Source organism: Saccostrea echinata, unplaced genomic scaffold, assembly GCF_033153115.1.
Source record: "Saccostrea echinata isolate AGI-Se365-2 ecotype Australia unplaced genomic scaffold, CSIRO_AGI_Sech_v1 ptg000047l, whole genome shotgun sequence".
Classification (NCBI taxonomy): Eukaryota; Metazoa; Mollusca; class Bivalvia; order Ostreida; family Ostreidae; genus Saccostrea; species Saccostrea echinata.
Window position 1 is genome coordinate 16847646 of NW_026889796.1, and position 72089 is coordinate 16919734.

Below are 72089 nucleotides of genomic sequence, written 5' to 3' on the forward strand. Positions count from 1 at the left end.
CCATGTTCAAAGATTTGTATTGTTTGTAGATATTTTGGGGATCGATCACTATTCATTGTCTACGTGACACACAGCTGGTGTAATTGTCTACTAAGTACGACACAAATTTTTTGTGTCTTAGCCCACCTGGGTCGAAGGCTCAAGTGAACTTTTCTGATCAAATTTTGTCCGGCCCGTTTGTCTGTCTAGCTTTCCGTCTGTCTGTCTGTAAACATTTCACATTTTAGACTTCTTCACAAGAACCACTGGGCCAATTTCAACCAAACTTGCCACAAAACATCGTTCGGTAAAGGAGATTCAAGTTCTTTCAAATGAAGCGCAACGCCTTTTTCCAAGGGCAAACTATTAGAAATTAGTGAAAATTAATGAAATTAATGGCATTTTCAAAAATCTTCTCAAGAACATCTGGGCCAGAAAAGATGAAAGTTATGTGAAAACGTACATGATCCCTAGGGGTATGGTGAAGCCACAATGGGCGAACGAAGTTTTACATAGGAATACATATGAACAATCTTTAAAAATCTTCTGAAGAACACCAAAATCATATCTATATGGAAACATTCTCAGGTAGTGTAGATTGAAGTTTGTTCAAATCATGGCCCCCAGGGGTACAATGGGCTTTCAAAGTTTTACGTAAGAATACTTAGGAAAATCTTACAAATCATAAACCCCGGGGGTAGGATATAGCCGCAACAGAGGATCAAAATAATACATGCGATATTCATATAGAAGCATCCTCAGGTAGTGAAGATTGAATTTTGTTCAGATTATGTCAACCCCACCGGGTGTAGGGTGGGGCAACAACTGATGATCAAACTTATAAATTGGAATATATAGGGAAACTCTTTTAAAATCTTCTCAAGAACAGCAAGGACATGAACAGTCAAATTCTAAATGTAGAAGCATCCTCAGGTAATGTAGATTAAAATTTATTCAGATCATGAACCCCGAGGGTAGAGAGGGACCACAAGTACAACAGGGGATCAAAGTTATACATAGGAATATAAAGGAAATACATTAAAAATCTTCTCAAGAACATGAAAATTATGATTAGTCATATTAATACAGAAGCATCATCGGCTGCTTAGATTCAAGTTTGTTCAAATCAAAGGGCGGGGTCATAATAAAAGATCAAAGTTTTAGGGAAAAATCTTTAAAAAGTCTTCCAAAGAAATATGGAAGCATCCTCAGTTAGTGTAGAATCAGGTTTGCTAAAATCCCCCCGCCCTGGAGGGAGTAGGTTGAGACCACTTATATATTTAAGTTTTTCAATAATAAACTCATTGCTGCTTTTCCTACATGTAGCCATAGTGTTGTTAAATTTTTTCTTGGTTATCAGTGCTTATTAGAATGAAATGTAACTAGAGGTGATCTTAATTTTTGCAATGATATCACATACTTGTTTTTTTTTAAATATATTATACTTAATGGAGCATAAGTCGCATTATTTCGGTTTGTTGTGCAGGAGAGGAAGTATATATGTGGACATGGTGTTTACATATGATAGCTTTCTGTTGCCTATAAGTAATGCTATGAATGCAGTCAAAATGGTCGTACAGAACGGAACCGTTCATCAACTTCAAGTTGACAACTATTTCATATACAGAGGAGGTAGGATCTATTTGGATATTCTCTGTATGATGCTCTTTAAGAATTGTCATACTGGAAATGAGTTTGAATACATACGATATATTACAGAAATAAAAGATGGTGAGTGTCCATTCATACAAAATGGTACAACTCGAACTTGTCTTGAGGAATGTCAGATGGATATCAACTGCACAGGGTCTGACAAATGTTGTTATAATGGATGTGGACACACCTGTCAAAAACCAGGTAAACATGATGTTCTAGTCGCATGAACACTTAAGTTACCAACAGGACAGTTTTATTTGTTTTGTAGAGTGGGACAGAACTTTCTCATACATGTAATTTTACGATGCGAAGCACGAGTGAAAATATAAAAGAATCCTGTCTCATTAGTGAAATAAATTCCATATTTAACTACAAAATATAGAATTTTCTGTTTATTTTTCTTGAGTTTCCTTTTGCCTTTTTCTAATCGTAGCACGGTGTCATAGGCTGTGACGTCATAGTTGAGCGGTTGAGACGTCATAGCTTAAAGCGATCGTGAGATTGAAAACATTGTACACATGCTCAAGTGAGCTTTTCTGATCACATTTTGCCTGGCGTCCGTCAGTATACTTTTCACATTTTCGACTTCTTCTCAAGAACCACAGGGTCAATTTTGACCAAACTTGCCACAAAGCATCCTTGAATGGGATTCAAGTTCGTTCAAATAAATGACCACACTCTCTTTCAAGGAGAGATCATCTTTCAAAAATCTTTTTCTAAAGAACCATTAGGCCAGAAAATTTGAAACTTACTAGTATATGAAACTTTCATTACATAGTGTAGATTCAAGTTTGTTCAAATCATGACCTCGGGGAGTAGGGTGGGGCCACACTAGGGGATCAAAATTTTGTATAGGAATACATACAATTTTTTATAAAAAGCCTCTTCTCAAGAATAACAAAGCTGTGCTCAGTCATATTGATACGGAAGCATCATCAGATAGTGTATATTCAAGTTTGTTCACATCGTGACCCTTGAGGGTAAGGGTGGAGCCACAGTTAGGGATCAAAGCTTTACATAGGAAAATATAGGAAAAAAAATTTAAAGATCTTCTTGTCCAGAACATTAAAGCCATTATATATAATTATTAGTCATTTTTATATGGAAGCATACTCGGGTAGTGTAGATTCAAATTTATTCAAATGATGACCCACTTGGGGTAGATTTGGGCCGCAATGGGGGTGTCAAAGTTTTATATAGGAATATAAAAGAAAAAAATCTTCTTCTCAAGATCAGAAAAGCCAAGTTTAGTCACATTGATATGGAAGCATACTAAGGTAGTTTAGATTCAAGTTTGTTCCAATCATGACCCTTGGGGTTAGGTTGGGGTCACAATGGGGGGGGGGCAAAGTTTTACGTAGGAATATATAGGAAAAAACTTTTAAAATCTTCTTTTCAAGAACAGCAGTCATTATTAGTTAATTTGATATTGAAGCATACTCAGGTAGTGTAGATTCAAGTTTGTTCAAATGATGACCCCCGTGGATAGGGTGGGGCCACAATGGGGGATAAAATTTTTACATAGGAATATAAAGGAAAAAAACAGAAAAGCCATGTTTAGTCTAATTAATATAGAAGCATCCTCAAGTAGTGTAGATTCAAGTTTGTTCAAATGATGACCTCCGGGGATAGGGATGGGCCACAATTGGGGATCCAATATGCTCAGGTGAGCGATGTGGCCCATTGGCATCCTGTTATGATATTGTTCGTGAAGGAAAGGAAAATCTCAAGTATTACCAGACCTCTGATATTCTTTCACAATGTGTTACAAATTATCATTTTGATATTATTTCACACTGTGACGAAATATCACTTTTATTCAATAAATAAATAGGAGAATTACACACTTAAAAATGCAATAAAATGACATCTTTTAAAATTCTTCATCTCAGTAATCACTGGGTCAGTAGGGATGAAATTTTTTTGAAAGCTTCATTACATTAGGTAGATTTAAGTTTGTTCAAATCACGAACCCCGGAACTAGGGCGGGCAACAATAGGCGATTATAGTTTTCCATATGAATATATTATAACATCTTTAAAAATCTTCCTCTCTAGAAAAGCAAAGTCATGATTAGTAATATTTTTATGAAAGCATCCGCCGGTAGTCTAGATTTAAGTTTGTTCATATTATGACCCACGGGTCCGTCGGCTAGAGTAGGGCCACAATGGGCTACTAACAAAGTTTTAAAAGGAATATATATATATATATATATATATATATATATATATATATATATATATATATATATATATATATATATATATATATATACAATCAATAAAAATTAATTTCATTACAACGTGTATTGGTAACGATTCTCTAATAAAAACTAATGTCCAAATAACTGTATCTCACTTCCATTCTCAATGACTGTGTAGTGTAGGGCAGCGCCGCGAGAATTCCATCGGCATCAAAAGCAAGTTTTTTGACTTGCCTAGATAGCCGAGCGGTCTAGCACGCTGTTCCTGTACTGCTAGGATACAGATTCCGAAGGTCGAGAGTTCAACCCCGTGGGTATCCTTATAAAAGTGAATTTCTTTGTGCTTTCTGTATTAATATTTCTTCAGTTAGGGCAGTTATGTTAGTTTAAGAGTTGTTGTAAAATGTGCTTTATATATATATACAGTACCGACCAGACACAACCTAACAGAAAGCGAACCCAAAGCGCACCCCGGGTTCGCTGCCTGGGTTCGCTTCGGGTTCGCTTGGGGTTCGCTATAGCGGACCCCGAGCGAACCCGGAGCGCACCTCGAGCGAACCCGCAGTGGACTCAGAGCGAACGCCGAAAGCGAATCCCAAATTCAGCAAGTGAACGCGCGTTCGGTGTTGCGTGACTGATCTGTCAATCAGGATTAGCGATAAGACGTGTTAACCAATCAGCGCGTCGACCGATCAGCATGCCAGTTTGTCATTCGATGTAAATAAAACATTCTACAAGCAAAGCGTGTTTATGTTCAGTGTGAAATTATTATTAACACGATTAAATAAATATTTATATTTATAAATTAATATCTAGGTAGCATGTTATATTTATACATTTATTTTCTTTATTTTTTTTTATTTTTAAAATCCATTTATTTATATTGCGTAAATTTATCAGACAAAGAGTACTTTAATTTATAAAAGAAAATAATGGTTATCACAATTGTTACTAAAAAAAGAAAGAAAAAAAAGTATTTTGACAAATTATAACATTTCATTATCTCAAGATACTGTACAAGATTAAGTATATGTACGTGCTTTCATTCAATTATTTTATTTTTATTATTCTAATTTACATTTTTGTTTAAATCCAGATCAACATCAAAATTATTAATCTTCTTAATTGAAAAAAAGTAAAAAAAAAAATAAATTAATAAATAAATAATTAAAAAAAAAAAAAAAGAACAGCATGAATGTGCATGTACTGTATGTCCAATCGTAAACTACTATGGTATTATTTTGATTTATCTTTTACAAAAAAATAATGTAAAGCTTGATTTACCTTGTTGTTTTTTTTATTATTATTAACTGAAATAAAAAGAAAAAAAAACGCACGATTTACATGTACGTTATTGAACGAACTAATTATCGGTAGTAAATAAGCAATATAATAAGTCGTACAGTATTGAATTCTTTTAAATAGCGTAACTTTAAATAATAAAGCGTATTTAAGATGTTTAACGATTTTTTTTTCTCTCTGATGATTGGTCCAGTTAACTGCTTATTGTAGTCATGATATTTTTATAATAAAACATCAGAAATGTACATTTTCACAAAAAAAATATTAATTCCCAATACTTATATAAATAATTAGTCGACAAATGTACCCGACATGATTGTCGGGGTTACTTTTTATCCTTGATACTTATTATTTTAATTTCTGGAGATGAATGAATTTTAAAAAAATGCTGATTTTTGAATTCATAAATGGAAAGATGAATATAAGTATTCATTCAATATTTAGACCACTTTTAAAAATTTTTTACCCCCATACTGCATATTATAAAATCCAATAGAATCAAAACTCACAGTCAACTTATCATATCATATGATAGAACATGCTGCATTCGATCATAAATTACATTTTTACGTATCAAAAAGATAAAAAAAAATTCTAAGTCGGAGAATTACATTAATAATTATTTGTAATCTGAAATACCTATTAAATCTTATTTACATGTAGTTTCAAAAATATTTTTTTCCATAATTTTTTATTCAGTTTTCCAAAGTCGATTAATTGTAGCAGTAAATATTTTTAATCTAAAATATCTATTAATAAGTTGTTTTTTTTTTTAAAAATATCCACTCCTAAATATTTTTAACTATTTTGTGTAAAAAGTGATCGTTCGTGTATGTTGTCAACAATAACATTGCAGCCACTGCACATGCACATGTATCGATCGCCACAAAAACAACAATGATCGATTTCACTGCTGTATTTGGAATAAACAAGGGGCGGAGCTTACTGGCGTCAAGATTAAAGCGGGGTCCGCTTCGCGCATGAGTGCGTAAAGCGAACCCAGAAAGCGAACGCCGGGTTCGCTCTAGCGGACCCAGAGCTGACCCCGAGCGAACGCAGAGCGAACCCGAAGCGAACCCAGAGCGCACCCAAAATTTCTGAAAGCGGACCCATAGCGGACCCCGAGCAAACCCAGAAAGCGAACCCGGGGTGCGCTTTGGGTTCGCTCTGGTGTTAGGTTGTGTCTGGTCGGTACTATATATATATATATATATATATATATATATATATATATATATATATATATATATATATATATATAACATTCTTCTTAAGAACAGCAAAGTATTGATTAGTCCTATTATATGGAAGCATTCTCAATTTATTGAAATGACCCTAGGGTAAGGGTGGAGCGATCATAGTTTTACATAGGAATATACAGAAAAAATCTTTTTTAATTTTTTTAATTTCTTTGCAAGAACGGCAAAGCCATTATTAATTATTTTTATATGGGGGCATCCTCCATTGTGTAGTTTCAAGTTTCCTATTCCAATTTTGGTTCATATTCCTGGTGTATACTTAAAAGCATTGAAATCTTCATCAATTATTTGAAATCTTGCATACAATCAATTTTATCTATTAAACGAAAAAACAAATGTATATATAGGATCTTCCATGATTTGTGGTTGGATAAGATGTTTTCCTCGAGCCTTGGCGAAGGGATAAAAACACACAAAACGTTGGATCAAAAATCATATCTAACCGCAAACCATGGGAGATCCTTTTTATCACATGATCTATACATAGCTATCTCAAGTTTTAAACTGTTTAAAATCTGTAAATCTATAATATTTGACGTAATAAAATTATCACAAAAACCATTGTAACGTCATAACGTAAAGAGGATATGAAAACGATATTCAATGAGAAATATCCACTGTATAAAGGGGTAAACATGTGACAGATTGAATTGCTGCATAAAATTTCACGTATAAATAAAAAAAAAACAATGTCATATATTTTCTTTAGAATTCAAATGAACTTGGCAATTTCCGTATTTGCGATTGCTCTGGAAAATAAATGCTCTCACTCATACTTGAAACTAATTTCTTCTTGGGATACATTTCATTGCTCAACAATGACTTTGGTATTTAGTGGAGGATCACAAAACATCCCCCTGTGATGACATGGAGTACCTACTGGAGGTAGGGGGGAAATGTGCCCCTTTGTATAAAACTAATCTGACCACAGCTAGAGATAATCAAACATTTTGTAGGTATGTATTGACACGTTTTAATACTACATTTTTTGTTGATTGTATATCGTATTACATACAAATGAATCCACTTTGAATATTGTAATACTATAATGTCAGCATTGTAAGAAGGCATAAATGATTAATATTTCATGTAGCTTATCTAAATCGAATAAATATTATGAGTTGAATACTATTTCTTTTATCAATGATTGAGATCCAAATTTTATGCATATTAAAAAAAAATTATTTTAGTGTGCTTGGTGAATTCATCAAATGTTCGATGGAAATAGTAACGAAAGAGAAAGGAGTTCAGTGTACTCTTAATCAGATATCTGCAGCCATGAGAAATCTTGGATCAAGAATGAAAGCAGACTTGAATCTGACATATAATCCTGCTGACTGTAAGGATTTTTTAGTTAATACGTGGACTTTAAACCGGATTAATTATTTTTATTGCATCCCATTTCGTTTTCAATTTCAGGCTATAAGGACATTGAAAAGATTATGGGTGAGTGTAATTTGGTCTTTAAATTTGTTTTTTAAATTAATATCTTTATTTATTTAATAATAGGAAAAAGATTGCCAGATGTGCCTATGACTCTAAGTTTATGTATAATTCATTATTCGGGGGTTGTAGGGAATGTTGGCAAGAAAGAAATTTTGATTTCATATTTTTAGGTCATACATTGCAAGGTACCTTACCCACTGACATTTTTTCAAGACATTTTAGGTATATGATTGTACCATCAGATTTTCTGAGATCAAAAGTCAGCATACATTACCAAGGGTTTTGAATAGATATCAAATGATGTAAATCCTTGTGTTATTGAAAGAAAAATATACAAAAGTTACCAAACATATAGATTTCGCTAGTATTTCCTCAAAACGTGTTTTAGAAGAGATGTACAGCATCATTAGGCATTATATGAGTTCCACAAATGTCTTTGAATTATTCGAAGTCTTCATCTATACGGGGAATGAAAAATTCAGTTCAAAACTACTCTGTGTATGTCCTTAAGACTTATATGGAGCAGAATATTTGTATACAGGGAAAGTTTGGCCTCCGTTTTATTTTCGTCCCTTTCACCCTAGACACAAGTGGGCGAATTTAAGATGGGACGAATTCAAAGAAAACAGTATAATTTCTTAAACAGAACTGTAACTGGACAAATTTAAAACGGGGCAAAATTGTTTGCAAGTGTGATAGGGCGATAATAACACGGGGCGAAAAAAAACCCTGTATACAGTGCATGTACATGTATCTTCATCAAGTATTTATGTTAAGGTCAAGATCTAGTAAATGAGTTTAGACTTTCTTCTTGGTGCTAGATTCATTATGACGTCATAATTGATTTAAACTTAATTTTTCCCGTACTTTACGGCTTCAATAGAATCATGTAGAAAATAGAGCACTTTCATGGAATTTAATTTGAAATCATGTCAAATATAACTCCGGAACCCTTATTCCGTTTAATATCATTTTAAAGTAGAGATCAAGAAGATATGAAAAACCGTTTTCTGAGAGACTGTAGGCAATATTGATACATTTCCTTTGTCTGAGATGGAAAAAACTCCCATATTTATACCAGACTTTCTTCATTTTTCATTGAAAATGGGCAGTTTATAATATGTTTTTCCGATGAGTTTACCCCAAATTATGTCCGGATACACATTATTTTACCAAGCTATATTCGTAAAGGATCATTAAAAGAATGTGTATCTCAAATTTGAGAAATCTGTGGGCACCTTTCATTCACTAGATCTTGACCTTAAGTCACATTTTAATGTATTTTTTACCAGTGAAGAGAGTAGCCTTCAGCGTGCGATTGAGGTCCTTGAATTGGAGTGAATCTTTGTCTGATTCAGAGTCTCCATATTTTCAAGAATGGAATCGAAGTATCATTTCAAATGTAAGAATATTTCAATATAAGTTTCTACCAATTTTCATAATTTTGTGTCTTGTAGGTTGGTTTACCCAAACCCTGTGAATAAAGGGTTGTATAAATGAGCTAAATTTCAACATAGGAAAAAAAAATTGATAGTTTTTTTTTTCATAAAAAAGACGTCTTTGAAAAACTATTCAAGAAAAGAAAATCGGCATTATTTTATATTCAGATTTCAGCAGCATCTGAGAACCACCCAGCAATTCTAGGAATTACTGTGGTCAGATTTAGGTAAGTGAGGATATATGAAACTCTAGTAATGTAACGAGACTTCTATTTGATTATTTTTGTTTTCCGGTTGTCATATATAATGAGAAGAGGTCATTAAGCAACTATCTTAGTAACAGTCATCAAATTTTCTCTATCAAGCATTTAAGACTTTCATCAAGCAGTCATTCATTCCAACATAACCTAGAAATAAAAAAGAAATACTTGTACATGTTTGCTAATGAAAATTTAAGAGGAAAAAAATCATACTCCTCACAGGAAGGGAAGTGTATATGTTGATATTGAAATCAAACTGGACACCAGCAAACTGTCGCTAGCAGATCTTAAAACTTCAGTTTTCGAAGAAACAAAGAAGGGCAGAATTCACATTCTAGAAGTGGACAACTATTTCTTATTTAGAGGAGGTATGCATAATCCATAACATAAACCATAAATCACTATGGAAATATCTAGTTCGTTCCTCTTGGTAATGAAATTTTTACGACATAGAACTGAAGGACGGTGAATGTCCAGCTGTAGCAAGAAACGCCACCGGAATATGTGCAGAAGAGTGTCAGATGGACAGCAATTGTACAGGGACACAAAAATGCTGCTTTAATGGATGTGGTCATACTTGTCAAGATACAGGTTTCTTACCTTCATTTGAATTTCTTTCTCCAATTTTGGTATTAGTTTCCTGGTGTCTACTTGAAAGCATGGAATTCTTCATCAGTTATTGAATATTTTTGCATACAACCAATTTTATTTACTAAAAGAAGAATAACGTTTTATATGCTGCATAAAATTTCAATTGTAAATGAAGAAGAAGGTCACATTTTTTTTTCAAATATTTACAATCCTTTTACTACACGATTGTAAACTCTTTGTATGATGAAATTTGATTGTTATACCCCTTTTGTTAACATACATAAAAGAATGCAAATGAATTTGGTAATTACCGTATTTGCGATTGCTCTGGAAAATAAATGCTCTCACTCATACTTGAAACTAATTTCTTCTTGGGATACATTTCATTGCTCAACAATGACTTTGGTATTTAGTGGAGAATTACAAAACATCCCCCTGTGATGACATGGAGTACCTACTGGAGGTAGGGGGGAAATGTGCCCCTTTGTATAAAACTAATCTGACCACAGCTAGAGATAATCAAACATTTTGTAGGTATGTATTGACACGTTTTAATACTACATTTTTTGTTGATTGTATATCGTATTACATACAAATGAATCCACTTTGAATATTGTAATACTATAATGTCAGCATTGTAAGAAGGCATAAATGATTAATATTTCATGTAGCTTATCTAAATCGAATAAATATTATGAGTTGAATACTATTTCTTTTATCAATGATTGAGATCCAAATTTTATGCATATTTAAACAACAATTATTTTAGTGTGCTTGGTGAATTCATCAAATGTTCGATGGAAATAGTAACGAAAGAGAAAGGAGTTCAGTGTACTCTTAATCAGATATCTGCAGCCATGAGAAATCTTGGATCAAGAATGAAAGCAGACTTGAATCTGACATATAATCCTGCTGACTGTAAGGATTTTTTAGTTAATACGTGGACTTTAAACCGGATTAATTATTTTTATTGCATCCCATTTCGTTTTCAATTTCAGGCTATAAGGACATTGAAAAGATTATGGGTGAGTGTAATTTGGTCTTTAAATTTGTTTTTTAAATTAATATCTTTATTTATTTAATAATAGGAAAAAGATTGCCAGATGTGCCTATGACTCTAAGTTTATGTATAATTCATTATTCGGGGGTTGTAGGGAATGTTGGCAAGAAAGAAATTTTGATTTCATATTTTTAGGTCATACATTGCAAGGTACCTTACCCACTGACATTTTTTCAAGACATTTTAGGTATATGATTGTACCATCAGATTTTCTGAGATCAAAAGTCAGCATACATTACCAAGGGTTTTGAATAGATATCAAATGATGTAAATCCTTGTGTTATTGAAAGAAAAATATACAAAAGTTACCAAACATATAGATTTCGCTAGTATTTCCTCAAAACGTGTTTTAGAAGAGATGTACAGCATCATTAGGCATTATATGAGTTCCACAAATGTCCTTGAATTATTCGAAGTCTTCATCTATACAGGGAATGAAAAATCCAGTTCAAAACTACTCCGCGTATGTCCTTAAGACTTATATGGAGTAGAATACTTGTATACAGGGAAATTTTGGCCTCCGTTTTATTTTCGCACCTTTCACCCTAGACACAAGTGGGCGAATTTAAGATGGGACGAATTCAAAGAAAACAGTATAATTTCTTAAACAGAACTGTAACTGGACAAATTTAAAACGGGGCAAAATTGTTTGCAAGTGTGATAGGGCGATAATAACACGGGGCGAAAAAAAAACCCTGTATACAGTGCATGTACATGTATCTTCATCAAGTATTTATGTTAAGGTCAAGATCTAGTAAATGAGTTTAGACTTTCTTCTTGGTGCTAGATTCATTATGACGTCATAATTGATTTAAACTTAATTTTTCCCGTACTTTACGGCTTCAATAGAATCATGTAGAAAATAAAGCACTTTCATGGAATTTAATTTGAAATCATGTCAAATATAACTCCGGAACCCTTATTCCGTTTAATATCATTTTAAAGTAGAGATCAAGAAGATATGAAAAACCGTTTTCTGAGAGACTGTAGGCAATATTGATACATTTCCTTTGTCTGAGATGGAAAAAACTCCCATATTTATACCAGACTTTCTTCATTTTTCATTGAAAATGGGCAGTTTATAATATGTTTTTCCGATGAGTTTACCCCAAATTATGTCCGGATACACATTATTTTACCAAGCTATATTCGTAAAGGATCATTAAAAGAATGTGTATCTCAAATTTGAGAAATCTGTGGGCACCTTTCATTCACTAGATCTTGACCTTAAGTCACATTTTAATGTATTTTTTACCAGTGAAGAGAGTAGCCTTCAGCGTGCGATTGAGGTCCTTGAATTGGAGTGAATCTTTGTCTGATTCAGAGTCTCCATATTTTCAAGAATGGAATCGAAGTATCATTTCAAATGTAAGAATATTTCAATATAAGTTTCTACCAATTTTCATAATTTTGTGTCTTGTAGGTTGGTTTACCCAAACCCTGTGAATAAAGGGTTGTATAAATGAGCTAAATTTCAACATAGGAAAAAAAAATTGATAGTTTTTTTTTTCATAAAAAAGACGTCTTTGAAAAACTATTCAAGAAAAGAAAATCGGCATTATTTTATATTCAGATTTCAGCAGCATCTGAGAACCACCCAGCAATTCTAGGAATTACTGTGGTCAGATTTAGGTAAGTGAGGATATATGAAACTCTAGTAATGTAACGAGACTTCTATTTGATTATTTTTGTTTTCCGGTTGTCATATATAATGAGAAGAGGTCATTAAGCAACTATCTTAGTAACAGTCATCAAATTTTCTCTATCAAGCATTTAAGACTTTCATCAAGCAGTCATTCATTCCAACATAACCTAGAAATAAAAAAGAAATACTTGTACATGTTTGCTAATGAAAATTTAAGAGGAAAAAAATCATACTCCTCACAGGAAGGGAAGTGTATATGTTGATATTGAAATCAAACTGGACACCAGCAAACTGTCGCTAGCAGATCTTAAAACTTCAGTTTTCGAAGAAACAAAGAAGGGCAGAATTCACATTCTAGAAGTGGACAACTATTTCTTATTTAGAGGAGGTATGCATAATCCATAACATAAACCATAAATCACTATGGAAATATCTAGTTCGTTCCTCTTGGTAATGAAATTTTTACGACATAGAACTGAAGGACGGTGAATGTCCAGCTGTAGCAAGAAACGCCACCGGAATATGTGCAGAAGAGTGTCAGATGGACAGCAATTGTACAGGGACACAAAAATGCTGCTTTAATGGATGTGGTCATACTTGTCAAGATACAGGTTTCTTACCTTCATTTGAATTTCTTTCTCCAATTTTGGTATTAGTTTCCTGGTGTCTACTTGAAAGCATGGAATTCTTCATCAGTTATTGAATATTTTTGCATACAACCAATTTTATTTACTAAAAGAAGAATAACGTTTTATATGCTGCATAAAATTTCAATTGTAAATGAAGAAGAAGGTCACATTTTTTTTTCAAATATTTACAATCCTTTTACTACACGATTGTAAACTCTTTGTATGATGAAATTTGATTGTTATACCCCTTTTGTCAACATACATAAAAGAATGCAAATGAATTTGGTAATTACCGTATTTGCGATTGCTCTGGAAAATAAATGCTCTCACTCATACTTGAAACTAATTTCTTCTTGGGATACATTTCATTGCTCAACAATGACTTTGGTATTTAGTGGAGAATTACAAAACATCCCCCTGTGATGACATGGAGTACCTACTGGAGGTAGGGGGGAAATGTGCCCCTTTGTATAAAACTAATCTGACCACAGCTAGAGATAATCAAACATTTTGTAGGTATGTATTGACACGTTTTAATACTACATTTTTGTTGATTGTATATCGTATTACATACAAATGAATCCACTTTGAATATTGTAATACTATAATGTCAGCATTGTAAGAAGGCATAAATGATTAATATTTCATGTAGCTTATCTAAATCGAATAAATATTATGAGTTGAATACTATTTCTTTTATCAATGATTGAGATCCAAATTTTATGCATATTAAAAAAAAATTATTTTAGTGTGCTTGGTGAATTCATCAAATGTTCGATGGAAATAGTAACGAAAGAGAAAGGAGTTCAGTGTACTCTTAATCAGATATCTGCAGCCATGAGAAATCTTGGATCAAGAATGAAAGCAGACTTGAATCTGACATATAATCCTGCTGACTGTAAGGATTTTTTAGTTAATACGTGGACTTTAAACCGGATTAATTATTTTTATTGCATCCCATTTCGTTTTCAATTTCAGGCTATAAGGACATTGGAAAGATTATGGGTGAGTGTAATTTGGTCTTTAAATTTGTTTTTTAAATTAATATCTTTATTTATTTAATAATAGGAAAAAGATTGCCAGATGTGCCTATGACTCTAAGTTTATGTATAATTCATTATTCGGGGGTTGTAGGGAATGTTGGCAAGAAAGAAATTTTGATTTCATATTTTTAGGTCATACATTGCAAGGTACCTTACCCACTGACATTTTTTCAAGACATTTTAGGTATATGATTGTACCATCAGATTTTCTGAGATCAAAAGTCAGCATACATTACCAAGGGTTTTGAATAGATATCAAATGATGTAAATCCTTGTGTTATTGAAAGAAAAATATACAAAAGTTACCAAACATATAGATTTCGCTAGTATTTCCTCAAAACGTGTTTTAGAAGAGATGTACAGCATCATTAGGCATTATATGAGTTCCACAAATGTCCTTGAATTATTCGAAGTCTTCATCTATACAGGGAATGAAAAATCCAGTTCAAAACTACTCCGCGTATGTCCTTAAGACTTATATGGAGTAGAATACTTGTATACAGGGAAATTTTGGCCTCCGTTTTATTTTCGCACCTTTCACCCTAGACACAAGTGGGCGAATTTAAGATGGGACGAATTCAAAGAAAACAGTATAATTTCTTAAACAGAACTGTAACTGGACAAATTTAAAACGGGGCAAAATTGTTTGCAAGTGTGATAGGGCGATAATAACACGGGGCGAAAAAAAAACCCTGTATACAGTGCATGTACATGTATCTTCATCAAGTATTTATGTTAAGGTCAAGATCTAGTAAATGAGTTTAGACTTTCTTCTTGGTGCTAGATTCATTATGACGTCATAATTGATTTAAACTTAATTTTTCCCGTACTTTACGGCTTCAATAGAATCATGTAGAAAATAAAGCACTTTCATGGAATTTAATTTGAAATCATGTCAAATATAACTCCGGAACCCTTATTCCGTTTAATATCATTTTAAAGTAGAGATCAAGAAGATATGAAAAACCGTTTTCTGAGAGACTGTAGGCAATATTGATACATTTCCTTTGTCTGAGATGGAAAAAACTCCCATATTTATACCAGACTTTCTTCATTTTTCATTGAAAATGGGCAGTTTATAATATGTTTTTCCGATGAGTTTACCCCAAATTATGTCCGGATACACATTATTTTACCAAGCTATATTCGTAAAGGATCATTAAAAGAATGTGTATCTCAAATTTGAGAAATCTGTGGGCACCTTTCATTCACTAGATCTTGACCTTAAGTCACATTTTAATGTATTTTTTACCAGTGAAGAGAGTAGCCTTCAGCGTGCGATTGAGGTCCTTGAATTGGAGTGAATCTTTGTCTGATTCAGAGTCTCCATATTTTCAAGAATGGAATCGAAGTATCATTTCAAATGTAAGAATATTTCAATATAAGTTTCTACCAATTTTCATAATTTTGTGTCTTGTAGGTTGGTTTACCCAAACCCTGTGAATAAAGGGTTGTATAAATGAGCTAAATTTCAACATAGGAAAAAAAAATTGATAGTTTTTTTTTTCATAAAAAAGACGTCTTTGAAAAACTATTCAAGAAAAGAAAATCGGCATTATTTTATATTCAGATTTCAGCAGCATCTGAGAACCACCCAGCAATTCTAGGAATTACTGTGGTCAGATTTAGGTAAGTGAGGATATATGAAACTCTAGTAATGTAACGAGACTTCTATTTGATTATTTTTGTTTTCCGGTTGTCATATATAATGAGAAGAGGTCATTAAGCAACTATCTTAGTAACAGTCATCAAATTTTCTCTATCAAGCATTTAAGACTTTCATCAAGCAGTCATTCATTCCAACATAACCTAGAAATAAAAAAGAAATACTTGTACATGTTTGCTAATGAAAATTTAAGAGGAAAAAAATCATACTCCTCACAGGAAGGGAAGTGTATATGTTGATATTGAAATCAAACTGGACACCAGCAAACTGTCGCTAGCAGATCTTAAAACTTCAGTTTTCGAAGAAACAAAGAAGGGCAGAATTCACATTCTAGAAGTGGACAACTATTTCTTATTTAGAGGAGGTATGCATAATCCATAACATAAACCATAAATCACTATGGAAATATCTAGTTCGTTCCTCTTGGTAATGAAATTTTTACGACATAGAACTGAAGGACGGTGAATGTCCAGCTGTAGCAAGAAACGCCACCGGAATATGTGCAGAAGAGTGTCAGATGGACAGCAATTGTACAGGGACACAAAAATGCTGCTTTAATGGATGTGGTCATACTTGTCAAGATACAGGTTTCTTACCTTCATTTGAATTTCTTTCTCCAATTTTGGTATTAGTTTCCTGGTGTCTACTTGAAAGCATGGAATTCTTCATCAGTTATTGAATATTTTTGCATACAACCAATTTTATTTACTAAAAGAAGAATAACGTTTTATATGCTGCATAAAATTTCAATTGTAAATGAAGAAGAAGGTCACATTTTTTTTTCAAATATTTACAATCCTTTTACTACACGATTGTAAACTCTTTGTATGATGAAATTTGATTGTTATACCCCTTTTGTCAACATACATAAAAGAATGCAAATGAATTTGGTAATTACCGTATTTGCGATTGCTCTGGAAAATAAATGCTCTCACTCATACTTGAAACTAATTTCTTCTTGGGATACATTTCATTGCTCAACAATGACTTTGGTATTTAGTGGAGAATTACAAAACATCCCCCTGTGATGACATGGAGTACCTACTGGAGGTAGGGGGGAAATGTGCCCCTTTGTATAAAACTAATCTGACCACAGCTAGAGATAATCAAACATTTTGTAGGTATGTATTGACACGTTTTAATACTACATTTTTGTTGATTGTATATCGTATTACATACAAATGAATCCACTTTGAATATTGTAATACTATAATGTCAGCATTGTAAGAAGGCATAAATGATTAATATTTCATGTAGCTTATCTAAATCGAATAAATATTATGAGTTGAATACTATTTCTTTTATCAATGATTGAGATCCAAATTTTATGCATATTAAAAAAAAATTATTTTAGTGTGCTTGGTGAATTCATCAAATGTTCGATGGAAATAGTAACGAAAGAGAAAGGAGTTCAGTGTACTCTTAATCAGATATCTGCAGCCATGAGAAATCTTGGATCAAGAATGAAAGCAGACTTGAATCTGACATATAATCCTGCTGACTGTAAGGATTTTTTAGTTAATACGTGGACTTTAAACCGGATTAATTATTTTTATTGCATCCCATTTCGTTTTCAATTTCAGGCTATAAGGACATTGGAAAGATTATGGGTGAGTGTAATTTGGTCTTTAAATTTGTTTTTTAAATTAATATCTTTATTTATTTAATAATAGGAAAAAGATTGCCAGATGTGCCTATGACTCTAAGTTTATGTATAATTCATTATTCGGGGGTTGTAGGGAATGTTGGCAAGAAAGAAATTTTGATTTCATATTTTTAGGTCATACATTGCAAGGTACCTTACCCACTGACATTTTTTCAAGACATTTTAGGTATATGATTGTACCATCAGATTTTCTGAGATCAAAAGTCAGCATACATTACCAAGGGTTTTGAATAGATATCAAATGATGTAAATCCTTGTGTTATTGAAAGAAAAATATACAAAAGTTACCAAACATATAGATTTCGCTAGTATTTCCTCAAAACGTGTTTTAGAAGAGATGTACAGCATCATTAGGCATTATATGAGTTCCACAAATGTCCTTGAATTATTCGAAGTCTTCATCTATACAGGGAATGAAAAATCCAGTTCAAAACTACTCCGCGTATGTCCTTAAGACTTATATGGAGCAGAATACTTGTATACAGGGAAATTTTGGCCTCCGTTTTATTTTCGCACCTTTCACCCTAGACACAAGTGGGCGAATTTAAGATGGGACGAATTCAAAGAAAACAGTATAATTTCTTAAACAGAACTGTAACTGGACAAATTTAAAACGGGGCAAAATTGTTTGCAAGTGTGATAGGGCGATAATAACACGGGGCGAAAAAAAACCCTGTATACAGTGCATGTACATGTATCTTCATCAAGTATTTATGTTAAGGTCAAGATCTAGTAAATGAGTTTAGACTTTCTTCTTGGTGCTAGATTCATTATGACGTCATAATTGATTTAAACTTAATTTTTCCCGTACTTTACGGCTTCAATAGAATCATGTAGAAAATAAAGCACTTTCATGGAATTTAATTTGAAATCATGTCAAATATAACTCCGGAACCCTTATTCCGTTTAATATCATTTTAAAGTAGAGATCAAGAAGATATGAAAAACCGTTTTCTGAGAGACTGTAGGCAATATTGATACATTTCCTTTGTCTGAGATGGAAAAAACTCCCATATTTATACCAGACTTTCTTCATTTTTCATTGAAAATGGGCAGTTTATAATATGTTTTTCCGATGAGTTTACCCCAAATTATGTCCGGATACACATTATTTTACCAAGCTATATTCGTAAAGGATCATTAAAAGAATGTGTATCTCAAATTTGAGAAATCTGTGGGCACCTTTCATTCACTAGATCTTGACCTTAAGTCACATTTTAATGTATTTTTTACCAGTGAAGAGAGTAGCCTTCAGCGTGCGATTGAGGTCCTTGAATTGGAGTGAATCTTTGTCTGATTCAGAGTCTCCATATTTTCAAGAATGGAATCGAAGTATCATTTCAAATGTAAGAATATTTCAATATAAGTTTCTACCAATTTTCATAATTTTGTGTCTTGTAGGTTGGTTTACCCAAACCCTGTGAATAAAGGGTTGTATAAATGAGCTAAATTTCAACATAGGAAAAAAAATTGATAGTTTTTTTTTTCATAAAAAAGACGTCTTTGAAAAACTATTCAAGAAAAGAAAATCGGCATTATTTTATATTCAGATTTCAGCAGCATCTGAGAACCACCCAGCAATTCTAGGAATTACTGTGGTCAGATTTAGGTAAGTGAGGATATATGAAACTCTAGTAATGTAACGAGACTTCTATTTGATTATTTTTGTTTTCCGGTTGTCATATATAATGAGAAGAGGTCATTAAGCAACTATCTTAGTAACAGTCATCAAATTTTCTCTATCAAGCATTTAAGACTTTCATCAAGCAGTCATTCATTCCAACATAACCTAGAAATAAAAAAGAAATACTTGTACATGTTTGCTAATGAAAATTTAAGAGGAAAAAAATCATACTCCTCACAGGAAGGGAAGTGTATATGTTGATATTGAAATCAAACTGGACACCAGCAAACTGTCGCTAGCAGATCTTAAAACTTCAGTTTTCGAAGAAACAAAGAAGGGCAGAATTCACATTCTAGAAGTGGACAACTATTTCTTATTTAGAGGAGGTATGCATAATCCATAACATAAACCATAAATCACTATGGAAATATCTAGTTCGTTCCTCTTGGTAATGAAATTTTTACGACATAGAACTGAAGGACGGTGAATGTCCAGCTGTAGCAAGAAACGCCACCGGAATATGTGCAGAAGAGTGTCAGATGGACAGCAATTGTACAGGGACACAAAAATGCTGCTTTAATGGATGTGGTCATACTTGTCAAGATACAGGTTTCTTACCTTCATTTGAATTTCTTTCTCCAATTTTGGTATTAGTTTCCTGGTGTCTACTTGAAAGCATGGAATTCTTCATCAGTTATTGAATATTTTTGCATACAACCAATTTTATTTACTAAAAGAAGAATAACGTTTTATATGCTGCATAAAATTTCAATTGTAAATGAAGAAGAAGGTCACATTTTTTTTTCAAATATTTACAATCCTTTTACTACACGATTGTAAACTCTTTGTATGATGAAATTTGATTGTTATACCCCTTTTGTTAACATACATAAAAGAATGCAAATGAATTTGGTAATTACCGTATTTGCGATTGCTCTGGAAAATAAATGCTCTCACTCATACTTGAAACTAATTTCTTCTTGGGATACATTTCATTGCTCAACAATGACTTTGGTATTTAGTGGAGAATTACAAAACATCCCCCTGTGATGACATGGAGTACCTACTGGAGGTAGGGGGGAAATGTGCCCCTTTGTATAAAACTAATCTGACCACAGCTAGAGATAATCAAACATTTTGTAGGTATGTATTGACACGTTTTAATACTACATTTTTTGTTGATTGTATATCGTATTACATACAAATGAATCCACTTTGAATATTGTAATACTATAATGTCAGCATTGTAAGAAGGCATAAATGATTAATATTTCATGTAGCTTATCTAAATCGAATAAATATTATGAGTTGAATACTATTTCTTTTATCAATGATTGAGATCCAAATTTTATGCATATTTAAACAACAATTATTTTAGTGTGCTTGGTGAATTCATCAAATGTTCGATGGAAATAGTAACGAAAGAGAAAGGAGTTCAGTGTACTCTTAATCAGATATCTGCAGCCATGAGAAATCTTGGATCAAGAATGAAAGCAGACTTGAATCTGACATATAATCCTGCTGACTGTAAGGATTTTTTAGTTAATACGTGGACTTTAAACCGGATTAATTATTTTTATTGCATCCCATTTTGTTTTCAATTTCAGGCTATAAGGACATTGGAAAGATTATGGGTGAGTGTAATTTGGTCTTTAAATTTGTTTTTTAAATTAATATCTTTATTTATTTAATAATAGGAAAAAGATTGCCAGATGTGCCTATGACTCTAAGTTTATGTATAATTCATTATTCAGGGGTTGTAGAGAATGTTGGCAAGAAAGAAATTTTGATTTCATATTTTTAGGTCATACATTGCAAGGTACCTTACCCACTGACAATTTTTCAAGACATTTTAGGTATATGATTGTACCATCAGATTTTCTGAGATCAAAAGTCAGCATACATTACCAAGGGTTTTGAATAGATATCAAATGATGTAAATCCTTGTGTTATTGAAAGAAAAATATACAAAAGTTACCAAACATATAGATTTCGCTAGTATTTCCTCAAAACGTGTTTTAGAAGAGATGTACAGCATCATTAGGCATTATATGAGTTCCACAAATGTCTTTGAATTATTCGAAGTCTTCATCTATACGGGGAATGAAAAATTCAGTTCAAAACTACTCTGTGTATGTCCTTAAGACTTATATGGAGCAGAATATTTGTATACAGGGAAAGTTTGGCCTCCGTTTTATTTTCGTCCCTTTCACCCTAGACACAAGTGGGCGAATTTAAGATGGGACGAATTCAAAGAAAACAGTATAATTTCTTAAACAGAACTGTAACTGGACAAATTTAAAACGGGGCAAAATTGTTTGCAAGTGTGATAGGGCGATAATAACACGGGGCGAAAAAAAACCCTGTATACAGTGCATGTACATGTATCTTCATCAAGTATTTATGTTAAGTCACATTTTAATGTATTTTTTACCAGTGAAGAGAGTAGCTTTCAGCGTGCGATTGAGGTCCTTGAATTGGAGTGAATCTTTGTCTGATTCAGAGTCTCCATATTTTCAAGAATGGAATCGAAGTATCATTTCAAATGTAAGAATATTTCAATATAAGTTTCTACCAATTTTCATAATTTTGTGTCTTGTAGGTTGGTTTACCCAAACCCTGTGAATAAAGGGTTGTATAAATGTGCTAATTTTCAACATAGGAAAAAAAATTGATAGTTTTTTTTTCATAAAAAAGACGTCTTTGAAAAACTATTCAAGAAAAGAAAATCGGCATTATTTTATATTCAGATTTCAGCAGCATCTGAGAACCACCCAGCAATTCTAGGAATTACTGTGGTCAGATTTAGGTAAGTGAGGATATATGAAACTCTAGTAATGTAACGAGACTTCTATTTGATTATTTTTGTTTTCCGGTTGTCATATATAATAAGAAGAGGTCATTAAGCAACTATCTTAGTAACAGTCATCAAATTTTCTCTATCAAGCATTTAAGACTTTCATCAAGCAGTCATTCATTCCAACATAACCTAGAAATAAAAAAGAAATACTTGTACATGTTTGCTAATGAAAATTTAAGAGGAAAAAAATCATACTCCTCACAGGAAGGGAAGTGTATATGTTGATATTGAAATCAAACTGGACACCAGCAAACTGTCGCTAGCAGATCTTAAAACTTCAGTTTTCGAAGAAACAAAGAAGGGCAGAATTCACATTCTAGAAGTGGACAACTATTTCTTATTTAGAGGAGGTATGCATAATCCATATCATAAACCATAAATCACTATAGAAATATCTAGTTCGTTCCTCTTGGTAATGAAATTTTTTACGACATAGAACTGAAGGACGGTGAATGTCCAGCTGTAGCAAGAAACGCCACCGGAATATGTGCAGAAGAGTGTCAGATGGACAGCAATTGTACAGGGACACAAAAATGCTGCTTTAATGGATGTGGTCATACTTGTCAAGATACAGGTTTCTTACCTTCATTTGAATTTCTTTCTCCAATTTTGGTATTAGTTTCCTGGTGTCTACTTGAAAGCATGGAATTCTTCATCAGTTATTGAATATTTTTGCATACAACCAATTTTATTTACTAAAAGAAGAATAACGTTTTATATGCTGCATAAAATTTCAATTGTAAATGAAGAAGAAGGTCACATTTTTTTTCAAATATTTACAATCCTTTTACTACACGATTGTAAACTCTTTGTATGATGAAATTTGATTGTTATACCCCTTTTGTTAACATACATAAAAGAATGCAATGAATTTGGTAATTACCGTATTTGCGATTGCTCTGGAAAATAAATGCTCTCACTCATACTTGAAACTAATTTCTTCTTGGGATACATTTCATTGCTCAACAATGACTTTGGTATTTAGTGGAGAATTACAAAACATCCCCCTGTGATGACATGGAGTACCTACTGGAGGTAGGGGGGAAATGTGCCCCTTTGTATAAAACTAATCTGACCACAGCTAGAGATAATCAAACATTTTGTAGGTATGTATTGACACGTTTTAATACTACATTTTTTGATTATATATCGTATTACATACAAATGAATCCACTTTGAATATTGTAATACTATAATGTCAGCATTGTAAGAAGGCATAAATGATTAATATTTCATGTAGCTTATCTAAATCGAATAAATATTATGAGTTGAATACTATTTCTTTTATCAATGATTGAGATCCAAATTTTATGCATATTTAAAAAACAATTATTTTAGCGTGCTTGGTGAATTCATCAAATGTTCGATGGAAATAGTAACGAAAGAGAAAGGAGTTCAGTGTACTCTTAATCAGATATCTGCAGCCATGAGAAATCTTGGATCAAGAATGAAAGCAGACTTGAATCTGACATATAATCCTGCTGACTGTAAGGATTTTTTAGTTAATACGTGGACTTTAAACCGGATTAATTATTTTTATTGCATCCCATTTTGTTTTCAATTTCAGGCTATAAGGACATTGGAAAGATTATGGGTGAGTGTAATTTGGTCTTTAAATTTGTTTTTTAAATTAATATCTTTATTTATTTAATAATAGGAAAAAGATTGCCAGATGTGCCTATGACTCTAAGTTTATGTATAATTCATTATTCGGGGGTTGTAGGGAATGTTGGCAAGAAAGAAATTTTGATTTCATATTTTTAGGTCATACATTGCAAGGTACCTTACCCACTGACATTTTTTCAAGACATTTTAGGTATATGATTGTACCATCAGATTTTCTGAGATCAAAAGTCAGCATACATTACCAAGGGTTTTGAATAGATATCAAATGATGTAAATCCTTGTGTTGTTGAAAGAAAAATATACAAAAGTTACCAAACATATAGATTTCGCTAGTATTTCCTCAAAACGTGTTTTAGAAGAGATGTACAGCATCATTAGGCATTATATGAATTCCACAAATGTCCTTGAATTATTCGAAGTCTTCATGTATACAAGGAATGAAAAATTCAGTTCAAAACTACTCTGCGTATGTTCTTAAGACTTTTATGGAGCAGAATACTTGTATACAGGGAAATTTTCGCCTCCGTTTTATTTTCGCCTTTCATCCTAGACACAAGTGGGCGAATTTAAGATGGGACGAATTCAAAGAAAACAGTATAATTTCTTTAACAGAACTGTAAATGGACAAAGAAGAAAGTACATTATGCACCAAAATCGGCCCTGTCCCCAAATCTGACGAAGATTTTTTTGAAGCATGTCTACGATGTCCTCTTTTTAATTCAGCTTAATTTTTGTAATTATCTCAAATCAATTTTCCTACAAAGCTATCTTATTATATGTAGTTTCTTTGGAAAATAACACTATGACGTTATGACGTCAACTTAGCGACGCTATGCAAATACGAGGGTTGTTGAAAAGTTCGTTATATTACTCTCATGAAATATTAAAAAAGAACACATTTTCTTATATAAAAAATATTTATTTTATTGATGTGTGAAGTTTCATTCCATTCGATTTAACAGAAATCAATTTACTTAATTTTGAAATCAACATGTTTGGTAACCCCGGAGCTGCATTACAACGTCCAAAAACATTGCGTCATGGTGTTTTCATATCACACAGTTTAGTCCAATAGGCAATTATTAAAAGCGTTTCTCTATCAAATTCTTTTTTTTTTTGCTAACAATCGTACCAGTAGCATAATTTAATTTTGTTTGTCCGTTTTCTTTATTTTTTTAATTTTACCGCGTAAATGTGCATTTACAAGATCAGCAACTTTGAAGCGCCTTTCTCTTTCCACGATTTTACCAACTCAAAGTTTCTGTTCACATTTTTTTTTTGTTTTTACTGATAATCCATTTTCTCACAGACCGCCCTTGTCTGATACAGAGTTTTAATCATTCGAAAACAGCCTCTATCATTTATACACATATGCACGAATCGCTTTTGACATTTGCTCTCTACAATATTTTCAGAGTTTATTCTGAAGATTTCCAGAGTACAACACAAAATTTGTTATACCTTTAAAAACTGGTTTCTATATAAATCTATACACATTCCCAATGTTGTACTGAGCGGTCATAAAAAAATCGATGTTTGGCCGCGGAGTAAGATATTTGACCTGTCGATGAGAAATTGAACCGCTTACGTCAAAATTGTGGGCGGGATCAGCTAAATCTCATTTGCATTCGTTGGTGTTCGACAGTGACGAAATTGCCCAATTTTAACCGCAGTGGTTTGCGTAAATTTACCTATGGAATCTAGCACAAGATACAAAGGTATAACAAAACATTTATTGACTATGTTCTGTGCTCGGGCAAAATGCGTTTTGTCGACCCATCGATCGGTTAAATATTGGCCTCAGACAAACAGTTTGGTTTTTGGGTCCTAAAATATACGTACAAATGAAACTAAGATTACTTTATATGATTTTTAAAACGATAGAGAGAGAGAGAGAGAGAGAGAGAGAGAGAGATGCTTAACGCATATTTAATAGTACTTTTATCATAAGTATCCGATTATTCTAATTCAAGCAAGAGTTTGATTTTCAAAAGCTAGACTATTTTTTATGCGAATTCCTTGGTTTGTTTTTAAGATTGCATTAAAACTTTTAACACTATTTTATAGAATGTCAGATTCCCTATAAAATTTTATGAAAAAGCATTAAAGATATTTTCGAAAAAGTATTTGAAATTTTAATTAATTGATAACATCAAAAGGGCAAATTCCCCGGGCCATCCTTTCCAACGAGTCGCGGCGTCATACACGAATTTATCTAAATAAAATGAGTTTAAAACGTTTCTGTCGTCATCTGAAAAAGCCCCCCCCCCCCCCCCCAAAAAAAAAAAAATTAAAAAGTGCTGTCATTTGATCAATAATTTTATATGTCACCGGATGGTCCTTCTCAAATGCACGAATCAAGTATCCCCCCCCCCCTTATAAGCTGGTAGAGATGCAGCACTTCTCTTGGATAGTTGGCATAGGCAACTTTCTATCGCATTTTCTTTAGCAAGTTATTGAGGCTTTTTTTCACCAATTCAGTATAGCTTTTCCAAAAATAAATAAATAAATAAAATATAAATAAAATATAAATAAACATGTACTTTCTTTTAAGAACGTACATATAATTATAGATAAATACCGTTGCTTGAAGTTTTGCTCAATATGAGAACCTATCTTTAAGTAAGTATTGTAAGCCTTCGATACCAAACCTATGGAGAGAAAGATCACAGGCATTTATGCCTGCTTTTCAGTCCATTTCAGGTAGAGCGCTCGCTCCGTGATTGGAAGGTCGTGTGTTCGAATCACGGCCGCGACCGACCTCAGTCGATGAAAAATAGGTAGCAACTGTTCCTTCGTCAAGCGCTCGGCACTTTGAAGTGAAAGTTGCGGTTCTTTCGGATGAGACCTTAAAAACCGAGGCCCCGTGTCTCGGTAGGTTCAAACTTTTTTTCACAATCAATTTTTCCCCCAATACACTAAATTACTAAACTTTACCTATGCTACAGCAAACAGAAGGGGGAGGGGCAGTCTGTCAATGAACATTTTCAAAGTTTGGAAAAAAGTGGGAAGTGGCCCTGCCCCCTGATTCTTCGTGCATGATAAATAACTTTTTTTCAGACTTGTCCACACTGACAGATAATTTTGTTCCACAGTATATACTTACATTTAATTGTGTGATACACATACACCGCCGTAATGGGGTGAAAGAAATTGGTGACAGGTAAAAGTGCTGAAAAGTGAACCCCTCATCCGATACAGCTTTTTATTTTTTTTTATTTGTCCGAAATTCTTTTTTGGACCTTTCTGTCCCATTCGAGAATTTTTCACTCATATACCGGTGAAGGGCTTCAAATTTTGACCTTTACTCGGCACTCAGGGCTATTGAGCAGTGAGGGATCTTTATCGTGCCAAAGCCTGCCGTGACACGGGGCCTCGGTTTTTAAGGTCTCATCCGAAAGACCCGCAACTTTCACTCCAAAGTGCCGAGCGCATGGCGAAGGAACAGTTGCTACCTATTTTTTATCGACTTAGGTCTGTCGCGGCCGAGATTCGAACTCACGACCTCCCGAACACGGAGCGAGCGCTCTACCGACTGAGCTACCGTGAACGGTGATCTTAAGTAGAATATACAGGTGAAAATAAATTTTACTAGGTGAAATATGAGCCTTTGTTTTTATATGCATAATATTATCGACAATGTCTACAATATAAACTTATGCAGATGCAACACGCTTAAATTGTGCGTGGAATTATAAAATCTGAAAATATATAATTGAAGCATCATCCGTGCACTTGTATAAATGACTAAAAATACAAGACTTCAGAATATTAATTAATCTGATCAGTCCTGACCAACGGTATCCAAAATATTGGGAATTTATCCCCCCCCCCCAATCCAAAAAAAAATGTGTTGCAAGGGGACCTATTGTGACGTCATCTTTGGGTTTATTGCGTAATTTATTTACATACATGCAGACGTCAACTAGGCCGTTTTAGTAGCAAAATAAAATAAAGGCTAGGATTTAAGCATTTTCTTTTCTGCAATAATACTTTTAATGATTTCATTTGTCAGCTGAACATTTTTTTTTTTACTTCATTGCTTTAGTATATATATTAAATTGATCTCTTCCCTTCTTGTTGGCAACATTTATCAAGTGTAAGGCTTATTTGTATAAAATATTATCGCAATTTGTCATTTCTATAAAACATTCTTTTTAGTTTTTATGCTATTTTCATGACAAATATATTTGTATAAGCAATATAAATAAGGCCAATCAGTGATAAATTTATATTTAAACATTATTACACGAAATACACCATTATTATTACTCCTAGATAAGAATTCGCCTCTCGACTAACTCGGTATCGTCACCGGAAATAGTCATGAAATGTCAAAATTAACATACTGCACATTCCTCATGCAAATTCTTACCATTATTTTTGCTTGTCTTTTATCCAATTATTTTCAAATATATATGTTTTATTTTGCTCGAGGGGTGTGCACTACTTCAATTTTGGGAATTTGTTGTAAAAATAGTGGAAAAATAGCAATTTCCGGGAAGGACGGATGTTTAAACCCTGTGAATACCTCTAATCAACGTACTTGCGAAATTTTGTTATGCATATATCAAAACTACCAGTCTTCATCTACATGTACACAGTAGTTATATTTTTTCAACCGTGTATATCAAAATACGAAAAAAATTGTGGGCCTTCGAATTATACATAACGTACTTAGTTTTTTAAAATTTGGTAAAATTGTTTGCAAGTGTGATAGGGCGATAAAACACGGGGAGAAAATAACCCTGTATACAGTACATGTATCTTCATCAAGTATTTATGTTAAGTCACATTTTAATGTATTTTTTACCAGTGAAGAGAGTAGCCTTCAGCGTGCGATTGAGGTCCTTGAATTGGAGTGAATCTTTGTCTGATTCAGAGTCTCCATATTTTCAAGAATGGAATCGAAGTATCATTTCAAATGTAAGAATTTTTCAATATAAGTTTCTACCAATTTTCATAATTTTGTGTCTTGTAGGTTGGTTTACCCAAACCCTGTGAATAAAGGGATGTATAAATGTGTTAATTTTCAACATAGGAAAAAAAAGAAATTGATAGTTTTTTTTTTTTTTTTTTTTTTTTTTTTAAATAAAAAAGACGTCTTTGAAAAACTATTCAAGAAAAGAAAATCAGCATTATTTTGTATTCAGATTTCAGCAGCATCTGAGAACCACCCAGCAATTCTAGGAATTACTGTGGTCAGATTTAGGTAAGTGAGGATATATGAAACTCTAGTAATGTAACGAGACTTCTATTTGATTATTTTTGTTTTCCGGTTGTCATATATAATGAGAAGAGGTCATTAAGCAACTGTCTAAGTAACAGTCATCAAATTTTCTCTATCAAGCATTTAAGACTTTCATCAAGCAGGCATTCATTCCAACATAACCTAGAAATAAAAAAGAAATACTTGTACACGTTTGCTTATGAAAATTTAAGAGGAAAAAAAATCATACTCCCTTACAGAAAGGGAAGTGTATATGTTGATATTGAAATCAAACTGGACACCAGCAAACTGTCGCTAGCAGATCTTGAAGCTTCAGTTTTCGAAGAAACAAAGAAGGGAAGAATTCACATTCTAGAAGTGGACAACTATTTCTTATTTAGAGGAGGTATGCATAATCCATATCATAAACCATAAATATCTATAGAAATATCTAGTTCGTTCCTCTTGGTAATGAAATTTTTACGACATAGAAATGAAGGACGGTGAATGTCCAGCTGTAGCAAGAAACGCCACCGGAATATGTGCAGAAGAGTGTCAGATGGACAGCAATTGTACAGGGACACAAAAATGCTGCTTTAATGGATGTGGTCATACTTGTCAAGATACAGGTTTCTATATTAAAATGAAATTTCATGTGATATGAAATGTGTAGTAGGAAAAAGGTATACATTAAAGAATTTTAGTTACAATTGAATCTAACGAAGCAGATGTATTATAATATGTATCTGTATAGCCCAGTCTAGCAAAGTAAAAGGGACCAAGAAATTCAATGTCAGGTATGCTCTGAAAGTATGTATTATTTTTTTAAGTTTTTGTCACGAATTTTAAAAATTATACATACTTACAGATCACACTTAACCTGTCATTGACTTTCCTGGTCCCTTTTACTTTGCTAGACCTAGCTTTCCATAATTTCATCAAATATCTTTATCAAGGGGTTTGTTCATCATAGCTTTTTTAATGTAAAATAATCATGCATTGTTTTGTTCTTGACATTTTACACTTTCATTATTGCTTCGATTTATAGAGTACGTAATCTACACTCAACAACTAGCCTTGAAATTTGACATTTCCTTTCGATAAAACATTTGATGATCATCGCGCAAGAAGCATTGCACGTCTTTTGACGCACATTTTTTCTTGTAAATATTTTTAATTGTGCGTCCTTTTTTCCTCAATGGAAAATCCTACTTGATGCTATCATATCATTTTGTAGAAGCGAAAGTGAATGCATGTGACAACATTACATACGTGAAAGAAGCTAGTGATAAGTGTCTCACAGAGCATCAAGCTAATCTGACAACTTCAGACTTCCATGCTTTCTGCAGGTATTTATCCACACGATATTTTCGTTTAAAAAAGAGCTTTGCCTGTTTTTCACATTCCACAAAATTAAAAAAAAAAAACTTTCTTACACCCTTCAAATTCACGTATTTTTTTTTTTTAAATCTCTACCCAACTCCTTTTCTGACTTTGCGTTGCTCCTGAGTGAAAAGAGTAAAAAAAAAAAAGGAGTCCGTTCTATTGCTGTGTGACATATTAATCTTTCATTTACGGACTTTGTTTATAGTATCGGAGGGGGGAAATTGGTTTTCGTGGACATCTGCGTTAACCGATCACCGGTCGCTGTGTATCCACATAAAAAATCCACATCCCAGCTGTTATTAAGGTCTTCCGTTTCCAACGGAAGACCTTCTACTGATTGTGACGATTAAGATTATTCTTATTATTCTTTTTTTTTCCTAGACGCCAACTTTGACGCTTCATATCTTCCTCATTTTTAAACAGATTTTGTTCAAATTTTCAGAGCTTTTAGACTTTACAAAACACTGTCAGAATACCGTAATACAATTCGGAAATTACCTTCCGTTCACGAGTTATTCCCCTTTGATTGAATTTTGCATGCCTCCGATTTCCAGACAAAGGCTCAGAAATGGTTATAATTGGAGCACAAAACCCTTTGAAATTGAAAAGAGGAAGCATTGAAGTTGTGCACATCGGTTTTTGTTTTTTGATTTTTGCATTAAAAATGGCGCTAGAGAGGGGTCAAAAGTTAGAACGCGGAAAACAGCAAAAAATTTGACATATTTTCCTTTATATCTTGAAAACTAGAAATATTTTGTTAAGACATGTAGAACAAAAGTTGTGCATAATTGCAAGGGCTTTCATATTATACTATTTAAAAGGGGCTGGCCCCTATGATTAGGGATCTTGGGCCCTTAAAAGTTTTTGCTTTATAACTCAAAAACGGTAAATATTTCGATCTGGATCTTGGGAACAAAACTGTTCTTTTACACCTTTTTGATCTAATGAAAATGTTGTTTTGTTCGAGTATACCATGGGTATTGCGTAATACGTATTAGAAAGCAGGCCAGGTAAACAGGTAACGTTTTTCATTCGGCAAGGAAATCAGACCTCTTCATGTGTATAACTTAAACAGACTTGCTATCAATAATATACCCTGCGGTATTTAATGTTAATTTTCTTTTTAATAAGGTTTAAAACGTGGTTTATGGTTCACTATTAAATTATTTATTACAACTAGTCTTTCTTTTCTTCTTTTTTAAATTAGATTAATAGTGTTCAAAAGCGGAGAATATTAAATCTATCTTTCTACGTTTATTATTACAACAAACTTTGTAAGTGATTTTAAACTGTATGCATTGAATAATTCACGATCATTAGCTGTATGCATATTACGGTCTCCATGTTCAGCTCGATGTTTAGTTATGTAACCCAACGCGCGAATCCCACGCCTTTGATCGAGGTCACCAGTGTACTAGCCACCTGTGGCAATAAACAAAGCTAGTATTTGTGATCGCGTATAATGTCAATTTTGTACAAAGAGCTATTAATTAATGGAAAGTTATGTTTTTGATTATATTGAATCAGTAAGATTACTTTACCGATCTTTTATAATCTTAATTCCAAACACTGGTGCATAAAAATCATTTTGAATTTTAATCGCTGTTTTTGTCTGTTCACGCAACAATACATTTAAAAAAAGTATTGCTCTATCCCGTGTTGTTGTATTTTAATTCATCTGCAATTGTAATTGAATGGGGGCTTCGGTAAATAATTGTAATTACTACGCATGCTACGCACATATTATTTTTACCATCACTCTTGTGAATGTCCATTTATTATTTATAGAATTAAATAAACATTAACATAAATAAAAATTCCTTCAAATATACATGTAATATAATTCAAGTCTTTGTAATATAGCAAACAGTTTCATCCATCTCTGCCGCTTTGTGTCTTAAGTATTGTAGTCCAGTCCTCGTTTACATACACGTGGCCACAGAGAGCCGCGGGCACCTCGATGTTGAACAAATTATTTTTTCTACTTAACTTGTTACTGTATGCGAACAAAATGATAAACGTGTAATTATTTATAGGTTCCCATTATTTTTTCTGAAAATCAGAACACATTTATCAGCTCTCTTAAGGTTTTACGGACACATACAATGTACACGCATGCAAGTACAGAACATGCACGTTTTATAAGTGCATATGCAAGAGCGCCCCAAATATATGCATATCGAGAGTTTGAAATACAGAAAAATTCTAAATCCCGTATTTTTTTTTTTTTTCATTATTTTTGCAATAAAATATCGACTACACTGAAATTATTTTATTGATTTACAGCATATATTAAAGTGAATTATAGGTCCGCTGAGTTGATCATGAGTTGTTTTTATAACGGGTAGTCCTCCTGGCCAGTCATCGTCACGGATTGTAACATCGTAATTACACAGGTAAATGCTAAGATTTCAATCCATATATTTTCCATAAGAAATGAATTACCGGGAGATGTCTCGTTTTCTCTGATCATATATTAATTGGCAGCGTTTATGAACAGCTGTTAAAACACAGGCCTTTGTAAACCGGTAAATCACAAAAAAGAAAAATCCGAGACATAAAAAACAGAAAATATAAATGTCTCTGGAAATAACATTGCCTTTAGATAACTAAAATAAATTAATGTCCGCCAATTTTTGAATTAATCCGAACATTCATTGATGTGTATCGGTATAGTGTACCTGTACAGGCAGTGTGTATATTTTTATGAAGCCTTCGTCCAAACGAACAATATAATAAATCTTGAATGAATTAACTAACCTTTTCAGTACACACACATTCGCCTATACCTGAGATCTAATCAAAATCAGATCTTTTTTACGGCCCGGAATTCTGATAGTCGCTGTATTTCTAATCTGATTGACTATACACGTACCTTTAACAAATATTCTTTAATTTTCTTCGGGACCCCTGCATCACTACTCAGGTGCTGTACCGACTGAGCTACCCAGGCCGATATCCACGACCCAAACCATTACAGTTTAATTAATAAATAATTAATAAAACTTTTATTAACTAATATCTTCATTTTTTTTAAAACAAATTTTTAACTTAATTATAAGAAATCAATGCAGGTGCTCCACGTGTCAATTATTGTGATAGAGGTACTTACCACGTGACCTGATCATAATGCATTCATATTGGTCAACTCTGTGATGCATGTGTGTATTTATCAAACCTTTCAAACTCTTCCCTCTTGACACCATCTTTAAGTGTATTAAAAAGTCAAGCGACTTCCTGTCAATTTTGAATATCGCCACCGCACGTGTATTTTGAACTTTGATCACCAATTTCATTATTTTCATCAATAATAAATATCCTTTTAGCCTGTCATTTTCGGAATTTTAAAAACTAAACTTCACACAAAAAATCACGGACTTCTTGTTAAAATATAATGCAAACAAACGACTGAAACATCTTGAACACAAGAAGGGTTGGTGAGGTGCATAACTACATGTATAAAATAAAAAAAAGCAAAGGCGGATCCAGGGCCGGCGCGCCGGGCGCACGCACCCCCCCCCCCCCTTCCGTCCCGTTTTCGAATTTTTTGTATGTAGAACTAAAATGTCCATTATCCTTGAATCAAGGAAAAAACATCTCTTATTTGTAAGAATTTGTCAACTTCTGGGGGCTTCGCCCCTGGATCCCCACCAGGGCTTTGTTATAGACCCTCTGGGGGCTTCATTGCAGCCCCCCCCAGACCCCTCCCCTGCCTTCTACTTTGCCCCCCCCCCCCCGTTATGAAATTCCTGGATCTGCCACTGCAAGGGGCGTAATAAACAAGAATAATATAACTTTGAAGGGATGTGATCATCGGTATTGGTACTTTTACCTATGATATATACACAAGGACTTCTAGATCTACACGACAGAAATAAAGCTTGAGCGGTAGCTCTGCTTTAAAACATGTATCTACTTTTCGGTACAATCATAGAAAATTATAAGTATTTAGCAAATCCTTGCTACAAAGCACAAACACCATAATATTAAACTTGACATGTAACTAAAATTATTCCATCAATAATCCACGAACATACATTGAAAGGATTATAAATATCTGTAGAAATTAAAAAGCAATTTGGAATTTTTTTAAAAAAAAAACTGTCGGCGAGTTTCTTATTGCTGCTATTGCGTTGAACATGCCATTTGATTGACAATCTCTCTATATATGTAATATAGAATTTTTTGCATTATTTTCAATTTTTATCTTAATAATTAAATATTACTGATTATTTCTATTTTTATCATTATTTTGTACTACACGTATGTGTTTGTGGTTTAAGTGCAAAGTTAGGCTGTAGATTATAAAACTATAACATATGCCAGGACAGACATTTCTACATGTTACTTTTCAAGGACATAGCATCGTTTTTGAAAAGGGGGGGGGGGGCAGCCAGAGAAAAAAATTAACTTACCTGAAAAGACTTCACAAGCAAAACCAAAATCGGAAAATAGCCCAGAATCCTATTTCCTGGCGGAAAGGGGTGGGGACAACGGGACAATACTGCAACAAAAAGTGGGGGCCAACGGGACTTTCAATGAACATTACTAAAGTAAAAAATTAGGTCTGAAAAAAGGGGGAGGCTGATGCTACGTGCCTGCTCTTATAGCTCATGCTTTATTTGATCTGCAATATCATAAGTTTGCTTGATTGAATATCTCGGATTCTCTCTTATCCTTTCTACAGCCTTTTAGTTTGACCAACTATGCAAAAGAAGAAGGTATGGTTTTATCTTTATTGTGCCCTAAAAATTTAATGTTTTCAAAAAGTTTTGAAACTGGCTTAAATATTAGTTGAGTATATGACTGTAATAAATCAGGAAAGAATATAGCATGATGGAGTACCATTCTGGATATATGACGTCATTAATTTGATGCATTTCTCTATTTTAAACAGAAAAAGCCTCAAAATGACCCATTTCAAGGGTTATTTTCCTTAAGAAAATAGTGTCCACAGCCGTCGCCCACGTTAATTTTTAGATATGTTGTGTAAAATTCTTTGAAAAATCACATATCTCAAAATTTTTGTGGGCGATGCCTGTGAACAATATCATCTGAAAGAAAATTCCATTGAAAATTGATGTCTTCTGCAACTTTTTAAGAAAATACGGGAAAATGCACAAGTTTATGACGTCACAATTAGCATTTGGAAGGTCATGTGAGAAAAAAGATTTGTATGATCTTTCTGCATGAATTTCAATAATTCAAAAAGCATGAGTTTTTATTTTTTACATCACTTTTATTTTTAAAGAAAAACACAGGGCAAGATTTGTATTGAAACCGTACCTTGTTCTTTAGCCTTTTGAACAGTTGGCGTTAGGGCTTTCATACTTCACATCCGAAATTCTTTGTGACAAGACCTTTTCTTTGGAATAAATATTTTTGACCTTGTGACGTTCACCTTGGAGTTTGACCCACTTTTTAAAAAATCTAACCTTGGCAATACCTTTTGAACGGTTGGGACTAGTGTTTTCACATTCACAGGTGTATTCCTTGTGAAAACGCTGTTCATTGGATATCAACAATTTTTACTATTTGACCTTGACCTTGGAGTTTGACGTACTTTAAAAAAATTTAAAAGTTTTGACTTTTCACCTTTGACCTTAGAGTTTGACCTACCTTTGAAACATTTTAATCTCATTCATAACTTTTCAACGGTTGATGTTAGGGTTTTCGTATTTTTACGTGTGTTTCTTGTGACAAGACCCTCCCTTGAGTACCGACAGTTTTGACTTTTGTCCTTGATCTTGGGGTTTGACCTACTTTTGAAAAAAAAAGTTGACCTTTGTCATAACTTTTGAATAATTAACGCTAGGGCTTTCATATTTCAATGTCTATTTCTTATGACAAGGCATTCCTTTGGACATCGTTAATCTATCCTTGACCTTAACATTTGACTTGAGTATAAAAAAAAAAAAACCTTTGCCATGCTTTTCAATAGTTAGTCTTATAGCGGTTTCATATTTCACAGTTATATTCACTGAGGCGAGATCTTTCTTTGGGTAACATAATTTCTTATCTCTTGACTTTGACCTTGGAGTTGGATACGGATTTGAGAAACTTAAACCTTTGCCATAAGCTGCAATACCGGGGCATCAGTGTTTCACAAACACGTCTTGTTCAATATCCAAACTAGACAAAAACATTCACAATGAATCCTTAAATCATTGTGTGGAACCTGATAAATTATTTGACTCGATCTATGGTCTGAAAGAACATGGCTAACCTTATCCAGTCAATAACTCACAGATTGGGATTTTTCTTAACCAGTATGTGTTAAGGTCTTGATGAAAGGTCATTTGGATGAGTTTGGATGAGAAGCTTTAAATTCGTTACCGTCTTTTTCTAGTGAAACATTGTTGGTATCATGCAGAGTGTGACATGGCCTAAACTCAAGTTCAAGGTCACTAAGGATAAAATATTTTGACTGGATGTATGGACTGTATGAACATGAGTGAATTTGAGAAGTTAGTAATACACAGATGGGGTTTGCTCATAACCAGAGTGTGTCATGGCTTTCGCAAGGTCATTTGGACAAGTTCAAGGTCACATGCATTCCTTTATCGTCTTTATACTACAGAGTGAAACATTGTTAGTTGATACCTCTTACAAGATTGCTTATAACCTTATGATATGGTATGACCTTGACTCAAGGTCACTTCTTCCTGCCTGCAGCTCCAACGGAAGACCTACTCGTTGCTTTGCAACGAGCTCGGCTCTAGTTTACAATATACTTCAGCTGAAGAGGGCAATGGACAATTTTTGTGTCGCCTGAAGAGCAGAACGACACTTAGGGGTCACTTTACCCGGCGTCTGCCTGTCTACCTATCCATCCGTCTGTCACAACCGTATACAATGTTTATCTTTAGAACTGTAAAAAGTATGAATTTGATTTTTTTTTTTTGGTCATGTTTTGCATGGCACTATGGCTTTTGTGAAATATTAATACGATTATCGATCTCGTGACCTTTTACTTTAACCACTGACTTTTCAAAATAGATCATAATGCCGATACATCTATACAGCATATTTTTGGGACAGTTTGTGCTTTTTAGCATGTGCACTGTTTGTCATAACGTGAAAAATACCAGGTCTTAATTCTTAATAGCTGACCACTCTTAGATTTTTTTTTATATCTTTAATGATGCTATAGCATGTGACACATGGTTTCTATGGAAAACTCTAGTTTTTAGATGTGTACAATTCTGTTCAGAAGATGGCTAAATTTCTTATAAGTTATCTCCCTTTGTCTGCGTAAATGACATGTTCCTCATTATATCCTTGTAATTTACCTGTAAGTTCTTCAAACGTTCAAATGCTTTTTGACGATTTTGTACCATTCCTTTTTTTGGCATATTATGAAGCGATATAGAAAACTTAATGCACACAAACAAGTGGAATCTTTTGTCAGATATTGCTCCATAAAGTTTGTAATGTTACGTTGGAAAATACATGCTTGACCATAGGTTGACACCATAAAGAAATCAAAGTACTCAGAAGCACAGAGAGTCGGGTTCATTTACAGAATAGTGAACAAAGACTGTTATACATGAAACATTCATGTACATTGTAATAACAGATAAACAACAAGTTCAGACACTGGAAGAATATGTAACACAAAAATATATTGCATATAGTATAAATTAAAAATGTTTTTTTTTTTTTTTTAAAAATAAAACGTAGTTTGAATTTAACATTTTTTTTTATTGTTTCGGGTCTTATACCACTTACATAAGTAAATGAACATTGATGCGGAAGGTCAAACGTTTATGTACAGATGAGTCCTCAGCGGGGAGTTTTGCATCAAGGTGTACATCGGGTCACGTGCTCCCCGCATTAGTGTTAGCCACAACCTTTATTTATAGAATGTGACGCAGACAAGGAGACCTGGTGAAAACCTTTTTATTTCTAACAAATAATTAATCGAAGAAGAATGGAGAGAGTATAATACCATTAATGTTTTGTTGTTTTATTAAAAGAAAATTAGTTAAGTTAAATTTGTTTAATTTAGTGTTTGTATTGCCTCAAAGGTGGTTGAGCATACGTACTGTATTCTTACTCGTATTTGATTTGGCGGTGAGGAAGCAGCATTTCCGGTTGAACACCGTAACATAAGCCGGCTATTCCTCTACGAGCAATGAGTCCGGCTAAAAATCATGTCTGTCAATGTGAAAGTGGACTATTTGTATCCCCTCTGACATAGAATACATAATTTTGTTGTTTTTCACTGTCAATGTTCTGCAAATTATTGACAATCAATGTATTATGCATGCTTTAGAAAACCTGTCGGTAACATTTCTCTACCTATAGCCTACTATCTCCAGTTTATTATTAGTCCCCTACCGGTGAAACCGGAGGGGACTAAAGGTTTCCTCCGCATCTGTCCGTCAGTCTGTCCCACTTAGTTTTTCGCACTTTTTTTCTAAAGGCTTGCAGATATTGAGCTGATTTTTGGTATGTGAGTGTATCGTGATGAGTTACGGATCAAGTAATTTAGTTTGCATTTCGTTTCGCTTCGGTGATTTTTGAAGGAATTGCGACATTTTCAATTTTTAATGGGTACCAAATTACACTTGCCGGTAGGGGACTAGTATTGCTAATGCAAGAATCTCAGTATGCTTGTAAAAAATGACGTCAGTAAGTTGCATTTTCATTTTGTAGTCAATAGTTATTTCAATCTTACAAATTTATTTTAGTGCAATGCAAGAATTTACCGAGTGTTCAATGGATTTTATTACAAAAGAATCTGGTGTCCGATGTACTCCCGATCAAACTAACACAGCTGTGAAAACACTAGGTCCTGAACTGAAACAATACCTGAACATAACAAACAACCCTGAAGATTGTAAGTATGGAAATATCAATGTTAGAGATCTATTTTCTCATCATTTTATGCAAGAAAAACTTTACAGAATACATTAATAATTGATATTTAGGAATCACTTAAATGATATTTAGGGTTCACGTAATGAAAATATTGAAGAAGCAGCCTGAATTCCAAAAATACATTGTATATCTGACTTTCTACAACAAATCGTTCTTAATTCTGTGTTTGTCTTTTTAAAGGTTTTATTGATCTACAAACAAAAAAAGGTAATGTCCTATGTTAACTTCTGACTATCATAGATAAAAAAAAAAAAGTCTAACCATATTTTTTAAGCAAAGTGTAAATTGTAAGTAGTATATCTAAGATCTGAGATTAAACGCATCGTTATCTCCCTGCTTTATCTCATTTTGTCTTATTTTATCTAGACTAATTGAGAGAATAATGATTTGAATGCGAATTTTTACAGCTGACTCAGATGGATATTCATCCAATTAGGAGAATATGATGTGTCCTAGGAAAAATATACTGTTAAACAAATATTTTGTAATTGTTATATTGTTCTTTATTGTTGTATTTTGAATGTGATGCTTTATTGTTTCAGCAGAGATGACAACAACCATCCGACAATAACGTTATACTAAGCGTGGACTTGAGTTGCTTTGTTGCTCCTGAATACGCATCTATTTAATTTACAAAAAGAAAATGTATAATTATCAGTTAATCTGAAACACTTTATCTGCACAGCATATACTAAATTTTGCACTTTAAATCCATGAATACTGATATATTGTACCTAAATTCAATACTTACATGTATAACAGTTTTAATCCTTAACATCACATTGCTGCAGTTAATATATTCTCAGAACCTGAATTTTAATGAAACATTTTCCGAATTTACTTTCACATTCTTGAGATTTATCTCCCTTTAATTTGTGGGCGTAACGATAATTTTCCTCACTATACTAGTACCTGTAAATATTTTAGACCTCTAAATGCTTTCGGGTAATTTTGTACCCTTCCTGTATTGCCATAGTAAGGAGCATATACATTTATAAATAGTCTTCGATTTCTCCGTAACTGTGGGTTACGCCTGTTGACCCCAGCTTCAGCCTGCAAAGGGAAACAACTCTCGTAAATGTGATAGTCGTCTATTTCTCCGGAAAAGAAATACATTTTTTTTTTAATATTGAAGTACAGTTAATAATTATTCCAACACTCACGACACAGTATGCTACCTCACCATCATACTATTGTTAATATTTCCTACAGATTGATTTAAAATGAAATATTTCCAGATTTCATTTGAATTTCGATACCAGTATTCGAGTGGAAAGGACATTCATTCTATATCGAAGTTCGGCTTATCCAACACTCCTGACACTGTGTGCACAATCAAGCACCTTTACACTGCTGCAGTCAGTATATCCACAAAACATTTTAAAATTTTAAAGAAACGTGATTTGCAGTTTCAAGTTGATTACCAGTATCTCGTTGGATAACTAAAGAAATCCATTTTCATGTTGGAATATTGTCAATTTACATAAATTTCAAAACTCTGAAAATTCCGGGGGCGGACCTTTCTAACCCCCTCTCCCACCCCGCTAGATTAGCATGAATCATGCCTTTACAATTAAGGAATCACTGTCTAGTTAGTAGAGTATGCCAGGGACATCAACGATAGTTGGAAACGTGGGATAATTTGCATATTATAATATATTATAACATATTATTTGCATAAATTATCCCACGTTTCCAACTATCGTTGATGTCCCTGGCATACTCTACTAACTAGACAGTGATTCCTTATATTTCCATTGCATTGTGAAATAAAATTGTAAATTTAGATTTTAAAAATGTAGACTAATAGATTTAAGGACGTTCAATCCTGAGCTTTTGAGCAGATTTTGGTCTGGAGCTTTATTTCTAAAATTCTGCATTATTTTTAAGTTCTAACATTAAATCTGGATTCTACAATGCAAATTATACTATATCCAATGAAAAAAACGCGATTAAATCCCATTCAAATAGGATTAAGCCAGGAACTATATTTTGTGGCGGAAGATTTTTTAGAAGAAAATGATCATTTTTTCCCTTCTGAAATATATACAGTACTGTTAAGTTTTGATTCCTATTTTTCCCTGCTGGTTGCACACAGAGCTATTTTGTGCATTGAGATATTTAATGCTGGTTCTAAAATATTAATTAAATCAGTTTTTGCGAATTCTATCATCATATTGTGACAAATATGGAAAATATATTCTGAAACTCCAGGAAAAAATTGAGCCAATTTTATCATAAAATTAACAGTTTTTTAGTAATATCTAAAAATTAACATCATAGACCTCCACTTTTGATTTTCTTTCTGAATATTTAAGATAACTCTGATCAATCTACTTAAATTCAGCAAAAGTTTAAGACTTTAAAATATCTTTCTTGCTTTTTAAATTTTTAATGCCCGAAAAATGACATTTTGTGAGTGAAGAAAGGTCAAATAATTGATTATGCGAAGCAATTTGAAAATTTTTCTTTGTCACAATTTTAAAGTGTCTTTTTTAAGAGAGAATAATAGCATACTTTGTCCCATGATTTATTTGGATAAAAAAAATATTGGAGGGAAAACGTCGAAGATGTTATTTTTGATTAAGACACAAATTCAGTGCAAAAAGGTCATTTTAAATGTATTGTAGCGCCAAAAGAAGCATATTGACCCTCATTTTTTGTTTTGATTTTTAATTAAGCTATGTGTGTAGAAGCTAAAAATATACTTGACAAAAAAAGTTTAAGACTTTAAATATCAGGATCCAACGTCGTTAAATTACACGAGATCTCCCATGTCAATTTTATAGTCCCCACCCAGTGACGTCAAACACAAAGATTTACATGCATATTAGGCCTGGAATGGAAATATTATAGATAATAAACTTTTTTTTTTCTGTAATGCATGCATGTGTATGTAACTTGAGATGACTGTTAAATGTACAATACAGAGAATGAATTGTTGAATCATTATACGTAACCCCCCCCCCCCCAAAAAAACCCATTTGTTTTCGTGGGCGAAAACAAACATGTTTAGATCGGAGTCTGTAATAGTTTTAAATTTTCAAATTTCTCATTTCAAAATAATGGATTTACATTTACATTGGACATTAATAGAGGCATTCATATAACTAATCACTAGATCTACAAAACCTCATAAGTAGCTGGTACATCATCGACTGAAATTTGGTAATCGCTGTGTATAGATGCTTTCAATTTTATGTGGCTATGAATGTCTTTATATTTGTATACTATTTTGTTTTTAATAAATGTTTTAATTAAGTACTGCATGAATTGTTAAGTATCTGTCAGTGATTGAAATAGAACTAGGGACGGATTGGAATATATAGTGAACATGGCTACATGTACCTACCCGCTACCTACCCCCTACACAAATAAAACCGACCCTCACACTTACACACCCTCACCCCCCCCCCTTTCCTCCACAAACACACACATGCGATAATTCAAACCATGGCCCAGGGGTTTAGTTATGACCACAGTAAGAGATCAAAATATTTACAAGGAATGTAAAGAATTTTTTTGAATTCTTCGTTAAAGTTGTAAGACATTCTAACCGAAGAATTAAAATTAATATAGATGAGATTAATTGTAGATTCATGGTTGTCCAACGTGATTGTTGCTGTCCTGAATTACTTAAGAACGTTTAATTACCTGTGTTAACATACAAAAAAGGGGAGATGAAAGATAGTAAAATTTGTAGTTTCTGTAATTCAACTGAAGAGACAATTTATCATATGTGTGGGAATGTCCCATCGTTCAAGATCTCATCAATTTATTTTTTGAATTTTGTCAGACAAGGGAAATTGTCACTCCAAAGAGATCCTTGCTCTTTTATTTTTGGACTAGATCTTGATTCAAGCTGTAAGAATTTGTATTAGATATTCATGATTCTTAGATCCTACATATACAAAAAGCGATGTCTTAATGAAAAATTATTAATTCATAGACTATACTTATAGATATCAAAACTAATCTCTCAATTTTGAAATATATAGCACAGGCACTTGTGGACAGGACCCCCCCCCCCCCCCACCCCGGATATTCAACCCCAGGGCTTGTTGGACATTTTTTCACAAATTATATTTATTGCACTTATTCATCCTGTGTGCCACCGGAAAAATTGTGAAAACCCCAAAATAATCGTTCCACACAAAAAATGCCTCATTATACATTATATGTATAGTGGGGGTAAGATTGGGAAATTTGGCTGTTCATACTAAGAAGGGTCTTACATGGTTGTGACTTGCATGTCACATCTTGTGGCCTATTTTGTTTTGATGTGCCATCTTTTTGCTAACTTTTTCTTATGATGTTTTGATTGTCTTGTTTTACAGGTACTTTTTCCTAGTAATTTTTGGGGGATCAGACATTATCATATTTTACGTAACTGATTACCAAAACTTGTGAATCTGATCCCCTTCTTGTGTGTTAAATTGTTTATGTTTATACCGTCATTTTAATAAATGACATTATTCATCTCTATGAAAGTGTTTTATTTGACTTGTACAAAATTAGCAAAAACTAGCTGCAGTGAGCTTGCCTATAAGCATTAGAAGACATAAAGATTTTTATAAGATTTTTTATAAAGATTGGGAAATTTGGCTTTTCATACTGAGAAGGGTCTGACTGATTATAACCGCCGTGATCAAATCAAGGTTTCCAAAGACTTGGTTTTTTCCTCATTAGCTAATAAGCAGCATCTCTCCTCCTTCCTCTCTCTCTTTCTCCCTATTTCTCTCCTTCTCTCTAAATCAGCAATCAACTACAAACAAAAGACTTTTGTAGATTTACATTGTATGCTTTATGAAGCAATTGCTGATTTGTTTTTTGCACTTTATTGTAGGCATTTGTGAAAAAATAATAATAATTACCTGTAACAACATACAAAAATTCCATGTTTGCAGTCCTTTAATTCAAAATGACAATAAATGGGTAAAACTAATTTACCATTTAATGCCGCAATCTTACCACAATGATAAAGGCATACAATAAAGAAATGGAAAGATATTGCTTGCATGGCTATAAGTTTAAACCTTTGACAGATCATAAAAAAAATGCTCTGAATCTTGCTGCATCGAAATAGATAATTAATCTCCAGAATAAGATAATGGTTATCTCCTACATTTTTTTTAGGTCTCTGACTTTTACTCTCTTACGTTCGTAACTAAGAACGAGGGCGCTTTTGATTGGCATTCGGCAGGAATCTGGGCGCACTTGAAAAGTGAAAAATTTCATTGATCTGTCACATAAAATTTTAGCATTCTTTTGCTGTATTGGGTTCCTGTGGAAATGGAAATATTTTCCCGATATTGTATTTTGGTTTGCTAAAAAATAACTTGAAAATTGGCCAGATGAGTCATTTGGAACAAAATGTTACATTTTCAAACACGTTTTTCTAAAAATTTGCTACCTCTGGGTCATCTCTCCATGATTTTGAAACGTTATTTGTGCGCATTTTAATTCAAAGAAACGAACAAACATTTGTAAAAAATGGAGAGAAGACCCAGAGACAATAAAAAATGAACTTTTTCCAAAAAAATTCCAACGTGTAAATGCGGTGCTTCATTGTCGCTTTAAAAAAACCATAAAGTGTGTGGAGCGGTGATAGCTCAGTAGTATGCGTAACCCGTCCAGTGCAATGAAAAGTAAATATTTTTGGTTCGATCCTCGCATGGAGCGTTAATATTTTTTTTTTTGTACAAACAATCAATTCTTTTGTCAGTTTAATTTTATGTACTGATTTATTTTCAAATAGATAAATTCTGGTTCTGTTGCACCGAAAGCGAAAGCAATTTTTCCAACCTACTGACACTTTAATATATATACATGTAATTGCATTTAACTATACCCCATAGGTGTTTATTACTTATGTGAAGCGTTACTAAGTCTTACATGTAGTAATTATTAAAATAAGCGGACTGATATATTAAATTCGACACAGTATTTCAAACTAAATGTAACATTTTCCCATGTGCGTAACTTTGTAAAGTGCGTCCAGCTGTGGTCAGCCGACCAAATCGTAGACATTTAAACTATAAATGTTTCGTACGCCTTATTCCTGCAGATCACACGCCAAACACGCCCATCTTCTTTCTCCGCAATTCTATTTAACCTGTTATTAAGAGTATCAGATTGTATCCTTGATAAACATGATAAAAAGAAAAGCAAACTTTTATGTTATGTATACTTACAGGTGTACTGGATCGTTATGTCTCGTGCTCACTTAAAAAATAAAACGGAGAAAATTTGTCAAAATTGAAGAGGAACTTTTTACTCTTGTATTAACCAATCGAATTGGACTTGTTCTGTCACTGCGAAAAATTTCAATTCCCTGGGTTTGCGTGGGATTTCATGTAATGCATTATAATAATTTCTCGTTTAATTAAGTAGAATTGTATATTTTCAATTTTCTATTAAATACGAAGAGAAATGTGTACATATAATAACATAAGATAAATATCATAAGATTCCACGATCAAAAGCAGTTCCTATTACTTGTACAAAGATTGGTTCAGAGATTGTAAATGGGAATTGCTGTTGAGAGAACAGCAAAGCGCTTTAATTACAGTGAATAAACACACACACCATCTTTGTTCCAGACGAATTGAATCGCAAATAAGAATGTTTTTGGTATATTTTTATTTGCGTGTTATTGTTTGTTAAGAGTATTTGCAGTAGGTTCAAGTTGACTGAGTAATTGTGATTTTTTTTAGTGTAGCCTCTTAAAAACGCTTACCAATTGATCATGGTTTAAAGGATTTATAATTTACACTATTTAACAGCATCAACAATTTATTTCAACAAACAGCATCAATGAATACAATTTTTCATAGACTAACTTCCCCAGAGAACAATAAGTATTGAGTTTCCCCTACAAATGACTATGAAAAATTAATAATTACCAGTATATAAAAGTCATATTTTGCATCTCGCATGCCTCAAACGAGTTGTGTTTTCTATCCCCTATTAGCCTTTCTTCACAGAGATAGAAAACACACTTGTAAGGAGTTGAATAAAAATCATACATGTATCACGAAACATTAGAAATTCCTTATACCTTATTATAATGCAGTTTGCTGTCTAAAGTGCAGAATATTAACCAATAAGTGAAATACAGTATATAAAGTGTAATATATATATATATATATATATATATATATATATATATATATATATATATATATATATATATATATATATATATTCAAAGTAAATTGTACATGGAACAAGTTGATATTATTCAAGGATCAGAATTCATAAATCAATTTTTAAAAACTAAATGTATTTTATAGCACTACTCCAATGGTATCTTCCGTGGTTGTTTGTAGCAAAAAAAGGACTTCAAGAATCTCCTAGCTGCATCTCAAATAAAATATTGATGTAGAAGATTGTTCTTTTCCCGATTATGAACCTGTTGTGGTAATAATCTTCAACCAAAAACTGCAATCGAAAAAAATCAAGTTTTGAATATGTATGAAATGTCTCGAAAAAAGACCTTTTCATATCAAAACTCATTAAATGTAGTATTCGTTTGTTTACTGGTATTTATTCTTAATTTAAATGTTCTTTTTTAAAAACTAGAATGCCAATCATATTTTTCGTGCAGAGACGAATGGATTTGATTGATGTGTATGTTAGACATTTTATGTTCAGGAAGGAAAAATGTTTGTTTCTAATTAAAGCTATGCATACATGTAAGACACTGCTTAAAATTTGGGTCAATGAAGGCGTGTTTTTTTTTAGAGTGCGCTGTAATTTAAACTTACGCCTGCTAAGCAATCCCCCAAATCCTCCACGACTCTGTTGTTGGATTGGTGACGTCAGTATCGGTGGCTGAAATCCTGTGAAACTCCCTAAGCCAGGTAATCCTCCAGGAACGGGTCCCATAAAGCCCCCTACCGGTCTTCCGTTCATGTTCATCGCCATTTGAACACTTGGGGGGAGATTGGCAGCATCTACTATGGTGACCTGTGGCCTCCCGATTGTGTTCATATTAGGAATTCTCGTGTTAGGGTTACCAAGGTTTGGGTTACCAAATTGGTTTTGATCAATGTTAAGTCCATCTCCGAAAGGAGTGCCAGCAAAAGGATTATTGCTAAAAGCACTGAAATCGCTGGGCCCTTGTCCCATGGCGTTCACGTTAAATGTGAGCATATCATTCCCTGGTGTTCCGAACTGTTCGAATCCTCCACCCGGTCCCCTATTGGGAGGGAGCCTGGGTCCCTGATTGGTGAAACCTGGACCTGGAGGACCTCTATTTAGGAATCCTCCTTGTGTACCTCTTTGGGCAAATCCATTTTGATTGGGGAAGCCGGATTGTCCGTTACTGTTGGGGGATAAGCCGTTCACCATGGGACCAGTCAGTCCAGGGTTACGATTCTGCATCTGAGATCCGCCTACTGTTAACCAGCTTTCCTCTGGAGTTAAACTATTTACTCGGGAAGACTGTATACTTGTTTGAGAGAATTGGGTTTGAGGTGGTTGATTTTGATTTTGTGTTGGGAAGGCTAATTGGTTTCCCTGTTGCTGTGGGTTACTAAACATGGGCTGGTTTTGCTGTTGTTTCCCTTGGGAAGCCATCATTGGTGATGGTGGAAAACTGTTCCCCGATGCCTGATTTGAAAATGCCAATCCAACGGGAGCTTGCGTTGGGCCACTGGAAGGCTGATTTGCATTAAAATTTACTCCACTAAAGTCAAATTGTGATAAGTCAAATTCTTGTCCTTGTCCACATACCACAGCCATCCAAAACAAAAGAAATGCTATCCGTATTGCTATCATCTCAGTAACTTAGTCAAAAGCTGAAAAAATTAAACTTTATTAAAACTTTATTTTTCTAAATCTATATTCGAAATGGGTTATAATTGCCCTCTTTCTGAAGTGATAAATAAAGTTAAGAGGTATCAGTAAATCGGTTATTTCATGTTAAAATCTTCGTTTCTCCTGTTTCGTGACAAGTGATTAACTGTAAACGAATGAATAACATGGATCTTTAGACTTCGTAAATATCCTGGGGGCAAAATGCACCCTATATTGCTATGATTGATCTACCCATTTATTCATTACATATCCATATATTTGTATTCTTCCGTTTTGATTTCATTTTTATCAAAATGTAAGTGTATCCTTTAAATGTGTGTGTGTGTGTGTGTGTGTGTGTCGTAGTCGTTGTTTTGAGAACATCTATGTATGCATTTGAGTCCAATCCTTTTTATCAGTTACAGGAAGTTTTTATAATTTTGTGTAAAGTCAGGTATTGTGCTTTGAATATCGCATCTTTACTTCACCATTGAGTATGACATAACTAAATACTATCGACGTATTTATCACAGGTTTATATTGAATTGCAAAATGTAACCCATCAATTGCACCTGGCACAGTTGTCAAGGCAAATACGACTCGTTTAATTCTATCTTAAAACTTTTTCTTATATTTCCGACATTTGTAAATAGTATTAATCATAATTTTTACAAATCGTTTTGTCTAGAATTTACATAGGTAAACAGCATAAATTTAAGTAAAACGTAGACTGAGCTCTTGTAAAATGACAACTTTAATTCAAGAGAAATGTTCCATTATCGAGGTTATACTCACTGTAAAAAAATCTGATATGTGTATTGGTTGTCATACCTCTTTCTTTTCATATATTACAACCCCCTTTCTTAATCCCTAATTCATCGGTCTATACAAATTAAGCTGAAACTTATTTTTTACAGGGACAATAAATAAATAAGTGAATAAATAAATTAATAAATAAAACAGTAAGTTTTGAAATCAATAAGTCTAGGGTAAAAACCATTAATTTTGATAATATATATTAAGAAGTAATTGTCTTACCTTTTGTTATTATGTGTTTATGACAGATTATATTCTTATCGTTCTTTTTAAAGTTCTGAACAGAATCAGTTAATGTTTGACTTTAGTACCACCTTGCTGTCGTGTTACTGTGTGCCCTGGGCAATGACGGAAGTACTAATCAAACGGGTCGTCTTTGTATCGACAGATGAGAAAACCAATCGGTAAACGATGGCTAATGCCAAACCTATAAAAACATGACTACCAGCGGTGTCATAACACACCGTGTGCACACTGATTCACCAATAATGATACCCCTTTTCATTGATATTTCACCTGAGTTCGTCGCATGCTAAAACTAGTTGACCATCCAAAATAACTACACACAGAAGCTTATTTTTCAGTGATTATCGCGAATTGATCATGAATATTTTATTAATCATTTCTCCATGGTTCTTATCAGTAGGAAGCAATTTAGTAGGGGGTGGGAAAGGCACCATCAAGTAAAAAATCCTTGATAAGCAAAAAGAAAAATATATATATTATTTTAAAAAAGTAATAAAAATAAATAAGGTCATCAGACGGTATAATTGAGGGGCACAAGCAAAAAGTAGGTATTTTTAAAGTTTAGTATATATCGGGAAAAAATATCGGAAAAAGTATTTGGAAAGGGGTGGGTCTACGGCCATGCTTATTGTTACGTTTTTTGTAGTTCAAGGGGGAGGGATGAGAAGCTGGCATTGGACACAGATTTGAAATTAAAATTTTCTAAAATTTTGTATAGTATTATTGCTTGTATGTTGTTAGAGCATTTCTCACAGAAATAGTCGCCCGCGTGGCGCAGTGGTTAGAGCGTCTCCTCTAGAATCGCGAAGTAAGGAGTTGATCCTTACGTTGCGGGTGGGACGTGGAGACGTGGTCGTATAAACCGAGGTCCCGTGTCGCAGTAAGTCCGAGCACGAAAAAGATCCCTCACTGCTCAATGGCCGTAAGTGCCGAATATAGGACAAAATTTGCAGCTCTCCACCGGCAAGTGGTAGCGTCTCGATATGAGTGAAAAATTCTCGAGAGGGACGTTAAACAACATACAAACAAACACACAGAAATATTATAAGATAGTGTTTAGAAACTTCTTTTTCCTAGAAAGTATTAAATCTACGAATTTTGGGTAGCGTTACAATTTACACACATCATTGCACTGTAAGTAAACATTATAACTATCCTTAATACATGTATGTAAGGAGAAGGAAAATTTGTTGTGTTATAATTGGGTACAGTCCACTAATTGTTTTCCCATAGGCGGCAATGTTAACGTTTCTTCACATAGCAATGTCCCTAATTTTCGTTCAGCAGTGAGTGACCCCTCAAATCAAAGCACATCAAGTTGTCTTTCCTTGGTTAAAATCTCGAGGTGGCATGTCGGATTCGTTTTCCGGCAAAATGCGTCTGTCTGCGTTAACCTCTGAAAATGAAAGTGAAAGTAGGGGAATTCCAGACTTCTCACTGGTGTTATAATACATCAAATAATTCTGCTGATCTTATTGATAAATTATATCTGCCAAGCTTTTTTGCAAGGGAACATACTCCTTATCAACAAGTATGAGGCTCAGTTTAATACATTATCACAGTTTTTTTAATTCAGGTCTGCAAATTAAGGAACTTGTATTTTTTCTGCACTACTTTCTTCCCCTACCGATTCTAAAAATAATTAGAGGTATGTACCCAATATCAAAAAGTATTTTCTGGATTTTACAACATTTTACATCATAAGTCATACTACAGTCTATGTAGTGACACTATGCCAAATTTCAGGAAAATTCAATCATTAATAAAGATTTTACAGCATGCACAATTCTATATGCAAAATCCTTTAAAAATGCTTCCATCTAGCCACAACTGCACCCACATTTTAAGTCATCGGTTAGCCTATTAATGTACTTATACCACTTTTATTCTCTTTCATGACTTTAAATACATCAAGCAAAATTACAATCAAGCACTCATATGGGTCCATTTCTCTTATTTCAAAAAATCAATGCATTTTCGCACAAAATTTGATCATCCCTCATCCTTGAATTCATTGTTTCTCCATGATAGACAAAAAAATTAAGTTTACAAATACCCCAAAAGTAGTAAAAATAGGAAGTACTGATTATTTCCTGTCCATTGATGTATCATTCAAGAAAATTGGTGTAGGAATAAAAAAGTTATAAGCCTATATATTCTTGTGTACATTCATCTGTTTCAAAGCAATTTTTACGCCAATGCAAGTTCACTCATCTATGACGTCATAATGTCATCATAATAATGGATTGCTTATTACACATGTAGTGTTACTTTTCCCGTACTTTTAATTAAAGATGAAATTAGAACTAAAATATTCATTATAACTCTGAAATAATAAAATACTTGCATGAGCAGATCAAATAAATAGTCTACAGAAAATGTTTTGTTTCCATGGTAACCATTTTGTAATTTGTAGAAAAATGAAAGAGAACTTTGAAAATTTTTTGAATTTCCTTACAATTTGCTCGTTTTGACTGACAAATATTAAAGAAATTTTAACTCTTATATTTTTTAATCTTAATATTTTACCATACACAACACTATGAATGTTAAATATTGTTTTGAAATTCTTTTCAAATTATATTAGCTGTAAAATATATAGCATACATGTACAGATTAGTTTGATGGTCACTTTCATAGCTCAAATATTCATCTAAAATCTACATTTCCAAGCTTTAACACCCCCCCCCCCCCCCCCCACACACACACACACAAAGAAGCTTTAGAAAATTCAACTTACATATTGAAAGTACTGCCATCATTTTACATGTGAAGACTCAAGATGTGTTCAAATGAGTTTGTTTTTGCTGACTGATAGCTTTAAACACCATCTGCATGAACCTCGAAGTTGTCCTGTATCACCATGAACCTAAAAAAAAAATCAATTTAAAAAATGGTGCAATAATTTATCAGCATCAAAAGCACCTAAAACATTCACAGACAGACACCAAACACACACAATCCTACCACATTCCTTTTATACCCATAATCTAATATCAGTTGAAAATTATGAATTTGCACTGATTAGTCTCAACATTGTTAAATTACATGTAAATTAATAATACAGGTAAAAAGCATGTTTACTGACAATAATTATACATTAGACAAATACATGTAATGCAGTTAATACATGTAAAATATAAAAAATGTTAGTGTGCATGTTCACACACACACTGCTTAACTTCCACAGAACTGTTGCCTGACCAACTTCTTTGAAAGAATGCACATGTATACTATGTCCTCATTCATGTAATTCTATTCCATGAAAATAAAAGTTTTCATTTACAAATATTGTAATAAGGCATGGAAACCTTTTTTTTCTTTACCTCTTTCATAAAATGACAAGTGCATATCACCTACATACTACAAGACTCTGCACTAGGTAGCACTAAGCAGTTTCGATAACTTACTGCCACTCTACTTTCACTTTGACCTTGAACTTCACTGAATACTGATTCCGACCTCATTTGTGAATTTTTGTGTATTGAAAATAAACAATAGTGGTGGATGTACTTCTAAAATAACTGTTCTTTTTCTAAATATCTATTAATGGCTCTGGATTAATAAATTGTATAAAATCGATACATTTAATTTACATGCTACATGTACATGTGTACACAATGGAAGATATGAGCATAAGCTATCTGTTCCTAAGGGGGTAAGGGGGGGAGGGGGGCTATTAACAAATCAATTTTTTTCAAAATATGTATAAACAAATTAAAATGTGCTTCCTTCATAAATTTAAACAATTGGAAATGATAGTAAACACCGAGTTCAAAACAAAATAAAGATCTATGAGAATTTTCTCTTACCAATAGGCTCCACATATTGGAAAAAAACAATAATCCGGAGAGGAAATGTAAGAAAGCAAAACCAACTCACCAATATTGTCAGTCAGTGCTCAGTGATATGTGCAGGGTAAACAAATTGAACACTCCCGGTAAAACGACGTTGCGCACGGTGTTTGTACACATTGGCGTTACGTCAAAATAATTAAATTATTTAAAATTATTATCGATTAAATTATTAAAGTCATAACGTTGTAAAAACGTTATAATTGCACACTTAAGGACGTACAACACACCTACCACCCAAAAATTCCTGTCGTTTAATTTTCGCTATTTTTGTTTATATTATACTTGACTATATATACAATGCGTATGCACATTTTGGACAAAATCGTTCGAGTCGTATTTGGACAGGAAGTTCCAAAAGTTACCACCCCCCCCACCCTTTGGTTGTTCACGCGGAGAAGAAATTTTCAATCGGCTTTCTATAAAATCCCTGATTATCAAAAAAGTTCAGCTTGTCTGGCTGTCAAATATCATTGTCTCATTCATATAATCATTAACCACACAAATAAAGTATTTTTGTAGAGGTACACATCGGCAAAATATTTTTTGAAGAACTTAAACTGAAGACTGTGGTTCATTTAAGGGGAAGAAGGACCTTTAGCTGAAAAAATACTTGTCATTCATTTTTTTTTTTATATTTTGTATATTTCTTATTAAGTATGTCCCACATATCTTAAAGCAGTTATATCATTAGGTTTCTTACCTTATTTTAGAGATACTGATTGACAAATATTATGCCCTACAGTATCTAAGTGGAGTTTTAATTCTCCATGTTGTCGGGCTCATTACTCTGTCCATAATTGGATTTTTAAAGCAAATATAAAAAATATGTAAGTGAACGTGTATCTTTTAAAATATTTCAGAGTATGAATTGGGTTTAAAATTCGAAAAGGCAAGTTTCATCTATCACACTGCATCTGGATAGGGATAATTACGAACTTTTTAAGACAACTTAAACAACAAAAAACGTAATTTACAAAAAATCCTATCATTCAATATTTTTAAATTTACGTTGAAATGCAAGTCCTTCAAATTATTGATTAACTGTAAAAATTTCGAATGGTGAAGCTGACCTCAATATTGCACAGGACATCGTTGAAGACGACATAAGCAGGACAAAAACTTGTCATGTTTACATTTCTCGAGTACGGGAAAAACCAACTATGACGTCACACGTAAGCTAAATAAGCGAAATAAGATATACCTACATAAGATTTCCGTCATCAGCCATGCAAAAATAATTTTTGTGTTCCCCGTTTCTCAAAATACTTCATCATATACTGATTATGACCTGTTTTTACATAATAATACCGCCCTTGTATTCACCGAGTATGATCTTGCTGTACTAGCAGATCGTGTATGACGTCACCGACTTGTTGGACGCGCAGTTTAAAGAAACAGAGGAGTGGATCAATCTTTTTTCATAATTTGATAATGTTTACAAGAATGTTAAACTTTTTTATTTTTTTAATATAAGATGGTTATTAAAGAAAAATAATTGTCAAAATTTTTTACAAGAACTGATGCTTTACACGTTTTGCACTTCTATAAATGGAGACTATGACGTAGTTTAACAAAGTCATGTGACCATGTGTCCTTCATCCTTAAGCCTTAAAAAATGCGTATTTTTCAATTTAAATATTTTGTTATGAAAAAACCTATCTTTTAATTTTGGATAAAATACATTTTTCATTTTACTGGTTACAAAAGTAATCTTGATAATTTTTTGTAATTTTTTTAAACGAGCCGTTTTGAATTTATAGCGAAATTCACCCCCCCCCCCCTCCCTTTCTCCTTAAGTCACGTTTCTCAAGCATCTTTCAGACGTGGGACGAAAACATTGTTAGATCTACAAATAACATGAAAAATTTCAAGCTAGAAAATATCTTTTGCTTTAAAAAAATTATTTACATTATATATCAGAGTTCTTAAAACTTTTCAGTTCATTGAAATGCAGATGTATAGACGAAGCCCCCCCCCCCTTTTTTTTTGGACGCAGTCATTAGAACTTGATGAAACATAGGTTACCCTCGAGATATATATTTTAATCTTTTAAATCCCTGAAGTGCCAATTAATTCATTCATTCATGCAGATTAAAATTCTGACAACAGAATATCTACAGAATAAGAGTTAAACTATCAACTACTAGAATAAAAGTAAAACTTATTCTCTAAGGATTTTATGTCCACGTGTCCAAAATGTAGTCCATACACATGAGAAGGCTGTCCGTCAAAAGGAAAAACATATTTGTATATTTTTAGGTTAAAATCGATCATCGACACTAAAATCAGTGGAAATTTAAATACATGTATTTTCCTGTGTGTGTGTGTTTTTTTTTTTGTTTTGTTTTGTTTTGTTTTGTTTTGTTTTGTTTTGTTTTTTTTTTTTTTTTTTTTTTGTTGTATATATTTTGCATGTGAATCCCGTGGAGTCGCTATGTTCAAATTAGCAAGTAATTGATTTCTAATAGTGAAAGGTATAATGATAAATTAAAATACTCGGCCTATCGGACCTCTATGACCCTATAAACATATAATAATGTACTATAACGCATACAAGTATAAAGCAGATATTTTTTCTATATAACAAAGGCTGTCTATGTATAACCTGTATGCAAATATTTTACATTTGCCAAGGAAATTTGGATAAAAAATAATACTATCTAATATAAATAAATATCAAGTATTGACGAGCGACTTAAGGATGTACAACACACCTACCCCAAAAATTTCCTGTCGTTTAATTTTCGCTATTTTTGTATATCTTATACATGACAATATCTATTATGTGTATGTACATTTTGGTCAAAATCGTTCGAGCCGAATTTGGACAGGAAGTTCCTAAAGTTACCCCCCTTTGGCTGATCACGAGTATAAAAAAATTTCAACCATCTAACTATAAAATCCCTTATTTTAAAATATTTAAGGTTAGCCTAGCTGTCAAAATTTGCCGAATCGTTCGTTTATCTATAAAACACAAACAAAGTGAATTTGTAGAGGTACACTTCAAGAAAAACGATTTTGAAGAATTTAAACTGAAAAACTATCGTTCATTTTTGCATTGAAAAATGCGTGATTTTCAAATGAAATATTTTTTTATGAAAAAATCTGTCGTTTAATTTTGAAAAAAATGATTACTTCTTGTTACTGATGATCAAAATATTCTTGGTAATTTTTTGAAAATTTTTTATACGACGCGTTTTGAATTTATAGTGGAAAATCTCCCCTCCCCCTCTCTCCGTAAGTTACGTTTCTCACAGCGTCTTTCAGACTTGGGACGAAAGCAATGCTATGATTCTACAAATACAAATAAAAATTCCCGGCTGGAAAATATCTTTTACTTAAAAAATGTAATGTACATTATATTTACCACAAATATAAAACTTTACATCTGCATTCAAATAAAGATGAATAAGCAATTTCTGAAATTTTAAGACCCCCCCCCTCCATTCTTCTCTGCAATGCAGGACATTAGAACTTGAAAAAAAAACCCATCGGTTACGTAGACCTGCATAATATATATAATTGGCAAATTGAACTCCTAAATTAATGTCCTTCATTCGTGTATGCAGATTAAATTTTGACTACTAATATTTTTTGTTATTCTTAAATATTAATTTTTAATATTTATATTTAGTAAAACTATTTTTCTTAGGATTTTATGACCACGTGTCCGGTTTGGAGTTCGGTGCAGTTTCAAACCTTTATATGACTTCTACTTGCATTGAATATTATTTTTTAAGTGAACCAACAGTGGTATATGTACAACTCTCTTGCGATGAAAATGGAATATATGTATATACAGGTTTTAAATTATTTCTGTTTCCAAACGAGAGGGGTCCCCCTCCCCCCACCCCACGGATATTGTATCCTTCTGTTGTTTCAATAAGTGGAAATGATGTATTTGTCCATATTAACTTCAACTGTACCAAATTGTAAATTATTTATCAATATTGAAATTATTCATGTGCCTGAATCATCTACAATGGTATCATCTACATTGGTATTCATCGTTTTGTTTTTATATTCGAGGAAATGCGAACTGAAACTGTTTACAGTAAAAGATTTTCTCAATTGGGCGCAACCGTTGTATTAATTTCAGTAAATAAATTTTCACTGTCGATACTTACTTTAATTTGTATAAACTTTGCCTTGAGTTCTTGTGTTCCTTGCAAAACACTGTAAAATGTATCTGTGTATTTGTGAGGGAAAAACCCATAATTCTTCGGAAAACAGGAGGAATAACTCAGCTAAGGGGAGGAAAGACATACACCTCTACATTTTTAGAGTTGTTTCTCTTTGATCAGTGACCTTCTGAAAACGGTTACTCTTTTTCATTTCTTTTTCAAAGTAAAGAAAAGCAAGAAAATGTTTATTTTCGTAATATGATGATATTTAGACATACCGGTAACAGTTATTCTCAATGTTATGAGGCCGATTGTAACGAGAAAAAGCAATGTAGAGTAGCATTACCATTTTTAGATTAAAACATTGCCATTGTGTATATCATAAATACAATATTAAAGAATTTATTATTTAAATTTAAATTAAAGAAGTTTAAGGAACCTGTCTTTTTTTCTTGTTTATGGAGGGGGGAGATTTATTGAAATTGCGCAAATGATCAAGGATAGGATTTGGAATTCCTAAAGAAACCACAATAAAAACGTCTATTCTATTTTTTTTTTTTTTACATAAAATTACATCGGGATCGTATCGCTCGTCATTTTGACGCTTCGTAATTAACGTCAAATTTAACGTTATGTTAAACGTTTTATTGAAATCGCAAGAGTTATCTCCCCCAGTGTGTTGTACGTCTTTAAAAAAGAACATTGCTGTTTACACCCCCCCCCCCCCTTCTCCGTCGTTATTCAGTAGCGGGGCGTTTTTTCTTTACCATTTTCGAATGAAGTGATTTTTCTTCAAATATAAAATTCAAGTGTTATGCTTGAAATCTTAATGTACACGAACAATGTCCCACAAATAGACGAATCACTGTTCGTTATCTTCATTGCATCACACGAATCAAAAATATTTTAGTAACACTCGCGGTGTTGCTGCATACATTTTTAAAATTCAGTCTAATGCACGTAAAATGTTTATTTTAGGAATGACTCTAATTCATGGCCAAATTATTCGAGTATAACCTGGTTTGGGTCAGTTTACGCTTTATAATCCGCGAAGCGGATTATAAAACAGCGTAAACTGACCCAAACCAGGTTATACTCGAATAATTTGGCCAAGAATTAGAGTCATTCCTTATAATTTAATTTTAAAATCATTAAATAACTATGGGTGTAAAATTTCGTTGCTTTTTATTAGTTCAAATTTGCCGCTCAATAATACAACCATAGTAACGGAAGTAACGGAAGTGATGGGAAGCGAGGGGAGGTAAAAACTGATACATAGGACTAGCAGCTTGTTTACATGTGGTAAGATCGAATTATTGTTTGAAGTTAAAAGTATATTTATTAAATCTGGAATTTTCCATGAATCCCGAGGACTGGAAATGAGAGGATTATATGCATACAGATGATTCAGCTGGTTGTCAGGGGGGGGGGGGTGTCCCCATACCAAACCAAGTTATACAGAAATAATTTGTGTTCCTTTTTGGATATTAACCAATCAGAGGCTAGAATACAAACAAAATTAAATTATATCAATATACCGTTCATTCTTACATCGTGGCCAGTATATGAATTTCACAGAACTAGTGTAATAAAAATGTAAATAAACTGCTGGTCATCCTGATATGTTTCTGCAGTTAATGAAATGAAGAACAAAAATACAATATACATTTTTTTTCCCCTTTTGATCTTTTATATTCCAAATATAAAGATATTTATATAAACGATATTACGTTCAACATGACGTTGTAGTCATAAATAACGCCATAAACGCGACGTTTTGACAATATAAAACCAAACTTCGAAATTAAATAGCAAAAAAAACTACCGAGAAGACATATTTATTTTTTTGTCTCAATAGTTTTTATTTTACTTCGTCTTGACAGTTTGAAATTTCTGAATAATTCGTCTACATCTTTAAAAAGTTATATAACTTTTCTTAAGGAAACTCTTCTCGTAAAATTTGTATAAAAACGCAATTTTTCTATATATTTCAATGGAAAACGTTTAGTTCAAAAACTATACCACGTTTACAGTAGTATTGCATTAAAACCACATAGGCAAATTTCATAAAATTACAGATAATATGCTGCAAATTCTAAGGAACATTATACAGTGTGTCAAATTTTGAGGGTATGTTTTCTCGTAAGATTTTTATGCAGCAAACCCGTGACCTACCTTACGATGCTTAACATGATTTCATTTTTTATAAAAATAAAATAACAGGGCACAAAAATTTCAATATGTTTGAATCTTCTATTGAAAATATTAAGAATTTTAAAGATGTATATTAATACATTCTAAGATTTTTTAATATAGAAATGACACAGGCACTCAACAGGATCTCAGTTATCCTCATGCATATCCTCTATTTCTCCGAATTTCTACTTCCTTTTCTCATTTTGTACTCTATCTTGCCAAGAGGAAACACTTCAAGTAGCTTCTCTTTCAACCGTTTCTCCTTATTTTCTTTATTAGGTCATTTCGCCTTGGTTTTTGACACCCAAGGTCAAAGAAAACAACGCACAATCAGTTGCCCTTTCATGTGCAGATTCAAGGGTGTGTGTGTGGGGGGGGGGGGGGGGGGATTCCACACCACTCACAAAAAAAATCTGACTCCGAAAGTTTTTGAGAAGCAATATATATATATATATATATATATATATATATATATATATATATATATATATATATATATATATATATATATATATATATATATATATATATATATATATATATATATGTGTGTGGACACCCCTTTTCTGATCCCCCTCTTGATCTGCACATACCTTTTTTTAATATATTCGATCAGTGCATATTATCTATTCAAGATATACCGGGTATTACTAAAGTCAGGTACTCTTCACACAATTGCTTCATAAAAAATAGTACCATTCATGATCAGTAGATACAACATTACAACAAATATTAAGAATAATGATGTATATTCAATACGTTAAAGAAAACAAAATTAACGTAAAAAGATTTTAAGAAAATCACTTATTACCCAGAGAAGCAAATAAAAAGTTTTCGTATTCCTACGCTCGTTGCCTCCTCAGTCTTTTTCACGTAATATATAGGTCATACTTCGACTGATAATGATAAATCTTTTCACCAATTATATTATTGTCATGATTATTGTTGTTAATTGTCGTATATTTTCTTTTAAGTTACAATGTTAATCATTAACTGTGTGGGTTTTTTTCTCTCTTTTTTTCAATAACACCTGCAATCGTAACTTCTCGGCAAAGCAACGTGATTTCCGAGCTCGTCGGATCTTCGCACGTGTGTAGACCTAGGCTATTTGGTCTTGCAAGCACAGGTGTGTGCACAGCACCGTTCCCTAGTGACGCTTAGATCATGTAGACTGGGTATCAGTATTTGCTACGGACATGAAGAAGTTTAGAACTATACACCAGTTTCATAACAAGTGCAGGTTTTTAGCTCTACTGGTCAGAGACCAGAATAGCTTATGCGATAGTAATGTGTCCGTCGTCCGTCCGTCCGTCTGTCTGTCTGTCTGTCCGTCTGTAAACAATTTTTCAAAATGCTACTCCTCCTACAGTTTTGGTCTGATTTCAATATAACTTGGCACACAGGTAGACTACACTAAGATACATAATTCTGTGTATCGGTTTTTGATTTCGATGAACGGTGTTGCCATGGTTACTAAAAATAGAAATTTCTGTGAAAAACATTCAAAATGCTACTCCTCCTACAGTTTTGATCTGATTTCAGTATAACTTGGCACACAAGTAGACTATACTAAGATGCATAATTCTGTGTATCGGTTTTTGATTTCGATGAACGGTGTTGCCATGGTTACTAAAAATAGAAATTTCTGTGAAAAAAATTCAAAATGCTACTCCTCCTACAGTTTTGATCTGATTTCAGTATAACTTGGCACACAAGTAGACTATACTAAGATGCATAATTCTGTGTATCGGTTTTTGATTTCAATGAACGGTGTTGCCATGGTTACTAAAAATAGAAATTTCTGTGAAAAACATTCAAAATGCTACTCCTCCTACAGTTTTGATCTGATTTCAATATAACTTGGCACACAAGTAGACTATACAGAGATGCATAATTCTGTATATCGGTTTTTGATTTCGATGAACGGTGTTGCCATGGTTACTAAAAATAGAAATTTCTGTAAAAAACATTCAAAATGCTACTCCTCCTACAGTTTTGATCTGATTTCAATATAACTTGGCACACAAGTAGACTATACTAAGATGCATAATTCTGTGTATCGGTTTTTGATTTCGATGAACGGTGTTGCCATGGTTACTAAAAATAGAAATTTCTGTGAAATACTTTCAAAATGCTACTCCTCCTACAGTTTTGATCTGATATCAATATAACTTGGCACACAAGTAGACTATAATAAGATACATAATTCTGTTTATCGGTTTTTGATTTCAATGAACGATGTTGCCATGGTAACTAAAATAGAAATTTCTGTGAAATACTTTCAAAATGCTACTCCTCTTACAGTTTTGGTCTGATTTCAATATAACTTGGCAAACAAGTAGACTACACTAAGGTACATAATTCTGTGTATCGGTTTTTGATTTCGATGAACATTGTTGCCATGGTTACTAAAAATAGAAATTTCCTTGAAATACCTTCAAAATGCTACCCCTACAGTTTTGGTCTGATTTTAGTATTACTTAGCATACAAGTAAACTACACTAAGATACATAATTCTCTGTACCAGTTTCGGATTTTGATGAATGGTGTTGCCATGGTTACTAAAAATAGAAATTTTCTTGAAATACTTTCAAAACGCTACTCCCCCTACACTTTTTGTCTGATTTCAGAATAATGTGGCATACAAGTAGACTACAGAGATATATAATTGGTGTTATTGTTTTTTGATTTTGTTGAATGATGTTGCCATGGTTACTTAAATCAAAATTTCAGTAAAATTGTTTTAAAAGGCTACTCCTCCTACAGTTTTAGTCTGATATAATAATAAATCTTGCCAAAAAGAGACTAAACCAAGGATCATTATTCTATTTATTGCTGTTGCAAAGTTTCAAGTCCAAGTGCTACTTTTATCTTCCTTTATAAATACAACCAGTAGAGCTACAGTCTCATCAGAGACTTCTGGTTTACTCAAGCCCTAGACTTGGCTAGAGGGGCTGATTTATCAAAAACGATGCTAGGTCATCGATCCACTCAGTTTTAAAAACACGAAAATGTACTATTTTTGAAAAGAAAAACATTTCTCGAAACAAAAATGAAGTTTTCAAAAGGTCTGTATATTCAAAATATATATTAAGTGTTAAATGTCGGATTCAATTCTATGACGAAGGACTATATTCAGTATTGCTCCACAGCCGCAACCGATCTCCCGATTTCCTTTGCGTTTAACAACGGCCGTCAATGCATTTCTGGACGAGTTCATTGATTACTCTAAAAGGTGACAGGTTGACCCATCTTAAACATCTGCCTATACTTTGAGTGATAGTACTTTAATAGCACAAAATTAAACAAGAGGCCCATGGGCCACAACGCTCACCTGAGTAACTTTGGCCTTGCTGTTTTTCACCCGATTTCCCCCTTGTAATACCTATTGTGGCCCCGCCCTACCCCAGGGGTCATGATTTGAACAATTTAGAATCTACACTACCCCAGGATGCTTCCACATAAGTTTCAGCTTTTCTGGCCCAGTGGTTCTTGAGAAGAAGATTTTTAAAGATATTTTCTACATATTTCAATGTAAAACTTGGATTCCCTATTGTGGCCCCGCCCTACCCCTGGGGGTCATGGTTTTTACAATTTAGAATCTACACTACCCCAGGATGCTTCCACATAAGTTTCAGTTTTTCTGGCCCAGTGGTTCTTGAGAAGAAGATTTTTAAAGATTTTTTCTACATATTTCAATGTAAAACTTGGATTCCCTATTGTGGCCCCGCCCTACCCCAGGGGTCATGATTTGAACAATTTAGAATCTACACTACCCCAGGATGCTTCCACATAAGTTTCAGCTTTTCTGGCCCAGTGGTTCTTGAGAAGAAAATTTTTAAAGATTTTTTCTACATATTTCAATGTAAAACTTGGATTCCCTGTTGTGGCTCCGCCCTACCCCCGGGGGTCATGATTTGAACAATTTAGAATCTACACTACCCCAGGATGCTTCCACATAAGTTTCAGTTTTTCTGGCCCAGTGGTTCTTGAGAAGAAGATTTTTAAAGATTTTTTTCTACATTTTTCAATGTAAAACTTGGATTCCCTATTGTGGCCCCGCCCTACCCCCGGGGGTCATGATTTTTACAATTTAGAATCTACACTACCCCAGGATGCTTTCACATAAGTTTCAGCTTTTCTGGCCCAGTGGTTCTTGAGAAGAAGATTTTTAAAGATTTTTTCTACATATTTCAATGTAAAACTTGGATTCCCTATTGTGGCCCCGCCCTACCCCCGGGGGTCATGATTTGAACAATTTAGAATCTTCACTACCCCAGGATGCTTCCACATAAGTTTCAGCTTTTCTGGCCAGGTGGTTCTTGAGAAGAAAATTTTTAAAGATTTTTTCTACATATTTCAATGTAAAACTTGGATTCCCTATTGTGGCCCCGCCCTACCCCCGGGGGTCATGATTTGAACAATTTAGAATCTACCCTACCCCAGGATGCTTCCACATAAGTTTCAGCTTTTCTGGCCCAGTGGTTCTTGAGAAGAAGATTTTTAAAGATTTTTTCTATATTTTTCAATGTAAAACTTGGATTCCCTATTGTGGCCCCGCCCTACCCCCGGGGGTCATGATTTGAACAATTTAGAATCTACACTACCCCAGGATGCTTCCACATAAGTTTCAGCTTTTCTGGCCCAGTGGTTCTTGAGAAGAAGATTTTTAAAGATTTTTTCTATATTTTTCAATGTAAAACTTGGATTCCCTATTGTGGCCCCGCCCTACCCCCGGGGGTCATGATTTGAACAATTTACAATCTACACTACCCCAGGATGCTTTCACATGAGTTTCAGCTTTTCTGGCCCAGTGGTTCTTGAGAAGAAGATTTTTTAATGACCCCACCCTATTTTTGTCTTTTCTTGATTATCTCCCCTTGGAAAGGGGCTTGGCCCTTTATTTTAACAATTTAAACTCCCCTTTACCCAAGGATGCTTTGTACCAAGTTTGGTTAAAATTGGCCCAGTGGTTCTTGAGAAGAAGTTGAAAATGTGAAAAGTTTACAGACGGACGGACGGACAGACAGACGGACGGACGGACAGACGGACGGACGGACGACGGACAACGGGTGATCAGAAAAGCTCACTTGAGCTTTCAGCTCAGGTGAGCTAAAAATAAATCAAAATCTATCCTTGATAGATCTATAGTTTAAATTTGCTATTTAAAAAAATTGGGCTATCTTTGATAATCCATAGCGGCTTGGATTTGTTTTTAATTTTTTTTTTTTTTACAGAAGATTCTATCATTGGAAAGTTAGATGGTATACATGTAGCACAGGCCCATAGTACGCGGGATTTTTTCGGAGCCCCCCCCCCCTTCACTTTGAAAACGTTGCTATAGGCCTGAAACATACTATTTGGATTAAATATTCCTGAAAATGAGTGAGGTGTTGAATACATTTTTAAAATTATCCGATTAATTATATTTAGTCTATATTCTATGTTAAATTAAAACTATTTTAGGCATGTGCAACTTTGTGATCAAGTCACTACATGCATGTAACGATATATATGTGTATATGCATTTTGTTTCCTAGTACATGCATATTTTATTCAACAAAAGATGTTGAAACTCAGTAGCCTAAATATTATATATGTCATTTTAGGATATTTATGGCACTTTTATAGTTGACTTTCTACAGCTTGAGTATCTCTGACGTTTTGTCAGTAAATACTTGTTTTTTATTAGAAATCATCTGAGCACAATGAAAATTCGAATAAATTAAAAGTCGAATATCTTGGTTATGGGGTAACCCATATCTATTCTTGTTAATATAGTGAATCTTTTGAATTCTGTGATTAAATTTCTATATTTGTCATAATACTGTATTTGCAGGGAAACAGACTAACCCTGCCTGACGCTTCTCCGGCATGCGCAATCAGTGATTAACGTAAATTGTCCATATTCTACATGCATGCAGCAGCTTCATAAAATAATTATTCTTTCATACACCTTTTAAAATTTTATTACGAGTTAGAAGGTTATTCCGGAACACGGCTCAAGTACGCGTACTTCAAATATCCAATCCATGAAAGCATAAAGGGAGGTCACTCTAAAAATAATGTCGTTCAAAATTGCTTTGATACAACTTGCGGTATCTGCAACAAAAGCTGATAACTTAAAACGGGCATCACAATTAGTCTCACATGCAGCAAAGGAAGGAGCTAAACTTGTATCTCTTCCAGAGTGCTTTAACTCGCCGTATGGAACTTCTTATTTTCCGGAATATGCCGAAAAAATTCCAGGAACCTCTTCTCATTCTTTGGCAAGCATGGCAAAGGATAATGAAATCTATCTAATCGGTGGATCCATTCCGGAGGAAGAAAATGGAAAACTGTTCAATACTTGCTGTGTATTTGATCCCAAAGGCGAAATAATTGCCAAACACAGGAAGATCCATTTATTTGACATCGATGTTCCTGGAAAAATCAGATTCCAAGAATCCGAGACTTTGAGCCCTGGAAACAGTTTTACGATGTTCGATACACCTTACTGCAAAGTAGGGGTTGGGATTTGCTATGATATAAGATTTCCAGAGCTGGCACAGGTCTATGCAAAAGAGAATTGCAAACTATTGGTGTATCCTGGTGCTTTCAATATGACAACTGGTCCCGCTCACTGGGAGTTATTGCAGAGAGGACGTGCACTAGATAACCAACTATATGTTGCCACGGTTTCTCCAGCTCGTGACACAGGGGCTAGTTATGTGGCCTGGGGCCACAGCAGTGTTATTAACCCTTGGGGACAAGTTATAGCAACAACAGAAGACGAAGAGACTGTTCTGTTTGCTGTTATTGATCCAGCATACGTGAACGAGGTGAGGGAACAGATTTCTATTGGAAAGCAGAAACGTGATGATATGTATACACTGGACTGGAAAAAGATATAAAAATTACAATTATCAGTGTTATGCGCTACTAAACTTAGTATTCATTTGGTGTCTACGATGGGAAATCCAAAATTATTCTTTTCTTCTTTTCCCATCGTCATCAATCATTGCTAAGGGGACGACCATTGGATTCAGAAGGGGGGGGGGCAATTTTTTTGAGTCAGATTATTCATTGTCATGCCAGTCAAGGACAGATTATTTATTTTCAGACGACCAAGGACAGATTATTTTTTTCACCGAAAAAAGTTTTTTAAGAAAGAAAACAAAACAGGACCATGCATCACAATGCTCATGCAATTGAGTTAACTTTAGGAGCTACAGTAACTGTTCTTCAGAAGATTTAAAAAGAGAGAGAGAGACATATTCCCAAGAAAATTGTGACCCATATTACTAGTTTTTATGACCCACCCTATATTCTAGAGGTTTCTGGATCCACACAGCTTGGGGATGCTTCAATATGACTAACATGACCTTGGAGTAGAATTTTATGATGATTTTAATCTTAATTTTATTTTAGCCAACTTTAACCCAAGGTCCATAATTTGAAAAAAAATGAATCCACACAAGTTCAGAGTGTTTTTAAGTTAAAACTTGTAGTTTTTGGATTTTTTAAAAACATTTTTCCCGACAAAGTCCAATATACAACGTTGATCCCCTATTGTGAGCCCACTTTATCCCTGAGAGCTATGTTATAAACAGCAGAATCTACACTACCTATGGATTCTTTAAATATAAATTCTTTAAAGATTCCAACCTATTTTGGTCTTTTCTTGATTATCTCCTCTTTGAAGGGGGCTCAGCCATTCAATTGCATAATTTAGAATTCCCTTTCTTCAAGGATGCTTTGTGTCAACTTTAGTAAAATTTGGCCCAGCGGTTCTTGAGTTGTCGAAAATATGATGAGTTTACAGAACGCCGGACAGCAGTTGCTCAGAAAAGCTCAGGAGCTTTCAGCTCAGGTGAGCAAAAGAGAGGGTGGGGGGAAGGGGGGGGGGGTCCGAACTCCAACACTCTAATTAATGGTAGATTTTTTATTTAAATATTTTCGAGGACAGAGTTTTTTTATTTCCAAAATCTGTCAGCCCCCCCCCCCCTTTAAGGATCAAACAGTCTGCCCCTAATGAGTTTGTACAAAAAATATTTCTCTGCAATGTTTTTTGCTACGATATTAAAGATTTTCAAACCTTTCTGATGAATCCTATGTGATGTCCCTTTAAAAATGTCGAGAAGCGTAACTTTTGTTAAACAATGATTTTTTTTTTATTTTTCATTTTTTTGTAATTTTTTTATACTCGAGAAAAAGGTTGCAACATTTCTGAAAAAATATACATGTATAACAAGTAAGCGGAATATGTAATTTTATTCTTGCCAATATTTTTTTTGGAAAGAAGTGTTTGTGGGTGTGTGAAAGATTTCATTCCCCGACTGGCCTTCTAGATGAAAATAAAAGTTCTGGGACCTTATCTAGAGGACACAACCAATGATGTTACAGAACTGCATAAAATGTGAAAGGCGTTCTAGGAACAAGGTTTTTGTAGATCCAAACGTTTTTTCACCCCCAAGTTGGTTCCCCGGATAAAAACGAAAACTGAAACCTTATTGAATATCTCCAGGACACACCAAATTAAATTTTAAAAGATGATTAGGTTATTGCATAAGATCTACATGTAAATGTAAAAGGAGTTCTGGGAACCAGATTAAACACACACACACACACACCATCACTTTTGACCCCAATTTGACCGCCTGGTAAAAAATAAAAATTCAGAATTATTGAAGATTTACAGATCACAAGGCTTAAAATGAAAGAGGGACGGACCGGGATAACCACAATATACCCGACCTTTCTTTAAGTTTGTGGGTATGATAAGATTGGTGAACAAGGCTTGCAGAATGCCTATAGCTTCAGATATATAAAAAGCATATTCAATGTGTGAATTTAGTATTAAGAGTAAAGTTTTAATCATTGAAATTTATGAAATATCCTGAGTATCATTTTCCTTTGAGACTAACACGCCAATCACTACGCTACACAACTCCTGGGGCTCGTTTCTCAAAAAGTCGTAGATCTGGGCCTAAGTTAGTCCGACTAAGTTACGCCAAAATTTAGACGGGCCTAAATCGCGTTTCAGAAAGCGGTGTAAGACTAGGCCTAAGATTAACACTTCTCCGCTAAGTACTAAGCATGCGCAGATCGTATTTTATTTGGTTTAGTGACTACAATTACATGTGGCAGATCAAATTAATATCAAACTTAAACCTAAATACAGAAGTAAGGCACGGAAAGCATGAGTGCGCGTGCATGTTTTCTCTCTTCAACATCTTTCAAACAGATATATTACGCAAACCTATCTGTATTTTCAAGGTCAAAGAATTAAATTTAAATAAATATTTTTGTATGCTCAGATAAATTTTAAATATCTATATAGGTACAAATTACATTTGAAAAACATAAAAGGCACGTACTCAAGATGTGATATTTCGATATAAATTCGTACATTAAAACCCAAACGAATGTACATAGCATATGTACTTGCAAAAAATTGGAATACATTAAGCATGAAGAATTTTACTGAAGTAATTTTTCTTTGAAAATAAGTCAAATTGTCTTTTCACTTATGTTTTACATAAAAATGAATAAATACACATAAGGTAGTGGCAAAAAAAAAATCCTCCCAAAAAATCTGAAAACTAAACTACCATAAAGTGGGAGTTGGGGGGGGGGGGGGTGTCAACTTCCCAAATTAATGTGACCAAAAATACTTCATTAACTTTCCAAGTCAAAAACCTAATTAACTGTCCAAGTCATGTAATTTGCCAAGTCAAAAAGCTAATCAACTATCCAAGTCATGGAATTATGGAAATTGTCAGTGCTCGGCCTTACAGCGACAAAAAGTGTGTGTGTGGGGGGGGGGGGGGCAACCTGCAGCATCTCAAGGAAAATTTAATATAGCAAAATACTACACTCAGAAAAAGTGCCCGGAGGGCCGGGGCACCCTGGCCCCACCGCGTTCTACGGACCTGTGGAAAATTAACAATTATGAAATCATATATAATTAAAATATGGATAAGAGATTTTTGAAAATTTATCAGTTGTATTGAATTTATAATTTCATAACAGAATAATCAATTCTAACTGAATTAGATTTCTTGGCATTCAAGCTCATACATGTATTACATGTATAACGCTTTGGACATACAGTATAACATTGATATCGATATGATAATTTACACAGTCCATGTAAAAACACGCATATATACAACATTTCCATTAGCACACGCATTCTCAATAAAGGTTTGCAAAAGCTCAATTAGTTTTTAATCAATTTCTTGTTATCCATGTTACAGGCAAGCAATTTGAAATATTTTCATTTAACATATTTCCAGTCGGGATCTGATTTATTTAGATCGGGAAAGATATAAATTTCAACATCACCATCTTTTTCTTTTAAATCTAGTAATTTCAATTTCCATTAAGAATATGATCATATAATATTTCTTTTATAGATGCTGAATATTTCTTGAAGATTTTATCTAGATTTAAAAATATTAACAAGTCATGATTTTCATATTCATAAATACTTTTAGATAAGCAAAATTTCTTCTTGATATGTTTTATGAGTATAATGCATTAAATGAGAGCAAATTTGAAACTCTATTTCTCATTTACAATAAATTTTTTTAATACATTTACCACTTTCTTTTCAAATGCATGTAATATAAAGTGTTTATCTGATAAATCAATCAAAAGACACTCTCAAACAAAATTCGTCTGAGAAAAGTATGATAGATTGTAAATAAATTAAAAACAAGTACCTATTTAAAAAAAAAATGATAGACCCATTTGCACATCTTAAACGCCATGACAGTTTATACTTTGAAATAGGAAAAAACAGTATTACGGACAAGATAATTAATTACTGGAACATTTTACAAATTCATATTTTTCTGTTCTATAAATTGTATATTTGATAAAAGGGGAAATTAAGGTAAAAGGTATATCTAAATGTATATTGTTTGAGGAGTTTAAAAAAAAAATATCCATTTCAAAAATTAAAAATTATCAGGGACCCAGTGTGTGTGTGTGTGTGTGGGGGGGGGGGGTAGGTAATTGAGTAACCAAAATATTCAGCAATCTTTGACAGTACATGAAAACAAAAACTGAAAGTGTAGGTCAGCCTAAATTACAACTTAATTTTTAACAGAAAACACCATTACTGAAAAAGCGGGAGGGTTGCAGCCCCCCTCCCCATACTACGCGTGCCTGCTCTTTTTTTTAAAACTCGGGCACTTCTTATCCAGTTTCACAATTCAAAATTCTTACTTATAAATTTCTAACTCATCAAACCCTTTTACGGAAAAAAGTCTGCATCCTCGCTGGATTTTTAATACCTTTCTATTTACCTACATAATAATTGAAAATTTCACGGTTTTTCGCACATCATATATGTACATGATTAGATATTATATCGTACACGTACAAAATAATTATTCTGTTATCTCTTTATGACCAAAACACTTGCCACTTTTTTCAAGTTGTGTACCGACTAAGAACTTACGCCTACTCATAAGCAGGCGTAGATTTAAGCTTAACTTTAGTCTCGACTAAGTCTGCGCCTTTTTGTGAAACGTTGCTTAGTCTGATTTTTGGGTTTAGTCACTGACTTAGTCCGGACTAAGCTTACGCCCGGTGTCGCATAATATTTGGTCCGTCTCGTTTAAAGGTCCGGGGGGACCTAATACGATAACATATAAGGTCCGGCCTGCCTCTATAATAAAAGGTCCGCCTTCGGTTTAATATGCAGATTTTTCTCCTTTATTGATTCGAAATTAATTTGCTTTATTAATCTTTTTAAATTATTTAAGGTATAGTTGTTATAAAAGTGTCCCTCCCAGCAAAATGGAGTTCCAGGGACCTACATGTATGTACATTGTATATATACTAAAAGGATCAAGTCTTGCGATATCTCGCTAGTTGCTGGATTTCGTTAGCCAATTTTAATTAATTATATTTCTAATACTATGATATATTTCAGTACAAAACCTCAAATTATCTATCAAAAAATTATTCAAAATTTGATGTTAGCACTGATTAACTGTTTGCTCCTTATCGTAGTACATACCTCCCAGGTAGTGCACAAAACAAAAAATATAAAGATGCAAAGATCTGTTATCGAGTTACCTTATGGGAAAATCATGTACGACATGTGTCTTTTATAGTTTAAGTGATATCAATATTATCATTGCAAAATAAAAAAAAATACATATATATAATACGCATATCTTCACTGACACATTGTTCAGTATATGGTGTTCGTAAGTCCAACAATGATCATTTCATTACAGTCTATTTCCTAACAACGTTCGACTTCCACTTCCCAAAAAGAATTTTCATATCTTTCGAAAGATATTTCATTATATCATTAATAATAATTATGCATAATTCTTACGATTCATATTGTACCTAACTATAAAATAATTGGAGGGTCACTTTGACAGGGACTTGTGTTACGGTGTACTAGCCTATCCCGTTGTTGTTAAAACAACATGTCTGTGCTTTGGGGGGGTAGGCCTATTGTCTCACCTGACGAAACTTGAAGTCGCATATCCCCCGTGTTTTTATAACCATCGTTTCTTATCCAGTTAAAGACTAACGATTATTTCATTCTACTTGATATTACCCCGGGGTTAACACTGGTTAAGGAAGATGTGCATTAATT

General features: G+C 33.4%; 3 protein-coding genes across 4 annotated transcripts; 2 read left to right on the forward strand and 1 right to left on the reverse strand.

The window, feature by feature from the left end:
• The first annotated feature begins 1487 nt into the window (after window positions 1–1487).
• LOC133202544 (uncharacterized) lies at window positions 1488–40154 on the forward strand. Its single transcript, XM_061338381.1, has 46 exons — window positions 1488–1611; window positions 1699–1836; window positions 7235–7355; window positions 7590–7738; window positions 7819–7845; window positions 9138–9247; window positions 9453–9511; window positions 9767–9912; window positions 9998–10135; window positions 10549–10669; window positions 10905–11053; window positions 11134–11160; window positions 12454–12563; window positions 12769–12827; window positions 13083–13228; window positions 13314–13451; window positions 13865–13985; window positions 14219–14367; window positions 15768–15877; window positions 16083–16141; window positions 16397–16542; window positions 16628–16765; window positions 17179–17299; window positions 17533–17681; window positions 19081–19190; window positions 19395–19453; window positions 19709–19854; window positions 19940–20077; window positions 20491–20611; window positions 20847–20995; window positions 21076–21102; window positions 21906–22015; window positions 22219–22277; window positions 22533–22678; window positions 22765–22902; window positions 23314–23434; window positions 23667–23815; window positions 23896–23922; window positions 28771–28880; window positions 29108–29166; window positions 29424–29569; window positions 29655–29792; window positions 30401–30512; window positions 39246–39394; window positions 39616–39642; window positions 39981–40154. Exons 1-46 carry the CDS (start codon window positions 1488–1490, stop codon window positions 40004–40006), a joined length of 5022 nt encoding a protein of 1673 aa, XP_061194365.1. The 3' UTR covers window positions 40007–40154.
• Window positions 40155–46212: 6058 nt separating this feature from the next.
• On the reverse strand, window positions 46213–49548 carry LOC133202627 (collagen alpha-1(XIV) chain-like). 2 transcript variants are annotated; one of them, XM_061338476.1, is made up of 3 exons: window positions 49276–49548; window positions 47205–48239; window positions 46213–46878 (listed from the first exon to the last, which is right to left on the reverse strand). In XM_061338476.1, exons 2-3 carry the CDS (start codon window positions 48217–48219, stop codon window positions 46868–46870), a joined length of 1026 nt encoding a protein of 341 aa, XP_061194460.1. In that variant the 5' UTR covers window positions 48220–48239; window positions 49276–49548; the 3' UTR covers window positions 46213–46867. The 2 variants fall into 2 exon arrangements, with proteins under 2 accessions (XP_061194460.1, XP_061194461.1); XM_061338477.1 differs by having other exon boundaries at window positions 47205–48231; window positions 49261–49352.
• Window positions 49549–65499: 15951 nt separating this feature from the next.
• LOC133202585 (omega-amidase NIT2-like) lies at window positions 65500–66618 on the forward strand. Its single transcript, XM_061338426.1, has one exon. It carries the CDS (start codon window positions 65542–65544, stop codon window positions 66367–66369), a length of 828 nt encoding a protein of 275 aa, XP_061194410.1. The 5' UTR covers window positions 65500–65541; the 3' UTR covers window positions 66370–66618.
• Window positions 66619–72089: the final 5471 nt, after the last annotated feature.

Coding starts and splice junctions, on each gene's coding strand:
- LOC133202544 (XM_061338381.1), top strand. CDS start 1,488: ATGGTGTTTACATATGATAGCTTTCTGTTGCCTATAAGTAATGCTATG. Junction 9,248..9,452: donor ATCGAAGTATCATTTCAAAT/GTAAGAATATTT, acceptor TTTTATATTCAG/ATTTCAGCAGCATCTGAGAA. Junction 9,913..9,997: donor CTATTTCTTATTTAGAGGAG/GTATGCATAATC, acceptor TTTACGACATAG/AACTGAAGGACGGTGAATGT.
- LOC133202627 (XM_061338476.1), bottom strand. CDS start 48,219: ATGATAGCAATACGGATAGCATTTCTTTTGTTTTGGATGGCTGTGGTA.
- LOC133202585 (XM_061338426.1), top strand. CDS start 65,542: ATGTCGTTCAAAATTGCTTTGATACAACTTGCGGTATCTGCAACAAAA.